Genomic DNA, 68,750 nt, shown 5'->3' with positions numbered 1-68,750 from the left:
CCAACCTGATTGCTGCATATGGTAATATTTACAACAGGCCCAACCTGATGCACGGGTTTGATGCCCCGCATACTTGCCAGGTTGGCACGTGTGTTGCGTGCAGAAGCGCGTGTGAAGAGGGTGCGTGTGGGGTTACGGAAAACAAAGAATCCAAAAACCCTGCAAAAGCCCAGGAAACTTTTCCTTGTTGGGGAGTTATTTTATACTCCAACAGCGTTCACTTGATGCGCAGGCACTCCGAAGTTGTACGCGTGGCGTACGTTGCTCAGAATGAACCGCATGAATAGTAGAACCCACTACTTGGAAGTCACAATCCTAAAATCATATTTATTGGACAATCCTAACCTTTGATTCGATTACAATCATTGGATATTTTTATTTTTAACCGTCTTATAAATGCGCACGGTCAGATAATCATGTAAATTTAATTTTTGGTTATGTATATTTAAGCTGGGACGCATACATTGGAGTTTAGTTTGAATTAATTGTATGCCACGTAAGCAATTTCTAGATAATTTTTAAGTACCTGCGTATCATCATTGTACCCTGACAGAGTATCAAAGCGTCTCTATGGGTTAGACGGTAGGAAAGCATCCAGTGTTTGTGGCCTTTGATTGGTGCCTTTTTTGTAACCCTTTTATTCGGCCACGCGTGGCACGCTTGTGCATGATCCTGACCTTTTATCTGGTGCCGTTTGTTAAATGTGCACTTGCCTGACACCCCAACAGCCGATTGGAGGGGCTCTATGCCTACCCTTCAATGTGGACAGTTGGATCGCTATCAGATTTAATAGTGCCTCTTTCTTCTTTTCTTTTGTTTTTTTGTTCGCTTGTTAGTACAACCACTGTCAGTTCAAACTTCACCGTTCGCCACCCCTACTATTTTCATTGACCGGCCCAGATCTCGTAACCAAGCAGAGCGCATGGGACGCGGTTTGCATGGTGACCCTGCTTATGCCAGCACTCTGTGGGCCCACCTTGATGTTCGTGTTTTTATGAATGTTGTTAAGCCATTTTATCATTTTTTATTTTTTATTTTTGCCATAAACCCAACATAAATTGGACGGCATCCAAAGCTTAATCTCACCACTTGAAACATCGTTGATGGTGTCATCCACAGTTGAAACTTGAAACCTTCTTAGGTCTACAGTAATGTTTATATCAATTGGTAAGATGAACTTGAATGAAAGGAAAACACAAATATATACTTTATCCAAAACTTATATGGCCAAGGAAGTTTTCAAAGGTACGAATATCAGCTTCATCCAAAACTTACGTTACCTCAAAGAAGTTTTTAAAAGGTAAGTGTCCAGTCCCACTATTTACATTCGTTTGTGGTCCACTTTAACTTAAGATATCCTCTATAATTTTGGGCTTACGAAAAATGGAAGTATGCGGTGGATAATTCATGTCTACAGAAGCCGGTTTATTTTCTCCAAGGAATGTTCAATACAATTGGTTGGATGATTAAGATAAGTCCAACATGTGCACAAGTGTTAATGCTTCACATGTGTAATCTTCAACCATTAAAAATGTGATTAGAACTGAACTTTTGCTTCTAGCAAACAGCCCCCAAAGCTCAAAACTATTTATTTCCGCTGATATTGAAGTTCACGAGCACGGCTTGGGGGATCCTAGACTCTAGGGTACACGGTAATGTATTTGTCTTGCATCTACACCATCTATCAATTTTGACAATTAATCTTAAGGAATGATTTTAAAAAATCAAGTACACCCAAATCTCAAGTGGACCACACCACAACAATCAACAGCTTGATAGCAACTGGGTCTCAACGCATAGCAAAATGGTAGACCCTCTACATATTCAATCACCATTCCTTCACATGGTGTGGTCCATCTGAAATTTGAATTTACTGCACTTTTGGGATCATGTTCTAAAATGAGTTGACAAAATTAATGAATAATATGGATGTAAGGCAAATATATTACCGTGGCCCCCACAGAGATCTACCAAAGCCAGTTGAAAGGTTATTTATGCCTTACATGGTGGGATTTGATTAGAACCAAGGGTACAGAGAGAGATGCAGCTCATCTGTATAGTTGAAAGTTTTTCCGTTGAATACATGCTCACCTGGCCTTGTCCAGTCAACGGATGAAATCCTACCACATCATTCCTAGCAGGGAAATTATCCAATCTGCCGTCGCCTCAAGGTAAACAAAAAGGGCCCAAGGCATGACTCAGCTTCTCTGCCCCTTTTCTAGTCTCTTCTTTTGCCTTTTTCATTTTTATTTTTAAAATTCTAGTGGGGGCTGGGGCCCACTGAAATGCACGCATCACGATCAGTCTGATTGAGGACAGACTCTTTGAGCGTGTGAATTTGTTTGAAAAAACGACGAGAAACGTTACTTTGCATTAAGACCCGAAAGTCAAGGGACAAAAACGACTTCATTCATGTGTGAATGTAACAAGGTTTTCCTTGTATTATGATGACAGCTGCGTCATAATATCGAGGGATTGCATGTATTATGATGACAGTTGCATTATAATATAGGGGCGCGGATTAGCTGCTGACAGGTTGTGTAACGGGACTCGCAACTGAAGTGACTATGCCAAGTTCCATGGGCCCCACCATGATGTATGTTTTATATCCATACCTTCTGTTCATTTGGAGAGATCATTTTATAACAATATCCAAAGAATGAGTTAAATCCAAAGCTCCAATGGACCCAGCACAGAAAACAGTGGGGACAGTGACACTCACCATTAAAAACTTCTAAAGGCCACAAAAGTTTTAGATCAAGCTGATATTTGTGTTTTCCCTTCTGTCATGTCTGTTTTGATCTTTTGAACAGGTTGGATTTCAAATATACATTATGGTGGATATTAGGATAGTTTCAACGGTGGGAATCACTCTCCCCACTGTTTTCTTTGGTGGCATCAACCACAGCTTTTTATCTACCTAATTATTTGACTCATGCCCTAAAATGATCTCTCAAAATGGATTGACGGTGTGGATACAACACATATATCATAGTGGGCCCACAAAATTGGATGACGTCACTTCAATAGCCGACTCGCTACCTACCTAACCTGTCCGTATCTAGTCCGCGTCCAAAATATCAAGGGATCGCATGTACTGTCTGGCAGACAAACGATTGTTGATCATTACGGCTAAACAAAATGTACGGTTAGATCTAGGCGTTTCAATTACATAAATATTATATCTTGTACTGTCCACTCAAGGGGGTTACCAGAGCTCATCTCTCATTGCTAACGAGCATTTGACAGATGACCCCATTAATCGATTGAGAGTGCGGCTAATCTTACAAGCATGATAAGAACATGGCCGCTACTTGCCCCTTGATTAGTCGAAAAGGGATAGTTATACTAAATGAGCAACGCTCTGTATGATATCAGTGAACACTTGATAGGGTCCACCGTGCAAACTTTTGGTCACGATGGGTTGAGTTGGATCGGGTTGATATCAGGTCCAGCTTGGGCTGAAAGTCCTCAACCTGACTCCTGGTCAGGTTGGGCTTGGGCTGAGGCCTTGGTTATTGGGAGCGGAGTAGGCGCAGCTCCAGCCTCACCCTACATGGTGCGACCCTGACCAAGGGGGCCCACCTTGATGTACGTGTAGTATATCCATGCATGCTACCCATCTGCTTTTCGGGATCATTTTAGGGCATGAAACCAAAATGAAGCAAATCCAAATCCTAGGTGAACCACACCATAGGAAACAGTGAATATTGAACATTAAAAACTTCATGGGGTGACAAAAGTCTTGGGTCAAGTTGATATTTCTTTTGTTTTTTTTTCTTTATCCAGATCCGTGTGATCACAATCAGGGCCGCACCATACATTAAGGTGGGCTCCATGGTCAGGGTCACACCATGTTAGGTGAGGCCCTCACTCAAGCATCCTAACCTATATTATAATATTTTGTATACATTATTTATTTTATTTATGATAGATCATCAACATCAAGCTTTATTCCAATTTTTGGTTATATGTACAATATATCATAATCATCAATGCCTTGTCTTAATTTGAGGTTGGCTACATTAATCCCATTATGCTAGTCCACTCTATTAAGGGTTAGACTATTGGTTAGACCATAGGTCATTAAATCTTTTCTTATTAGCCTTTAACTAATACCAATTCACTCCTATTTAGCGTGTTCCATTGTCTCTACTGCACAATAATCAAACCATCTAAGTTACCTTACTTCATCTTATAACCCATTGATAGTTTCCTCAAATGTGTTCATTTCTAATTATATCATTTCTCGTATCACCACTTGTCCCTCTCTACATCCTCATTTTAATTATATTCATCTTATGAGCATGTTATTTTTTTAACTACCCTATATTTTATTGTATAAAGCATGACTGATTTTATAGCTATCATATAAATTTCCTTTTCAATTCAAGTGGTACATAGTGATCACATTAAATTCAAGACGTACATCTCCAAACCTGACTAGTTCTTTGGCCTAATTTGACTTAAGCATGACTAAGCTCAAGATTGGTTAGGGTAGAGGATACAGCATGTTTGACAGGGCTGCAGCTTAGGTCTAGGTCTAGGTCAATCCAAACCCAACTGCCCCAACTTGATTTTGGGTCATGTTGGATCGGATTGTCAAGTCTCGGGTTGGAAAAATCTAACCTAACTCATAATCATAGTGGATTTGGGTTGAGATATTTAGGCCAGGTTAGGAATAACCACATGATACATGCCACAAATGCACTTTTAGCATGCTTGGGCCAAAAGAAGTACAAATGAAAGTGGAAGTAGCGGAATCGGACCTAGTCCTACATGACGATGATATAATTGGGTCTTAAGCACGTATGATTCGAAGAGATTCATTCTAAATATGGAGAATTTATCATTTGAAGAGTTAATCGTAAAACAATTATCAATTTTGATCTAAGAATTGTCACAAAATGCACAATCTATTAATCTTTATTTAACGGTGGTTCTGGGGTCAAAACATATAAAAGTAAGTCGCGGACATATGTTTCGCAAAAAACGCTTGTCTTGACGCTCAAAATTAAGATTTTAGAAAACAAAATTACTACTTTTAGTAATTTTTGTTTTTATTTATATCTCTTTGTTTCTGCAGTTTGGGGATTTCTATCTTTTTTAAACGTTGTTGCGAATGTTTTGATAAAGTTTATCGATATTTCTATTTTTGACAATTTTAATTTTAAAAAAAAAAATTGTTATAATTAATTTTGAATTAGGATTTTAAGTCTTCAATATAAGTGATATAATTGAGCATATCATAATTTAGTAAAATATTTGAGTTTTCTTTCTTATTATTTCTCACCAATTCAAGAACTCGATCTTATGAATTTAAGGTCTTGATTACTTGAGGAAGACGGTGATCTTCTTCGTTGTTATTTGAAACTCCTTCCCCCATCACTACACGCATTGGTGTTGGTTTGGGTTAACATGAGATTGAGTGTAAAGCAATTTAGGTTGGGAATCTAGGTTTGAAATTCAAGATGGATCAGGCCATGGGTTAACCCAACTTAATGTTGGGCTAGGGCGTAAGTTGACGGGCGCAACTTAAGTACTACCCCCACTAGGACCTAGCTAGAGATGAACGGTCCTATAAGGGGATATGTGGGGTCATGTATATGTTTTTATCAAAGTCATCCATCCATTTTGACGAATCATTTAAGGCACGAGCCCAAAAGAGAGGTAGATTAAAGGCTCAAATGGACCACACCACAAGAAGTAGTGGGGATTGAATTTCTATCGATAAAAGCTTCATAGGGCCCACTATGATGTTTATTTGTCATGCAACCTTCATGAGGTCACATAGACTTGTTTGAAGGGATAACATAAATATCGGCTTGATCCCGACCTTGTGAGCCACCTAAGAAGTTCTCAACGGCAAGCTTTCAATCCCCGTTGCTTCTTGTGGTGTGGTGTGGTTTACTTAAGCCTTTAATTTGCCTCCTTTTTAAGCTCATGTCCTAAAATGATTTGTCAAAATGAATGTACGGCACATATAAAACGTATACATCAAAATAAACCCCCCTGACAAGACCATCCGTCTCTAGGTAGGTCCTAAAATCCAATCTAGGTCGTTCAACCCAACCCTACCAACCCAAGTTGCAATCCTAAGCAGGTCAACTATCAGTCAGGCCAAGACTCCTAACCCATTAGGTCAATTGGGCTTAAAAAAACAAGCTCAGTTGCGAAATCAGGCTGACCTCAAGTCAAGCTTCTGGTTTGTCCAAACGAGCCAAACTCAGCTAGATCCAAGAAATGACAATAACAATAACAACAACAGTAATAATTGTTGAGGTCAAAATCTGGACCACCCTCCACTTAATGCTGCGAACCTCCAACGAACCCTAGTCCTGCACAAAGGGGTGAGCAAAGGAGACCCTGGTTTGGCCGGGGGACCCTCCGATGCCTAAGTCAGGTTAGGGAATCTAGGTCTAAGTCGAATGTAGAGAGGGTGAGAGATATTTCATACCTTTAGAAATGGGGTCCCCTGGTATTTATACCTGGGGGTTGAATGATCCACGTCCTCTAATCTCGGCATGAGTTGCTCAATTAGCAAGATTTTGTGATCGTAGAGATATTATCCGTAATCTTTGGGTCATGCGGCATATTGTGTCTTAAGGGTGCGTATCCTCGGGCGAGATCTTCATGTTGGGGGCCTTAGACAAAACCTTAGGATCTAGCCTCCCAAAACAAACCAGAATTATAAGACAATAAAGCAATGAAATAAATTAAAGCATAAACCACACCACACAAGAGATATTTTACGTGAAAAACCCTCAAAGAGGTAAAAACTACGGGACCTCGTCTAAATCAACAATCTACTATGAAGTAGAATGTTACAACATTCCAGGAGTGGATAAATAATGAGAGAATAAGAGAAAAACAGAGAGATCCCACTGATCACGAGGACGTAGAAGCGTTGAGATGCTGATTACATAGTAAATCACCTCCACGAGCATAACCTCCCTTCCACAAGCTTCCTCTCTCTCTTTCTCTCTCTCTCTCTTACCTTTCATAGCCCTAAACTTTTTAATAAACCCTTATAAAGCTTTAGGAAACTCTCTTGCATTACCTCTTTTTATACCCAAAAAAAACCTTAGGGACCCCTATTTATAGTTTAGGAAACTCCCTTTCGCACCATGGCGAAACCGCCTCAAATTTTCGCAGTCCGCAAAAGATCCGGACTCAAATCTGGGTAAGTGTAACGCCCTGAAAATTGGGGGTCGAGCAAATCTCAACTCCCGAGGTTCAGAACATCACTTATGTAACATAGATAATGATGTTTAAATGTTGTCCATATTAATGCATTTAAACATGAGTGAGATTATACTAAAACAGCATGTCATACTCCAGAGTTAATGTAATTTGGCAAGCGGAAGATTGAGATAGATATATAAAGTATATAAGTGTTTCATAATCTCCAGAGTATGAGTATGTTACCAAGCTGAATATATACATGCATTGGTTCAAAATAGAGAAATTATCAAATGTAAGGTGTTTGACTAAATCATAAGTCCTTGTAAACCTGTCGAATCAGCACAGGGTTTACATAGACCCGCCTGAGAGCTGAAAGTAGGAGAACTCTTCTTCCTCACGTATGAAGTCCATTTCAGCTGCATAGATTCCACTATTACCTGCATCTAAACCAGAGTCTGGGTGGTGTTTTAAAACACCGTCCCAGGTGGGAATGAGTAGCTAATTCAGTCGAACTATAAAGCAAAGGCTAACATGTTATCAATTTAGTCAAGCAGTAATAATAAAACAATATATCAAACAATCTTAGCTATTCTTATTAATGCAGGGATGATATATATTAATGATGCATGCCCTCGCCTACACTCCCTCTGCGACATCATCTCATGATCGCGGCATGTACCACTTCCTCTATGCTCAACTCCAACGCCAAAGGCACATGCAAATGCAGTGCATGTACATGATTAGCCAAGTTCTTAATTAGACTTATTCATACGATAGGTTTGGAAAGCTAAGGTACCTCCCTTTATATCATTTATCCAAACAATGATCCATCTAGGGTCGTCAATCCTAATTAATCACATAGGATAGGCAAGTTCGTGAGTTTATACCATAGGTTGTCACGGGATGTTCTTCGCCTCAGCGTAGGCTTAATTCACACTCGAGGTCACTACCACCAACGCCCTACCAACTGGCAGTATATTTTCGAAGGCTCGTCATCAACCCGACTGGGGACCACAGCCAGGCTGCGCCAGGGTAGGCCTATTTTGTACTCGAGGTTACTCCACCAACGCCCTACCAACTGGCAGTTTATTTTTGAAGGCTCGTCACCAACCCGACTAGGGACCACAGCAAGGCTGCGCCAATAGAGGTTGACAGCTCCAATATAGTGTCTCAGACTACTGTATTTGGCTCACGAGTTTCGATTGCTCACTGGTCACTATGGGAAGGCTCGTCGCCCAATCGTAGGCCGACAACTTGACTATGGTGTTTCATACTATCATGCCTATCTCATGAGTCTTAGCAGATCGTGGTACTATAGTTGAAGCAGGTTTTACATTGATAAGTGGTACCTTAGATTCAAGCAGTAGCGTCCATACATGGTAAACACAAAATAGGCTAATTGACTTATTAGACAAATTCGGCTAGTACGAGCGTACGCTGAATTAATCGACATGGTACCACTGTCGACAACCATCGTACGACTCGGATTCATCGAACGCATCAAATGTGGCGAGACTAATTCGACCACTAAACAGGAATTGCTACCGATTGCCTGGACTATATAGTAGTCCCAATCATACTCCAAGTAATAGCATTCCCATATAGTAGTCATAACAGGATTTAGCAACCAACTCATGCATTTCAATCATTTGAGCATTCTATAAACACATAGTGAGCATGACATCACACATGTACATTTCATACATAAATCATTAAGCCTAATGTAAATTACATGGAGAAATCTATTTGGATCACTGAGGTAATTGAGGATCTCATCCCAACACCTTTAATAAATACATTTCATTGAACAATTACTCATTCAGGCATTTTATCAAACACCTAGACTACACACTACAACATACATATAATATATTAGTTATAACCTATATTATGGCAGATCATTTCATAAGGGGAGTTGCCACACATACAACGATCATGTATTTTCGATTAACAAGTATGACAAGCACAAATCATAATTCCATATTCATTCAGACATTTCAACAAATACATGGAATGTATTATATTCTACATAATTCATATAGATGTATAAGACGCTGAAAACGTCGTATCTAGACACATGTGATAGCAAGCAAGTCAGTCATAAACCATTATTGACATTAAAAGCCTTAAAAATCATAACATAAACATTTATAGTCCACACCTTTCATCGGTAGACTCGTATCGAACTCAGTTCGAACATTACGCCTTTGTCTACGACACAACTGCTACCTGAATCACGAAATAGGTTAGCTATTTCGTCGATTCACCTACTTGGATACCTAAAACAGATTAGGGTCAGGATTTCTTACCCAAGAACGGAACCGGAATCGCTTGTGTAGATAGGTTTAGGGGTGATTCGATGTGTGAAGTAGCAGGGAAGAATCGCTACAACAAACTCCAAGGATCTCTCACACTTCTCTTCGCTTTCTCCTTCTCTTTCCTCTCTTCCCTCTCTTAGGGTTTGAAAAATCATATAGAATGAAAGAGAGGTGGGTTAAGAGTCTTACATAGGCCCAAAACTGGTTCAAATGGCCCTAGGGCCATGGTATACTTAGGTTATAGCCAAAGAGTGGTTGTTTAGGTCCAACGGAGCTCATCTGGAGGTCCATTGTTTGCATACGGTCTGAGAAAAGTTTCCTGACATTGGATCTAGGCCAGGTTAAGATTTCAGTCCGATCAGATTAGTGGATCGACCGTGGAGGGCCAGTTTCAGTTCAAAACTATTGTCACTAGATCAGGGCCACAAGTACACTGACCTGTGTAGAAAAAATTTTCTAATCTGAGGGTATATTTGGGTCAGAATTTGACAGTCTGAAACCTTAAATTTGGCCCGTAAGCGAACGGCCCAAATCACTTAAACCTAAGTTCATTTTCTAAAGATGTTCGCGTTTCTCACACACTTCGCTCCGGCTTCAAGTTGTGTGTTTCAGGATACTATTTAGACTTGCTTTCCTAGATAGTTGTCAAACCCAGTAAGGCGGTCATAACTATATAGTTTAGCAGAAATTGGGCTTTCGATGTGCGGTCCAGGTCCGATACGGAGTTTCAATGTGCTCCCGAGAGCAACCGGGTTTTGAGATTGATTCTAGGTTTTTAGGTAATGTAGAGTTAGCGATTCTACTGGTTTTGGGTCTTGCAGATCATATAGAAAGCAGTTCAAGCTAATCTACTGATTAATTCAGCTTAGTACTTAATTATTTTTTGTCTAATTTCTAAAGGATTCGGTCCTTAGTAAAATCTGCCTGAGGTGATAATCGGGTCTTAGCACAGATTTTTCCGGGACGTTACAGTAAGCTCAACTGGTCGTGCAGAATCCTCGACCAGTCAAGCAGCACCTTCGACCTGTTGAGTGAATCCCACGATTGGTCGAGTACCTCGAAAATCCAAAACCTCAACTCACTGGAAAATGAGTCTAGCCAGTCTACGACTAGTCGTGCACTAGCCCTAGACCGGTTGAGTGAGGCTTACGACCGGTCGAACCTAGGAAAAAAACTCCATCAAATCTCTCCCTTTTTGACCCAGGAGGGATTCACCTTCTTCAAGTCAGCTTGATTTCTATAAACCTCAAACTTGCCCTTGAGCAAAGCCTTGGTGATCATGTCTAACCCATTATCGTCCGTATGGACCTTCTCAAGCTGTAACACCTTCTATTCCAAAGTATCCCTGATCCAGTGATACCATATCTCTATGTGCTTTGACTTGGAATGCTGACTTGGATTCTTGCTCAAGTATATAACACTCTGACTATCGCAATAGACCACGCGTTGCTCCTGCTTCAGGCTAAGTTCTTGTAGGAATCTCTTCATCTAAAACATCTCTTTATATGCCTCTGTGACTGTAATGTACTCGGCCTCTATCTTCGATAATGCTATGACATTCTGTAGCTTGCTCTGCCAAGAAATCGCTCCCCCTGCAAACGGGAACATGAACCCCGATGTAGACTTCTTAGAGTCTATATCGCTTGTCATATCTACATCTGTGTAACCCTCTAACACAGGTTTTCCGTCACCATAACATAGGTTTGACCTGCATGAGCCTCTTAGATACTGCAGTATCCATTTGACCGCTGCCCAATGCTCGTTGCAAGGATTGACAAAATGCTGACTGACAAAACCAACTGCATATGCTATGTCTAGGCGTGTACACACCATAGCATACATCAAACTTCTTACAGCTGACGCGTAGGGTATCTTCTACATCTCTTCCACCTTTGCCTTCGTCTTGGGACACTGCCTGTCGCTCAACCTGAAGTGACCATTCATTGGAGTACTGACCGGCTTTGCTGCATTCATATTGAATTATTCTAGGACTTTGTCAATATACCGCTCTTGTGACAGTCAAAGCTTTCCACTGCTTTTGTCACAAGTTATCTCTATTCTTAGGATCTTTTTAGTCAGGCCCAAATCTCTCATCGCAAATGACTTGCCCAACTCCTATTTCAGATTGTCAATCTTCTTGACGTCTTTTCCCATGATGAGTATGTCATCAATGTATAACAACAGAACTAAAAAATCACTATCTGAAAACTTACACGTGAACACACAGTGATCCGACTCTGTTTTGTCATACCCATGCTATAACATGAACGAGTCGAACTTCTTATACCATTGCCGTGGAGCTTGTTTCAGCCCATACAAGCTCTTCTTCAGCCTACATATCATATGTTCCTTGCCCTTGATTTCGAACCCCTCTGGTTTATGCATGTAGATCTCTTCTTCTAGGTCACCATGGAGAAATGTAGTTTTAACATCTAACTGCTCTATCTCTAGATATATGCTAGCCGCCAACTCAAGAAGCACCCGTATGGATGTTATCTTCACCACCAGTGAGAATTTCTCCTCGAAGCTTATACCTTTTCTTTGACCGAACCCTTTCACCACAAGTCTGGCCTTGAACCTCGTCTGTGAATTCTTCTACTCAACCTTCTTTCTGAACACCCACTTGTTGCTCAAAGCTTTCTTACCCTTAGGCAATTTTACCATATCATAGATGTGGTTCTTATACAAGGATTTCATCTCTTCTTGCATAACTTTCAACCACTTCCCCTTATACTCGTCGGCTAGGGCCTCAGAATAATCTTCTGGCTCTCTCCCATCAGTCAGTATAATGTACTCATGCGACGAGTACCTCTTGGACAATTGTCTGTTCCTATATGACTTCCTCACCTATGGCTTAACAGGTGGATCAAGTGGAAGTTGCTTCGCTGGTCCGTCTTCTGTAGGAACTCCCTCATCCTCTGCACCTTACTGTACTCCCCCTTCATCAGGCACTACGGGAGGAATAATCGAATTCATGTCCTCTAGCTCACTTGAACTAGACTGGTTCTTCTCTGGCTTACCAATATCTTATATACACTGATCTTCAAAGAATACCACATCTCTGCTCCTGACGAGCTTCTTCTAGGTCGGATCCTACAATCTGTAACCGAACTTTTCATCACCGTACCCCAAGAATACACACCGCCTGATCTTTATGTCGAGCTTGGACCTCACGTCCTTTAGTACATGAAAGGATGCCCTGCATCCAAACACCCTGAGATGACTGTACTATGGATCTTGTTTAGTCCACACCTTCTCAGGTACTTTTCCATTCAACGGGGCTGATGGAGACCTATTTATCAGATACACTGTCGTGTGCATTGCTTCTCCCCAGAACATCTTGGGCAACTTCGCATAGGATAACATACATATGATTCTCTCAACAATGGTGCGATTCATTCGCTCAGCTACACCATTATGTTGGGGGGTCTTGGGAACCGTCTGTTCATGCTGTATACCCAGGGACTTACAATACTCGTGGAAGTCACCGATGTATTCACCACCATTGTCAGTGCGAATGCACTTTAATGATCTACCTGTCTCTCTCTCTCTTGACCATAGCATGAAATAATTTAAACACACCAAAGACCTCGTCTTTGGATTTCAAAGCATAAACCCAAACCTTTCTAGATGCATCATCTATAAAAGTAACAAAATACAATGCCCCATTGAAGGTTTTTGTCCTCATAGGACGACAAACATCAGAATAAACTAAATCTAATGCATGCACTTTATTAACATGAGAAACAGATTTAACAAATGAAACTCTATGCTGTTTTCTTGATAAACAATCAATACAGGCTTGAGAGGTATACCTGTCACGTTTGGAAGGAGCCGCTTCCTCGCTAGTAGTTGAAGCCCCTTTTCACTCATGTGGCCTAAATGTTGTGCTACATATCAATAACTGAATCTTTCGCTACGTTCAACCCACCCTTGCACACACTGACACATAACACTTTTTTCCTCTGGTTGCAATCAACGAACCATTGATAAACTTTTAGCGCCCACCAGCAAACCGGCTTTCATATCTATCATCATTCAACCTTCCCGTCGACATCAAGTTAAGGCGAAGGTCTGAGATATGCCTCACATCCCTGAGAACCAATGTGCAGCCCACATTAGTCTTCACACAAATATCACCGACCCGTATGATCTTCGATATGCCAGAATTTCCCATCTTCATGGTCCCATAGTCACCTGATCTGTAACTTGTGAAGAAATCCCTGTGTGGAGTCGCATGAAACAAGGCTCCTGAGTCTATCACCTAGTCGGTGTCCTGACTCGTAACCATGAGACAGACATCATGATCTGCTGAAAGAATAACTATAATGCTGCCATCTGAAGTCACCACAGTGGAATCTGATTAATCTTCCTTCTCATTTCCTTTTTATTTTTTGTCGTTCTTATCCTTACGACATTCATGCTTATAGTGGCCCTTCTTACCACAATTCCAACATTAAACATCCTTCATGGTACTCGACTTGCCTCTTGATTTATCTCGGGCCTTCCCGCCCTTTCTGTTTTTTCGTCTCCCCCATTCCTGTGTCACAAGGGCCTCTTACCATGTAGACCATCGAGACTTCCTCCTTGTCTCCTCATTGAAGAGATAGCTAGTTACCTGTTCCATGAATGTTTTTCGATTTGGCGTAGAGTTACTTAGAGACACTACAAATGTTTCCCAACTGTCAGGCAATGAACTAAGCAATAACAAAGCCTGCAATTCATCATCCAGGACCATCTTCATAGCAGAGAGCTGGTTCACTATATTGCTGACCTCATTCATGTGCTCGGCCACAGAATCACCATTTTTGAACTCGAGATTCACAAGTTGCCTTATCAGAAAAATCTTATTCCCGGCTGTCTTCCTCTTATATAACCCCTGAGGTCTCCGTAGACACATGGTGGAACACAGAATCATCCAGCCATTGTCTAATAAACCCCACCGCCTTCCGGTCCATCTTCTTCCAATCATCATCAGACATATCTTTGGATTTTGCTGATATGCCTAAATTTGGAGAATATAAGTCCTTGCAATAAAACAAGTCCTCCATCTTAGCCTTTCATATGGTCCAGTTAGAACTATCGAGGCTGATCATCCTTGATGAGCCACCTTCCATAATTCAAAAAACCGATCCCACTCCGTTCAATGAACTTGTCTTTGATATCACTTTGTTGGGGGCTTTGCACAAAACCTTAGGATTTAGCCTCCCAAAACAAATTAGAAGTATGGGATAATAAAGCAATGAAACAAATCAAAGTATAAGCCACACCACATAAGAGATTTTTTATGTGGAAAACCCTCAAAGAGGTAAAAACCACGGGACCTCGTTCAGATCAACAATCCACTATGAAGTAGAATGTTACAACATTCTTCACTCACGCAGGAGTGGATAAACAATGAGAGAATAAGAGAAAAACAGAGAGATCTCACTGATCACAAGGACGTAGAAGCGCTGAGACGTTGATTGCATAGTAGATCACCTCCACGAGCATAACCTCCATTCCACAAGCTTCCTCTCTCTCTTTCTCTCTCTCTCTCACACCTTTGATAGCCCTAAACCCTTTAGCAAACCCTTACAAAGCTTTAGGAAACCCTCTTGCATTACCTCTTTTCATACCCTAGAAAAGCCCTAAGGGCCCCTATTTATAGTTTAGGAAACTCCATTTCGCACCATGGCGAAACCGCCTCAAATTTACTCAGTCCGCACAAGATCCGAACTTAAATCTGCATAAGCTCCACTAGTCGTGCAGAATCCTCGACCGGTCGAGCACATCGCACGACTGGTTGAGTACCTTGAAAATTCAAAACCTTAACTCGCTGGAAAACGAGTCAAGATAGTCCACGACTGGTCGTGCGCCAGCCCTCGACCGGTCGAGTGAGGCTCATGACCGGTCGAGCCTGGGAAAAAAATCCAATCACTTCGGTCACGTCCGCATTTAGGTTAGTCTTCAGGTTCGGCACATGGAGTATACTCACCAGAACTCGGCCTTAATTCCAACATACGGAGCGTCCGCACCCGGGCTCGGCAGCAGCCTCGGCATAGGGAGTATCTCCACCCGGGCTCGGCCTCAGACTGTGTAGACCTGAGACTGAGTATTAGTAGTTGGAGTTTGTCGGTAGATCACCGAGGTAGGAGTTCGCTGAGTAAAACTGAGGACGAAGATCGGAACTCGACTCAGCCATTCTTCTTCAGATGAGGATGAGTGTTCGGATCGACCAATTAAGACTATAGTTCCAAGTGGTGATTTCTTAGTGGAGAGCTTGTCTTAGCTTGCCTATGGTCATTACTTAGGGGTTGGCTCATACTTGACATGGTATCCTCCTCCCAAGGCCTTGATAACTGGTTTGGGTAGCTCTGGCCGACTCCGATTATCCTTGTCCAGACTTCCTCATAATAATAATAATAAAGAATTTATTTTTCAGTAAATCTATTGAGCCAAAATCTTTCAAATGGATGTTTACGATCCCCTTATTGTATATACACCCGTGCATTGTCAAATGTAATCCGATGCCCATTGAAAAAACAATACATTTGGGCCCACCAAGCTGAAATGCACCACCACCACAAATCACGCAAAAGGACGCAAGGAAAGACGAAAAAAGCAACGCGGGAAGGACAATGAAATGTCTTCGCCTTTTACCCCTCTTTTTGGTAAGTGGATACATGCTCTGTCGTTTTGTAATTACCTTTTTCACGCGCTCTCTCACCCTTTACAGCCCCCAACCGTCTCTTTTCCTTTGAGACGGCTTCGGTGTGGTAGATCCGGTCGGTCGATCCCTGACTTTGGAACCAACCATTATGTATGCGTCTTATATCCAAGCCATTCATACGTTTTGCTAGATTATTTGAAGAAATGAGCCCAAACATGCAGTGAATCCAAATCTCAGGTGGACCACCCTACAGGAAACAGTGGTGAGTGACAATTAAAAACCTTTTGTGGACCACCGAAGTTTTGGATCAAGCTGATATTTGTGTAGTCGCTTCATCTAGGTATGTTTGACTTCATCAACAGGATGGATGGAAAATAAACATTCCAGTGGCCCCAATTTTTTTTAAAATGGTGGGCGTTCAATCACCAATGTTTCCTGTGGTGTGATCCATCTGCGATTTAGATTTGCTGCATTTTTGGATTCATGCCCCAAATTGATCAGACGAAAAGTATGGACGGCGTGGATATAGCATGCATCACGGTGGGCCCTCGGTCAGGGATCCACAGAAGCCCTGTCCCTTTTCCTCTGCCCTTCTTCTCTCCCTTGAGAGAGCCATGTTATGTGCACTTTTCTACACGTGATGATGTGACACTCCTGACAGAGATCCCAACCGTTCAAACCAGCAATCCCGACTTTTTAGTTCATCTACTTCCAAATACAAGGCCAGCCAGCTCATCATCTGGGTGATGCATGTATAAAAGAAAATGAACGTTTAAGCAAAGGCGAAGGACCCAGCTGGACTCGAGGTGCACGTGGGGCCCTACAGATGATCAGAACAGCTTGGATGAACGCATTGGATCTGGCATTCCTGCCATGTTCGCAAATCCACATCTGTGCCGCGGAAGTAAAACAAAAACCTTCTCAAATCATTTGGGTCGGTTGAGTGTCCATTTCCAGACAAGTAAAAATGTCAGACACTAAGGTGGCCATTTTAATATAAACAAATATTATAAAACATATGGGCCCTCAAGTGTCACGCTAAAAAAGTTAGTCGAGGCCGTTGATCACTCCGACAGATGGACCCCACTATCTGACATCTGGTGGTGGACCATCTTAGCTGTTTGAAATCTGACTAGGGATAAAAATGGGCATATGTTCTGCCGAAAATTTTCATGGAAAAGGAGAGGCCTGTTCAGCCGCAAGCGGACTCTGAAAGTTGGGCGGATTCGACTCGACTCACCCGAGAACATTGGGTTGGACTCGGGTAAGATATATTGAGTTTGGTTTTAAACTTAAGTTATACAAATATTAATATGATAAAACTTAGGTTGAGGTTTAGGGTTACTCAACTCAATCCGAAAGTAATCAATATATAAGTTAACTTATAACTTATAATTAAACATGGATTGTTTGTGGTGAAGGCATAAGAAATTCCAATATTGTCAAATCTCATTAATCTGTGTAATTTTTAATAACTCAAGTTAACAAGAAATGTTAAATTTCTCTCTTCCAAATAGATTATGCGTTATGCCATACGACTTTTAAAGGTTTAGAAAATTGAAGTTCTTTATGGTAAATAACTGCATATATAATTAATAAAATCATACTTACAAAAAAAATAAGATATGTATTGAAATATAATAAATTAATATACTAATAAAAATATAAGCATATATTCACCTGACCAATTTCATCAACTGGACCAAACCCGCGGGAGTTGAGCTTGGGTTAAAATTCCCAACCTGAAATTAGATTCATTAAGTTAAGAACAAGGAGCAGGAACTTTGGATTGGGCCAGGGGTTGAGCACCAACTCGACCCAACCAACACAACTTTCAGCCCTACCGTGAACTGCTGCTGTGACTGCAATAGTGCACTGAAAACCATAGATGGTATAGTAATCTTCCCTCGGGCCCACAAGTCCTGGGTATGGAATCCAGCCAGTCTAGCAGAGCCACGCTACTACGAAATTTGGACGCCCGAAAAATCAGGCAGGCCTAACCATTACGTGGGTGATTTTGGAAAGCTGTCCATTGGTTTCTGTAGTGTGGCCCACCAAATAACTTATAGGTCTGATTTCAGGGGAACCCCATCATCACAGTGCGGCTCACGTGACGCATGGGTCGTATGGCACATGCATAAGATGTTAGCCATCACCATTAAAAAAAAGGACAACCGTCCAATAACTCCAAATTCATGCGGTGGCCCACCATACGGTTGGATCAGCATCAGCTCTCAGGAATTTAGCTCTCATGGAGGGACAACCTGAAGTACAGGTTGCATGTTGTACATGTACCCTGGTGGACCACATGTACACCACTTACACAACAAGCTTATTCTGCATGGAATTTTAGAGGAATATGCTTCCTTTTGCTTTAATATCAAATTCAACGCATGTTGATCCCAAGGACACGAATTTCTACTGCTGTGGGACCAGAACTTAGGCGTTGTTTCAGTATTATCTATGGACGAGGATTTCCTGCGAAAGCCTTCCGCGGGAAGTTCCTGCGCTGGAAACTGAGATTGGGCCCACCGTGATGTTTGTAAGGAATCCACTCCGTCCATCCTTTTTCTGAGCTCATTTTCGGATTTTAAACCAAAGTTGATCAGGATTCAAGACTCAAATGGGCCGCAATTAAAGAGAAACTGGTTAGGAAAATTCTTACCGTTGAAACCTTCTTGGGGTCGACAGTGATGTTTATATGCTATCTATACCGTTCATAACCTCATTCCTACTGGGATTAACTGAAAACACAAATATTAACATGATTCAAAATTTCTGTGGCCCTACTAATATTTCAACTGTGGACGTTTAATTCTCACGTAATCGGCCCACTTACGCAATGGATCCGGTTCATTTTTTCCCCCAGCATGCTAAAATTAACACAAAAAACGGATAAACAGGGTGGATTTCTCATAAATATCGCAGTGGGTCCCACCTGGGTTCCCTGCGCAGGAACTTCCTGCTAAACGCTTTCACAGGAAATCCGGACACTATTATCTATCATTTATTTTCACATTTCCAAATGAGTTTTTCTAAACTGCATCTTCATGTATTACTACAACTGTGTCGCGGCTATAGCCGTTGCATCTGGGCGATGTTTGGTAATCCAAACAGTTACTACGACTGAATACAATGATGAAATTGTTGGGACTAAAAGACCTTCAAAATTGGAAAATCCTAAATTGATGGTTCACAAAGCAATGGTTAAAGAGACTGTCCTCAATTTCGAAGTAATGAGATTGCAATTTGGCACCCAAACATGTAAGAAATCTAAGCTACAACTTGGTTATTCTGTTTCATTATCTAAGATGCCCAGACCTCTTACAACGTAAGCAAAACACTTCGTCTTAACCAGCATATGATGAATTATGCTTAGGTGGATGTTCTATTATTATTATTATTAACTACACTTTACAAGACTATTAACATTTTGTCCATTGGAGAGCTTGGCTTTCAGACTACTATGAACTAGGTCAGGTGGGGTCCACCGTTTTGTTTGTGTGAAATCTATTCCATCCATCATGTGAGAATCCTCATTTTCACCGTACAGATCACAGATCAGCCGGATCATTAAAGTGGGTTATCCAACCATGAACAATGTAAAATCATGCCTAAAACGTTTATGCTGTGTGGATTGTCTGAGTTTTGGATCAGGATAATTATTGCAGTCCCTTCATCCTGTTCAGGCACACAAGAGGAACGGATTGGATGGAATATATACAGCCCAGTGGGCCCTACACAGAAACCTATGGTTGTCGCACCATCTCCATCATTCCCTATGGTGCAGCCCACCTGAGACGTGTATCGGTATGATTAAATGCCGCAAGTTATCAAATCTAGATGCCCACCCGATGGACGGAGTAGATGTCACCAACATAACAGGGTGGGCCCCACAGTGCTCGTCTGTCGACGCAGATTTCCTGTGGAAGCCTTTAGCAGGAAGTTCCTGCGCTGGTAATTTAGGTGGGGCCCACCGTGATGTTTGTGAGAAATCCACCCCGTCCATTCATTTTGAGAGCTCATTTTAGGATACGTAACAAAAAATGAACTGGATCCAAGACACAAGTGGGCCACACGAGAGGAAGCAGTGGGACACCGTTGAAATAAAAAGCCCAACTCATGTACCAAATGGGCTCATAATTTAAGCCTCTGGCTCAACTAAAAACAAATTATTAAGCCCAGCTCGACCCCTTTACTAACCAGGCCAAGAATTCTTACCCTGAACCTGACCCACGACCCATGATCCTGTTACTGGACCCAACCCACTTAAAACTCGTCAGGCTCAACCCCAATCTGAACCTAGTAGCCGCCCTCAATGGACTACGGACTAAGGGTATGCCTGGCTTTTACGCACTGGGTCTGGACAGACCTCAGCCTGGACCTATCTGGGGTCAGACCCAGATCCACCGACTGCCTTTTTTTTTTTTTGTTGTTAGCTCCACCGACTACCTAGATTAGCCAAAACTCGCCTCAGAAGTAGGTCGGGTTGGGTTGGGTCAGGCCAGTTGACCAGCGGGCTAACTCAACACATTGCATGCGAGTCCTAGAGTCTACACCACCTAACCTTGCGTCTCAGAAGAATTCCGGCCGTTGACATTAGCATCCATGGGCTCCTCCAATGCAATTGGAACCATTCAATGGACCTCAAGTGGACAGTCAATAGATAAAAATAAAATAAAATAACAATGCCATTCGTTGGACAAACCTAGCCGTCCAATTAGTAGCTTGCAAATAGACGGTTAGAAAAATAAATAAAAAAATCTCCAATGATTCACATTTCAGCGTTCAAAATCCTGTGAAAGCGGGCCCACCTCGCTCCCCGCAAAACACCACCGTTTCCTCCCTTTCAACTTCCCGTTACCAACCCCAATTACAAAAATACTCTCCCAATGGCCGCCTCCTTGCTTCATCCCACCCCTCATTTTTTACCAAAACCTCCCTCGTTTTCAACCCTCCCTTCTCCCAGGCCCTCCTCTTCCTCTAAATGCATCCCCATCGCTCGATCCGCCACCCGCACCGCCAGAACCCTACACGTGTCATCCACCGATTGGCCCTTCGAGCAGCGAATGCAAGAAGCACTCCACGTTCTGGACCTCATGGAAACCCAAGGCATGTCCCCGGACCCTTCCCTGTTCTGCATTCTCCTCCGGAGCTGTGCTGACGTGGAAGATATTGAAGTCGGCAAGATGATCCATCAGAGAATCTTAGAATCCAAACTACAGAACGACGTCTTTGTCGCGAACAATCTCATCAAAATGTATGCGAAGTGCGGGTGTTTGGAAACCGCTCGCCAGCTGTTCGACGAAATGCCCCAGAGGAATATCGTCTCTTGGACCAGCATAATATCCGTGTATAGCCAATCGGGTTTCCCAGATGAAGCGCTTCGGTTGTACGGTATGATGAAATCAGCCGGGGAAATCAAGCCTAATGCCTTTACTTATACCATTGCGTTGAATTCTTGTGCAAAGACGGGTAATCTGAAGATGGGTGTTGAAATTCATGAGGATATTTTGAGGGACGGATGTGAATCCGATGGTTTTGTTTCAACTGCACTGATTGATATGTATGCAAAGTGCGGGCGAATTGACGATGCACATGATGTGTTTTATAAAATGAGTGAACCATCAGTTGCGAGTTTTACTGCAATGATAGAAGGTTACAATGCGAATAATCGATCTAAGGAGGCAATGGATCTTATTCGAAAGATCCTGCAACTGGACATGGGTATGGAGATTGCGAAGGAGTTAGGTTTTTCTTCTATGATTAGGTCTTGTATTTTGGAAATGGCACTCAAGCAGGGGCAGGAGATCCATGCTCATATGATTAAATCCGGGTACAAGCCAGGGGCACGAACGATAAGTGCTCTTATAGTGTTGTATGAAAAATGTGACAGGATGGCGATTGCTCGCCATCTCTTCGATGGGTTGTTAGGGAAGGATGTGAGTTTGTGGGGTAGAATGATCTTGGGATACGTGAGGAACTGGTTGCATCAAGAGGCTTTGGAGCTTTACTGTGAGATGGTGACTGTAGATGTTGAGCCTAGTCCTTTTGTGCTTTCTCAGGTTCTTAAAGCTTGCATGGCAATATTGGGTCTGGAAGAAGGGAAAGTGATACATGGTCGAATGATCAAAGCAGGTTATGGTCTATCCGATTCATCGATGATTGCTAGCCTTATGAAGCTGTATAGTAGGTGTGGAGAACTTGAAGAAGCTAATAGGATGAAGAAATGCTAGAAGAAGAAGGAACGGAAGGGACCGATGTTACTTTCTTCTTACCATGGAAGAATGGAAGGTCGGATGACCGCAATCCAGGGGGAATTTGGTTGAAATAGTGAATTTCTTTTCCAAGTTTCTGCATTGGAAGTGAACGAGCGCCACACTATTTTTGGCTGTTTGGGAAGGAGTAAGGCGTGTTTGGATGCAGCATTGAGTTCAATTGCACTTATTAGGCTAATGAAGTGCAAATAACCGAATTGTGATTTCCCTCATGGCGTTCATATTGAGGGTAGGTACTCCAACTTGCAATTGGTGACCTGCGGCTTCAACTTGAAAGAAATTCAACTTCAGCTTGACTAAATCAAATATTTGCAAGTTGATTTACTTGTGTATCCAAATGCGGCCAAAAGCAAATTGTAGGTTGAAGAAAGATGGAAGAGTAGTTTAAGCCTGTTGTATATCTCAAATGTTTAACTTTTGCAATTTTAAGAAAGCCAACATATCCAACAGCAAATCTCTGCCATCAATTTCTTATGACCAAAGCCATAACCATTGTCTAAATACCCAACGACTCAACTCAAGAAGCCTAGAGTTGATGAGCTTATTTTTCTATGTTCTCTTCATCCTCCTTTGGTAACTAAGCGGTGGTTCATATAGTTTAAAGTAAAGTTGAATTTGGAGATCATTAAGGGTTTTGAACATGAAAGTAAAATAGAAAATGAAGACCCTTTGTTGCACACATATCTTTTAGGGCTCCTTTGGATTGTGAGAAAACAAAAGAAAATAAAATGTACTTTTTTTCATCAGGGGATGTCAATCATCACACTTTTCTATGAGGTGAGCATGGTCTCACAAAAATGAGATTTTCATTTGCTATCCAAACAGGATCTCCAAAATGAAATCTGAGGTCAATGATGCCATTTAATTCATGGGAATCTATCATTGGATAATCATAAGATTTTCTTCTATTTTATTCTCTTCCCCCTCAATCCAAACAGACTCTTAAGCATAATTGGGGTAGGGAATACTATAGCAGTGTATGTCGCTTGATGCTCTAGCACTTGGAAGTTCTATGCTTGGCTCACATTAACTCAATTAAACAGGCTAAACTAGGTTTCCAAGTTACAGCTCTGAAACTAGATTTGTGAGCAATCCTAACCTCTGATTTGTGGACCCTTATATGTTCAAATGGGACCATTAGATTATTTTTGTTGTTTTGTTTTTTTGTTTTTTTTAAATGCATTTTAACTGTTCAGTAAATGTCCATTGATCCAACAGTTAGATAATAAAACAAGTGTAATTTTTTGTTCCTGATACATCTAAAATATGACCTGTAATTTGGATAGTTTACTTTGAATAACTTGCATGCCACGTACGCAATTGCTAAGAAATTTCTAAGTGCCTGCATATCATCCATCGCATTTTGCCAGCAGTACCATAGTTTTTCTCAATTGGGATTTCTTTGCCAGGAGTACCATAGTTTTTCTCAATTGGGATTTCTCCTAGTAGATTTTTAGCTTCGGCTCTTGCCAAAAATTATGGTCCATGCACCAAACCCCAAACCGCCCCCCCCCCCCCCCTTTGGTTTTTTTTTTTGTGTGTATGTGTGTGTGTGTGTGTTACCTCACAACCCTTTTATAAGTTTACTCAAGGGTGCATTTGGTTGCACTAAATATCATGAAATTTCATTCTTCATTGTTAATCAGTCTAATTTGGTACATAATTTCATGATATTTCATAAAATTTGGTGCAACCAAACAACGAGAAAGGAGATTCAATGATGATAATCGTACTTGCATCTTCTCCTTTGGCCCTGCTAATTGGACTGACTGACTGCAGTGAGTAACAGGTCCATGGCACATGTGCCAATGTGTCACTCGTATATGAGCTGTGGGCTATTCATAGTTGGGCCTACCTCGACCATGTCCTGGCCCAAAAATCAGACCGGGCATTCAGTTTATCAGGCGGGTCACACCTGTGTGAGTAGAATTGACAGTTACATGTCAATGAACTATAACCCATATCCATTACATACGTGGCCCACCTTAGGAGTGGAAGGGCTTGATTCTGTGCCAAGGCATGATCTATGGAGGGCCTCACTTCATGAATGGCCCACACCTTGCATGCGTGTGCTGCAATGCCTCTCCTAAATCTCATTCGTACCATGTGGTGATCCAGACCATTCATTAGTAGGTCACACTAGGAATTGCCTACTTGGCAAAATTCTGCGGTCATGCATGTGTTGAAATCTACTCCTATAACTGACTCCCAATGCAAGGATCGCCAATCAATGACATCTTTTCCATGTGGCCCGTAGGAGAGACATCAGATTGTGTTAGGGCCAAGGCTGGATAAGCCCATATCGGCCCATCTATTAATCAGCCCACACTAAAAAAGCTACTCCATGTATTTTGATTACTACACAGTGGCATGGACATGAGATCTTAGATGGTCACCCATGATTCACTAATCCCATCCCAGAAATCTGGCTGGCCCACTCATCAGCTGACCAACACATGGTTGTTGAATGAAGACTATTGGTTTAGGGTTGGCAATGGGCCAGGCTAGAGCTGGGCTGTTGTTGGCCGTAGTGTGTATGTGTCTATATATATATATATGGGAAAAGGTACTATGCGCTCGACCTCACGATAAGCTCCCGTGAGGTCGAGCTGTGTGGGCCCCACCGTGATGCATGTTGACCATCAACACCTGAGTTTTGAATGCTGCTGAAACTTGGTCTGAACCCTCATCCAAGTGGGACACACATAATGGATGGGCTGGATTTGCAAACCACATCTCGGTGGGCCCAAAAAATGATTATGAATGTTTTAATGGTGCACGGCCCCTCCCCACTTCTGTATGTGGTGTGGCACACACAAGTCACGGATTGACTTGATTTTTGAGACCTAGGCCCACGATGGAATGGTGCATCTGACTGATGGGGTAGATGTTCGAAACGCATCACGGTGGGGCCCACACAGATCAACCTCATGGGACGGACTCGTGAGGTCTGCATAGTACCTTTTCCATATATATATATATACCTTCGCACCTACGCATGTGCGCACCTTTGCACACGTGTCATGGGTGTTGAATCCGAATGGTCCATAAGATGCAGAATCCCATAAAACTTGAGGAGGTGAAGTTTCACTCTGATCTAAGATTCTGGTGGGCCATAGGAAAGAGAAATTCAAATCAAGGGAAGAAATTGTTTGCATTTTTCATGGCCCACTGAAGTTTTGAATCAAAGTAAAAATTCGTAACAAGGAGTTTAATGAGGTTCTGCTTCATGTGGACGGTTCAGATTTGCTAGACTCATCAGATATGATGAGTTCTCAAAAAAGTTTGTATGTAATACGTACGAACGGGTTCGAAGGTGAGTGTTTCCGTGTGTGTGTGTGTAGGTTGAGCTTTGTGGGCCCCACCGTGATGTGTGTCGAACATCTACCCCATCACTAAAATACATCATTCCGTGGTGTGCCACGGCCTTAAAAATCAAGTCAGTCCATGACTTAGGTAGGCCACACCACATACAACAATTGAGAGGGGTTACCCTCCCATTAAAATATTCATAATCATTTATTGAACCAGCTAAGATGTGGTTCACAAATATAGACCATCCATTGTGTGTGTCCCACTTGGATGAGGAGTTAGACCAAGTTTCAGACTACATCCAAAACTTAGGTGGACCCTATAAAGTGATTTTATATGTTTTAGGCTTGTCTTCACATGGTTTTAGATGGTATAGCCCACCTTAGTTCCGTTTATGGCTGATTTTTGGCATATACCATAATTTAAAGGGGACTCATCAAATGCATGGCGTTGATGTTTGACACGCATCACAGTGAGGCCCACACAGCTCGACCTCATGGGAAGTTCCCATGATCTCGACGGCATAGAACCTTTTCCCATATATGTGTGTGTGTGTGTGTGAATCTTAAAAGAGATATCTATCGAAACCTCCTGCCCGTCTGTTTCATAGCTTGCTTTGGACCGTTAATAGAACTTAGATCTCCCACTCTACAGAAAAGGAAATGCCTGCTTGTAGACGGTTGGCAATCCAACAGGGCGTAAGGAAGAAGTAAAAGCTGTCGTCGGCCCAAGGATTGAGTATGGGTTGGGAGAATAGGATCTGCTGCACACCACCGTAGATCGACTATTCAAAAATAAAATGTGGGCTTCTCTTATTACTGAGCCTACATGTTTATAGGCTTCTCTTATTCCTGAGCCAGCTGGTGGGGCCTAGACCTAGAAAGAAGACAGGCTTTTGGTGTATATGTGGGGCCCTATCTTGAGTGATCCATGGGTAGTGATGATTCCACATCATCACCAACCGAAGGCTAAGAAAATAAGTTGGGTCCAAATCTAGATGCTAGATCCATTATCCAAAATCCTTAAGATTTTGGGTCTAAGTCTCCACATGGACAGTGTGTGATGAGAGGACTGGATTCCATTACACATTGATTGTGAGGTCGATAGTGATGATGGAAGTGTGGCCCCATCGTTAGCGTATTCAACAAGCTAGCCCATTTATATTATGCACATTGTTCCTCTCCAATTTAAGCCTAGAGTTATCGCATTTTAGTTAAAGTACATATTTCAATTGACTTATTACATGAATATTGAAAGTGTATGATTATTTAATTAAATTTATATTCTTACAAATATACTACAGGATTTAAATGCATTTCAAAGCCTGGACAACTAAATACAAAATTTGAATCCCTTGTTATTTTAATTTTATTAGTAAAATGATTTCCATATCACTTTGATTCCAACGCATTTCAAATACAATTTCAAAAGATTTTTATATCACTTTGATTCCAATGCATTGGTCAATTTTCTATGATGCTCATCATGATGTATGTGTATTGTTCAAGTTGCCATTTAGTTTTTTTGATTGTCTTAGAACTTGATTAAAAACTGAGACAAATTTAAATCTCAGGTAGGCCAAAGTATAGGAAACAGTAGTTATTGAATGTCCACCGTTAAAAACCAGCTAAGGCTTGCAATAATTTTATTTGACATCCAACCTATTCATTAAGTCATAATGAACTAAACAAAGGAATAAAAAAATAAATATCAAATTGAGAAGATTTTAAATGATAGTCATGTTTTGTAACCTCTGAAAAGTTTTTAAATAATAGTCATTCAAACAGCATTGTTTTCCATGATGTGGTTCACTTGAGACATGAATCTTCGTCATTTTAGGATAGCATCATGTAATGATCCGGAAAAAAAAGAAAAGAACTAGGTGGATGAAACACATATATCATGGTAGGACCCGCCAATCGCAGTCCTCCAAATACATGGTGCCATTGAGCCTAAAGTGGCCCTAAAGTGGGCAATCTTAAAAATGAGAGCTGACGCTCTGGACACGTGTGCCAACGGTCACACTCATACTCCGGCAGTGCACTAAAGATTTTCTTGGAAACCGCGTGACATGGCACTGGCTCAAGTTACATTACCCATGGGCTCGAAAGGCCATTGGCAGGGAAGAATACCGATGTCAGGGAGATATTTACGAGAACGATGCAGTAGGGCTAGCCACATGTAAACCATCCAATCATCTACTTCCATATGGAAGCGCTTGGATTCACAACACCTATCTGGGCCGTCTACTCTTGCACTTCAATCCAAAAAATAATTACTAGAAACGGGCGGTTCTAAACGTCAGTAACTAAAATATCTTCTGAAAACGATCCCATCCATCCATTTTCCATCCACATGTAAATGGACTGTTTTACTCCTAAAATGAGCATGAATTTCGAGAAAGCTATAAAAATGGTTCGGACCAAATGAACAGTCCAGATGGATGGCATGGACTGTCCACATTCCATGCAATGGATGGAAACCTTTACATACACAGCACACTGGATCATTTATCAGATATTATATTTTATTAGAGGTTTATATAAATTATAGTTGAATAGATAGTTTACGAACCTTTAATAAAAAGGGGGTTTCCTATAATACATCACAATGTATTTTATTAAAATACATCGAGACTTTAGAGGTTGGGTTTGGCTCCTATTCATTATCTCAATTAGTTTATATGATAGGAATCATCGGAGAATGACTGAAAAATAAATTATAACGTTGAAAATCTTAACCCTTTGATTATGCAAAGGTCATGATGACCGTCCATATTCAATTAAAGCAAACAAATTATCACAGCTTGAAATAATTTAATTAAAAAGTTTTTGTTTTTCACCTATCCATGATAAAAAAGCTAGGCCCATCTTATAAACGGTTTGGATTGTGGGTATATGTTCCACATACAAAGGCTAAAGTGCCGACATACTGTATTTCTATACGTTGGGTTGTATTATAGCGAACTGCATGAATAACAGGTCTATCCATATTATAATTATAATTTATAGACCGCCAGATAGTTTGAAGAGGATTTTGGTAGGGTACGGTGTTCCCTACCACAGTACCGCATAAGGGTGCGTTTTCACTAGTATTTCATCTCAAGTGATGATCTGAACCGTTCATATTCTCATTACTGATTTATATAAGCTATGACCTTATAATTATTCTCCATTGATGATTGAACATTTGATATTTGGATTTGAATATGAACCATTCAAACTTTATATTTAATGTTCGCAGTGCATCTTCATACACAATCATCGTCCAATAAATTTCTTAGGATGGCCCCTGAAATATGGAATCCAAATATGAACGGTCCAGATCATCAACGAGGGATCAAAATCCGGGGTGAAAACTGCTCCCCGTATGGTAGCTGTGCTACGGTGACCACCGTATCCTGCCATTGGAGAAAGATCGTGCCCTCAACTCACTCATTCCCTTTCTTGAGATGACAAACGTCACACAATCCATGATTAAAATAACTAACTATTGGGAATCTCGCGTTAATACGATAATCATAAGAAACACAAATACGTGCCGTGCCGTGCCACATGTGATTCAAAACACGTGTCATACATGTGTACGATCCACACCGTTAATTTCGTCTTTTCAACGGTAAATGGCCCAATGACTAAAAAAAATACAATATTTGGACGATCTATACTTTTAATTGGTATAATTCAAATGAAACGGCTCTTATTAAGCGGGGAAAGAACCACTTATTAGATATTGATATATATCACAATCTAAGAAAATTTAGCTATGCACCAATCAACAGCTGAAATCACAGGATAATCGGTTCGGATCATCATAAAAATGTGACACGTATGTGTTGCACTGCCCAAAGATATTAGAAGGCCGTACATCGAGATGCAGGTAATCCACTCCCAATGTACAAAATAATATCTAGTTTTGTCTCTTCTGTCGCTCTTCTTAGAGGTTTGGACGGCCTGCGATTCAAGGCTGCCACTAAAAGCTGACTGAGCTGGACCCCACATAGGTAAAGCACAAGATAGATTTAAAGCGGATCCTTTCCAAATAACGTATTACTGCCCTGTGTCCAGCTGCACCATACATGCGGTTTTTGGGGGCTTCATGAGCTATCAGCTCCCCTACTCTCATACATTACAAGTGGTATACATGCGGCAATCCTCACCGTCTAAATTATAGCCCAAAGGTTCACAATGATAATAACGAACGGTTGTGAGTGACCAAAAATAGACGGTGTGGCTAAGGCACATAAATCATGGGCCCCACAGAGTTCACCAAGCACGCTTACCGTACTGAGATACTCTGTACGCAATCCGCTTTGAGAGTACAAGGTCACGCCAGAGTTTTCGTGCAAATAAGGAGTTGAAATCGTCTCTGATAAGAGACGGTAACCAAAACAAAACCCAAACGTGTCAGACGGCAACCTCTTTTCAGATTTGAAAAGGCCAACACATTTCTCTTTCTCGTTTAACCAATTTCTCTCCATATTCTCACATGATATTTTGCTTACAAGTGAAAGCTCCGACCTTCCCATCACATGTGCCACGCTTTCACGGTCATCTAAAAACGCAGGCCGTTTCAGTACTCGGACGGTTCACTGCAAAAATAAAAAATGAACGCCAGAAATAAAATGCTTTGCCTATCCCACTTGTTTTGTGCATCAGGTACCAATTGAGAATTGAGTCTGAATATTTAGCAAGGCTGTCAACGGGCCAGGCCTGGGTTGGTCTTGGCCCGGATTTTGATCTGTTTCGGACCGGGCCTACCTAAAATTGTGATTTTACAGGCCCAAGAAGGTGCGGACTTTAACATGGGCGCACCTTGATCTATGTAATGTATATCCAGATTGGCCCTCTAATTTTTTAGATCATTTTAGGGCTTGAGTCCAAAAATGAATTAGATCTAAATATCAGGTGGAACATATTATAGGAAATGGTAGTGATTAAACACTCCATTAAAAACTTCCTAAGGCCTACTTTAATGGTTATGAAATATTTATTTGCCATCTGGATCTGTTGATAAGGTCACGAAACTAGGGATGAATGATATATATATATATATATATATAACTTATTCAAAACTTTTGTGGCCTATAAGAATATTTTAATGGCCAATAACCACTGTTTCGTGTAATATGGCCTACTTTACACTCACTCAGTAAAATGATTTGAAAAAAACGAATGGACCCTGTGTGGATATAAAATATATAAACTAACATGGTCATCACTATAAGGTCCTTACCTAATCTACTTGTAAATATTTGGATGAGGAGATTAATCACGTATCCCAAACCCCATAGAGGCGGATTGCATGATGACTCTCCCAGTACCAACGTGGCTACTGGTTTGTGGGCCGTGGAGCCTACCACATGTCTTTTATCCATGCTGTCCACCTATTATGCTAGTTCATTTTAAGGCACTGGTCTAAAAATTAAGGCTATCAACTGACTTAGATGTGGTTGGTCTTGGCACAATTTTAGACTATTTTAGGGCCGGCTAAAATTGAGCCCAACTCAGCACCCTACTAAAATTGAGGTAGACCAAAATCTTAGGTAGAACACATCATACCACAAAAACAAACACAACCATTAAAATTTTCCTAGGCACACTGTATTGTTTATTTGCTATCCAACCTGTTGATTAGGTCGCATAAACCCGCATGAAGGGATACTCCAAATACCACATGATTCAAAACTTTGGTGGCGCTAATAAAGCTTTTAATGGTGGCCATTTCATCACAACCATATCATATGGTGTTATCTACCTATGCTTTGGATTTGCCTCATTTTTTGGATTCATCCCCTTAAATAAGCTGCTAAAATGAATGAGCAGCTTAGATAAAAACATATACATCATGATGGAGCCCACATAGAACCACCAGTAGCTGACAGAGTCAGTATGCAATCGGCGTCAACTCCTACCCGATGGAAACGTCAGATATTTTACACGCGTGCCATTTGGCATTTAAGCTTGCTTGGTGGAAGGTGGTGGTGAATAATTGTTTTGCATGTGTGAGCAGTTAATTATCTACCGAATTACATGATAAAAGTTTGAAAATTCGCTATTATTCTCTACAAGAGTTGTTGAATGTCATTTTTTATTTTTATTTTTCCAGTTGAAAGACGCTTCCTTTCCTCGACAACCACGATGAAATAAGATTCTCCAATTCCGAATGAGGGCCCACAATAATGTACGGTCCACATCTCCTCCGTCCATGAGGTGCCAAGCTTAACATATATATCAAAATCAGGCACCCTGAAAAGCACTGGAGATTTTATAGCAATTAAGAACAATTTGGATCGGATAGCCACATTTAAAGCATTCTGGATTTTGTGGGGCCGTCGTTTCGTCCAATCCCATTATAATATGCACCCACTACGCGAATGAACACTACAAAGGTTGGGCTCTTGAGGGGCCACCGTGATGTTCGTTTCACCCACCCCGCTGTCTATTTTGCCAAATCATTTTAGGTTTCAAGCCGAAAAATGAAGTATATCTAAGAGAAAACACTGATTTGCCTTGGTAGTGCTTTTTGTGGGCTCCACCATGGTATTTTTTAATGCACCTTTCATATATTTTTTAAAGAACATTTTCAGGCACAAGTCTACGAATAAAAAAGATCCAAAGTTCACGTGGACCACATTACAAGAAGCAGTGGTGGTTAAATGCCTACTGTTCAAAACTTTCCAGGGCACATTATTGTTTATTTGCCATCTAACCCATTCACTAGATAAGAAAAGGTCGTTGAAGAGAAAACGCATATATCAACCTTATCCAAAACTTTTGTGGTCTTAAAAGTTTTTAATGGTAGGCTTTATATCACATTGTTTCTTGTAGCGTGGTCTACATGAGATTTAGATTTGCCTTCTTCTTTAGCTCATGTCCTGAAACAATCTGGAAAAATTGATAAGCCACATGGCTGAAACACATGCACACATCATTGTGGGGTCCACATAGCACCTGTCATTAGTAATAGTTATTTACAGAGTTAGTAGCCAATCTGCCTGGCTGTACTGCACACCAGCGACCTCGCTTACGTCACCAAGTTATGTGGGCCCATCATGAGGCACGTGTTATATTCAAACTGTCTGTCATTTTTGTGAGATTGTTCCAAGGTTTGAATCTAAAAAAAAGACAAATTCAAAGATCAAGTGGACATATTTGGACACATTCCCTAAAATAATCTCTCCAAATTGATGAATGGTATAGATATAATAAATACATTAATTATGATGAGGCCCACTGAATTTTGATATTCTTTCCATTGTTTGTACCGTTAGTGGCTTAGCTGTGCCCGGGCTCTTCTGCATGCAACGTATATACACCAGCGACGTCGCTGCTGTGCAGTACAACAACTAATCAGCTTCCCACGAGACCTTATGAACAGCTTGCATGGCAATTAACCATCACAGTGGTCGCTGTAAAGTTTTTAAGGTGAGCGTAATAATCATTGCTACTTCCTTTGGTGTGGTCCACTACAGCGTTAGGGCCTGTTTGGATTCATGTATAAGGGTGTATTGTTGTATTCAACTACTGTTCATGTATATGTTCAATCAATTTCAGAATACATCTAAATCAACATACTATAAATTAATGTTTGGATACAAGGTATTGTTCAGGCAAGTATATAAATTCTTCCTCCGATCAATATTTGGATACGACGTACTAGGGCTGTGTATTGTATATACGTATAATATTGATAATACTTGTACGACGGTGGAGAAGATTACATGTCTCTTGTTCTTTCTTAGGTTTGTTTTTTTTTTTAAAAAAATAAAAGTGTACAAGATTACATATATCTCTTTCACGATAATAGACGGTGAAGATGCGAGACTCAGCATCATGGCGGTGGCGATAACGACCACCAAGATCTTTTCCAGAAATCTCTCCATAGCTAGAGAAAGGACAACACCACCGAAGTTGGGCCCACCAGGATCACTCTTTTGTGGGGTGGAAGAGAAGCCATCAAATCCATCAATGGTTGAGTATAGTTGTGGAATGAGCCGATCTCGTTAATTTGCTTCGGGTGGACCCCACAAGCGGCAAGATCAATGGCTATGACTTGGTGACCTGACGTGAGCAACATCGAGAGTTTGTACCAACTCTAAGCTCCATGGCAGCCTCCATGCACTGGTACGAAATGCTTATTGCTTTCTGCCGTCATCTTTGCTGTTGTGTTTTGCCTTATTTGAGATCATATGCCTAATCAAATGTATAGTTTAGCTTTAGGTGATGCAGACTATTGATGTAATGACCCAGCTATGATAGAGACGTGATTGCTTGTGGCCATGGGCTGCGAGAAGTTCCTTTGGTTAGAAGCTATCTGGGACCCGTAGTGAGAAATCCACTCCATGCATCAGTTTCTCAAACTCAGGATAGGACAGAAATACAAATATCAGGCAGATCCAAAACTCAAGTGGGCTACACGGCAAGAAACAGAGAGGATAGAGAGCAATCAAGTCGTTTCGCTTGGGAATATTGAGCACTGAAGAGACTGCATTGCACGATGCAGTGCCGTCTAAAATCACATTACCACCCTTTGAAATTTTTGAGCCAGTGATGTATTCCCGCGCATGGTAAACACCAGACGCGAACTCCAATTCAAACACGATATAACGAAAAAACCACCTTTAATACAATACAATACACCCTTATAAGTGAATCCAAACAGGCCCTTAGATCTACCCAATTTTTAGGCTTGATCTTAAAATGATATGGCAAAATAGATGAACGGTGTGGATGAAACCCACGCATCACCGTAGCCCCTCAGAGCTTCTGTCAGTTCCTAGCTAAGGACGGGTAGTACCCAATCTGCGTTGAAGGCCGTCTAACCCTGGATAGTGTCCTGATATAGAACTTCTATGACTGTGGTCTAGTTGAGTTTTGGGCCTCTCATGTTGTAAATTGAGTTGACTAAATGGATGAACGGCCTGGATACAACGCAACCAACGTGGTGGACTACCTATAGCTTTGGGTAAGAGGGAGCCGCGTTCCTCCGAAAGAGTTGGCATCTGTCCAGTGGGCCTCCGGACTGTGGGATGCGGATTTCTTTATCATAAAGATCCGGCGCCGGAAATCTAGGTGGGCCAACTGTGATGTTTGCCAGAAATCTACCATGTAGATTCGTTTTGTGAGCTACTTCGATAGAATGAGGATAAAAATTAGTAGGATTCAGGACTACGTTGGCCGCACTAAAGGGGAAGGTGAGTAGAGAAATTATTAGGATAGACAGAGATGTCTGGTTCAAAACTTCTGTAGCCCGTGAATATTTTAACTGTGTACATTCAATCGTCACGTTTGCGGCTCACTTGAGTATAGGATGCGGCTCATTTTTTGCCCATATCCTAAATTGAGCTCACCAAACGTATGGACTCGATGAAAACATCACAATGGGCCCCACCTTTTTTTTCTTTTTTTATTTTTTTTTACACATGCACACACACACGCTTACACACCCCACACACGCATGCCGTCGGATTTCACCACTGATGGGTACTCGACCCCTCGACCCGGTGTTGAAACTCCTGGGAGTCTATCACCCGGGTAAGAGTAAGGACCCTGGGCCCGACCTCGGTTTACAGCGCAAATACTTCGTGAGAAGGGCTTTGGCAGGAAATCCGCTTCCGTGACGGAACGGATTGGCTACTCCCCCTTACACCAGCCCCGTGGCTTGTGGTCGGTGCTCTGTGTGCCCCCAGCATAATGTATGTGTTTCATCCATTCCGTTCATCCATTTTTATAGATCATTTTATGGCTTTATGCCAAAAACTAGAGATATATAAATCTCAGGTGGACCACACCACATGAAAACAATAGTGGTTGGATATCCATCATTAAAATCCTCCTAAGGGCCACTGTACTTTTTATTTGACATCCAATATGTTGAGTAGGTCATACATGCCCAGATGAAGGGAAAAAACAAAAATCAGCTTGATCTAAAACTTTTATGTGCCCAAAATGTTTTTTAATGGTCTACACTCATTCAACACTGTTTCCTGTAATGTTGTCCAGTTAAGATTGGGATATAACTTATATTTTGTGTCATACATAAAATTATCTGTAAAAATATATGGACGGCATGGATGAAACACATACATCATGGTGGCGACAACGGAGCACCGACCACCAGCCATTGGCTGGTGTCAGGGGGAGTAGCCAATCCGTTTCTGTGGACGTTTCAGTATCCTTTACACGTTGGACGCATTTACAGTTTCTATGTATATTCCTGATGCATCACACAATGCCATTCGTATCAACAACTTCCTGGTCTGGAACTATCATCCACTGGATTTTCGTATAGCGTGCCCTCGACAAGATGAACGGTCCAGAATCACCAAAAACGAGTGTGTACTGGTGCGGACGAGTCCTACTTCGTCTCGCGACGAAAATGGTATATATCGGATCGTCGTTATAAAATGTCGCGTCATTTTGTCACGACTTCTCAATTCATCGTCAGACCTGCCCACCTATCCTATGTAAGGTCGGGTCCCCCTCGCACCATCTGCATCATGAGAAAAATATTTGATACTCTGGCTGAGTGCGATTGATGATATGCCGGCACTTATAAATTATATAGAAATTACATATGTGGCATATGCTTAATTTATATTAAACCGTCCAGTTTACGCATAAAAAGTTTAGATGTATCATGAACTAATCCGATTGCTTTTATTATCATATTTATGGATTTATATTCAACGGTTAAATAAAAAGTACCCAATTGTTTTATTTCATTAATCAAAGTGTCCACGAATCAGAGGTTCGGATTGCTAAGCAATCTAATTTTCAACATGTAACTGGAAGAATGTGAGTTGCAGACTTTAGCCGGTTTATGTGTGAGTTAGTAAATGCCACGTGTATCATTTTTAAGTGCCTTCGTATCAGGCATCACACGCAACCGGAGTATCAAATAATTAACTATCGAACGAACCTTTTCTTGTGGTTGTGGGTCCCACAAGTCATTACCTGTCCTTTCCGTCTACCTTACTTGGAATCCAGATCGACTACTGCAATAAAGTCGTAGGAAATTTCCATACTTGGAAGATCATGAACTTACATATGTACGCACAAGGAAATCGGACACGAGGAGTCTATGAAGTTCACCGTACGGTCTAGATCATGGACCCAACAGTCCATAGCTAGGGTATTCGCTGAAGATTTGATAGTAAGTTGCTGCTTGTTGCACTTTCAGTGGATGGGCCAAACATGAAAAAACCAACGGTCCAAATTTAAGAAACAAATTTCCTTTGAGATGAGGTCGCATGAGCCATCTGTTTCTAGGACCACACCATCTACAGTGGGTCCCACTAATTTAATGATTTGGTTTTTCGGTAAACTTACGCCACGTGTACCACCTGTACGCATGAGTATGCAGTAACTTGTTCTGCCGGAATATCCTAGAATAACGGGTACAAAATGCTCATTCTCTTGTCTTTTCCCGGCCTTTCGAAATCATCACGACGGATTATTTTATAAATTAAAAAAAAAACTTTATACTCTGGTTGAGGGTGATGGTTGATAGACATGCGCAAGAGAACAGACGTGTTATCTAGATAAATAAAATCAAAGCCGTTCAAATAGTGAATCCTATGAGGGCCTGTTTGGGAGCGTGGATTTGGAACCCCTGGATTCGCAACCCCCAGGATTAGAAACCCCCTGGATTGGCAATCCTCTCGGTGTGTTTGTTACCCTTGATTGTGAATCAACTTTAATTCAAAAATACCTATACATTATAATCACGGGGGTTTGAATTTAATTACTAAATCAACTTTAACATCCCCAGTTAGTGAGATATATAATTTTTGACACTATGGTTGTGGTAAGCCCATTAAAATATATGTTTTGCCTAAAAGTAATGAAATTCCAAGTCTTAGATGGACCACAAGCACAAGATCATGTTTGAGTGACTAACCAACGATTTTAATTGCTGATTGATATGGACAATAATTGGACGGTGTTGGACAATATTTGGACGGTGCTGATCTACATGAATAATGTTTGGACGGTGCTGATCATTGTTAGTAAGCCATGTGTCCAGTAGAATAATAGTGTACAATGACATACATTTATACTTGCAACTATTCAAATGATTTTAGGTGTAATCCAAGTTCTCACCTTGGATTACAAACTCCCTCAAAAAGGGGATTGAAAACCCCCTGGATTGGCAATCCCCAGTTGCTTTATGCTGCCAAACAACCGTGGGGATTTGAAACCCCCTCTAATCCTCTCCAATCCCCTTCAATCCAAGGTGCCGAACAACCCCTAAATCTTGGAAAAAAAACTACAATAACGAGATCTCTTTAACTTGCCGATTGGTGGACTCTAAAAGGATGGATGAAATGATAAATAATAAGTGTCCTAATTCAACTAATAAATGACCAATAAACAAAGTCTAAATTAACTTATTCATTCTAATTTTCTTTTGATGAGAGGTCCCAGAACTTGGACGGTTTAAATTGAGTTATAGTGGGCCACATGTTCAAAATACGAGCATCGGCGTATGAACCGTCCTACTCTACTGCCGGAGTATGAAATAATTTCCCGCCTAGAAAACGTCGCGCCATGCATCTCCCATCACCATCTCCTCTCTGGTTTGAGAAGGGTTGCTGGGTACGGTGGCCCCTACTTATTAATGGTACGGTGGCTGGTTTTAGCTCTCCGGATTGCATTTTAAATAATGATCTAAACCGTTAATATTCTGAATTCTATGCTACTGAGGCAATTGTAAGAAAAGTTTATTGGGCGTGTGATTATTTATGAAGATGAATATTTAATGTGTTATGTTCAAATCCAAAATTCAAAGGTTAGGATCATAAATGAAGCATAGTTATAATAGTATAGTTTCTATTTTTGGTATTGAGAAGATGAACGGCCCAGATCAATGTAAGGATGCAATCCGGGGGTGGAACCAGGCACCGTACCATACTTAGATACGAGGCCATCGTACCCTGGCTTACCCTTACTGATGGTTTCTTTTTTCCTGAAAGCTCGCAGCAGAAAGCCCTGCAACTGAAAACGAAATCGATGAACCCTCTTTTCCCGCCTCGTCGCACCTAGTCACGTGATCCACCTGATTTATTACTAAAAAGCCCCTCCTGCCTCCTCTCTCTCTCTCTCCCTCTCTCTCGATCGATGCAGAAGAATCTCTGCCGTAGAAATCTCTCTCTGTATCCATGGCGTCTCTAACCCCAGGCGTACTCTCGAAGCTTCTTCAGCACGCGAGCACCGACGTCAGGGTCGCCGGCGAGCACCGGACGGCGCTCCTACAGGTCATTGGAATCGTCCCGTCCGGCGGGGCGGACGACCCGCTCCAGAGCTCCGGCTTCTTCCTGAAGGTCTCCGACTCGCTGCACTCGACCTACGTCTCGATCTCCGACGAGGACGCCGATCTCATCTTCAGCGACAAGATCCAGCTCGGGCAGTTCGTCCACGTGGCGCGCCTCGATTCGGCGTCGCCTGTTCCGGTCCTCCGCGGCGTGAAGCCGGTGCCGAGGAGGCGGCCGTGCATCGGCAATCCCAAAGACCTGGTTTCCAGCGATCTGCTACCGTTCCGGCATCGGAACGCGGAACCGATATCGGATGGGAAATCGTTGCGGCGGGCGTCGTTGGGGGGGAGTTGCAGGGAGGAGAAGAGGCCGAACTTGGATTCGCTGCGGCGGGGTTGGGAGAGGAGCGCTGGTGCGCCGAAGAAGAATGGAGTCGTGAAGCCTCAGCCGTTGGATTCTAAGTGGAAGGAGAAGGAGACGTCACCTTCTTCAGATTCTGCTTCTGTAAGTCTCCATTTTTCGCTCTTTCGCCATTATTTATTTATTCTTGATTCTGTGAATCGTGTTTGTATGTATAGATTCTCATGTGTGGGAGGAGATGGTACATTTTTAACAAATATTAGGGATTATGTAATCTGAAAACGAAGGCTAATCGCTGCGGCATGTGATCTGAGTCGTTCAATGGTGGGCCCCACAATTTATGAGGTGTAGCCCAGTGATTAGACTCGGCCCATTATCAGTTGGGCCTCATGTGTATGTTGAATGTGGATGATCCCTTGTCAATGATTTTTAACCGTCCATCTTTTCATACCGTTTGTTGGGCACACGTGATGATTGGACCGGTCTGATTCTGGACCCCACGCATTTCATGGTGGCGGCCCGCTAGTTGATCGGTTGTGCTGAGCTTTGGGCCATGGCACGTAAACGGTGGAGCCCGCTGCTGAACGTCAATGAATCTTGCAGGCACAGCAAGAGAGGAGAAAGTAGGATTTGAGTAGGAGTTGGCGGGTAGTGGGCGAATACACAATCTTCTATTTTGCAATTTGCTCAGCCCAACAAATTGTATGTGTGTAGAGCCGGAGCTGTGTGGGGCTCATGGAGATGTCTGTGACAAATCCACCCCGTCCATCTGTTTTGAAAGACTACAATAGGATATGATTCTAAAAATCAGGCAGACTCAAAACTCACGTGGGCCATACGACACGAAACAGTGGGGATTGAACGGCTGGCAGTGGCAGAAGTTTTGTATCAGGATGATATTTGTTCCTACAGCTTATCTGAGTGGTAATAATTCTATGAATGGTTTGGATGGCATATAAATATCATGGTCACTTCCAGGAGCGTTTCAACGGTGGACGTTGCTGTTTCCATTGTTTTGTTGGTGTGGCCCACCTGAGTTTTGGATCTGCCTGATTTTTAGAATATCTATTGTGATCTTTCAATACCTATGGATGAAGTGTATTTGTCACGGATATCTCTGTGGACCCCACACAGCCCCAGGCAAAGAGAGGCAAACCGCTCACCCCCCAAATCAGGTGACTCTAACCATAGACTGGACTCTGTTAACTGTAGACCATTTGCAATCACTTTCCATTTGCTAGCTTTGAATCAAATGGCTAGGGACATCTCTGATCTGAGTGATGCTGGGGCATGGTTCATTTGATGCAAGGCACACCAGATGAATGGCTTAATCTACTGAAAGGTCTGTACAACCTGTATCATTTCTGGAACAGAAAGAGTGCTGTGAAAAAAAGAAAAACAACGGCAATAGACCCCCTCCGGGGGACCTCCCAAAATCTCTTACTAATGTATGGTTTCTTTCTAGAAACATCCAAGTAATGAAAATTCCTCATTCCCATATTAAAAGCTGTCTTGCATCAGACACAAAAGGAATATATCTAACCTTGAGTCATGAAAAAGAAGAAGAAGAAGAGTTTAGGTCCTGTTTGGTAGACATTAAAAATGATATCAACTCATTTTTGTTGATAGTAATTATGTATTAGAGATCTTGATCTCCAATGCATACTGAGTTCGTGTTAACCGTAATTATGTATTAGAGACCAAATCTCTAATATATAATTCTGTTAACTAAAATGAGATGAACTCATTTTTAGGTGTCTACCAAACAGGGTCTTACACTTTTTCAAGACGGGAGTCCAAGCTATTTATGAAGCCACAACTGTAAAATTACCAACAACCAGGAATCTATCATTTTTAGGTGTCTACCAAACATGGTCTTATGCTTTTCCAAGACCTGATTCCAAGCTATTTATGTCATGAAGCCACAACTGTAAAATTACCAACAACAAGAAATCTTTCTCAAACTAGTTACATAACAACACCATACGAACCTATCGAAACTATGTATGGGAATTTTAAAAAAAATGTACCTGCAAAAAATAAAAATTGTGAAAATGGTCTGCATCAAGTTGGTAAACAGATTATTGTTCTGGCATTTTCTTTTGTCATTGTCAATATGCTGTTGCCACATTAAATGAAGGCTTTTTCTATATTTTAGTGTTACTGACATTGCCCTACTTGTTTACATAATCAATCAAGCAATTTGACCTTAATACAATCATGGTCTAACATTTTGTGTTGTGCATACCCATTTCTAGATGGCGATATTGTTATCTTCTCCGTGGTCATAGTTGTGCTGGTCGTATTTCTGTTTGGCAGGTTCTTTCAGATAAAAAAGCTTCTCCCAGGCATGAACCATCCTTGAGACGTCAAAGTTTGAGCAATTCCCCATTGAAAAATAAGAGCAATCACATGGCATTGAAACCAATGAGCAAGTCATCAAAAAGAGAGACCAATTCATCTGTGGAGGCAGATATTCAATCTCATCTAGTTAAGGTGCATTTTGGTCCTAGAAATTGGCATCAGACCATTTCCTGGGATGTACTTCCATCTAGTCTTCATGATTTTGGGAAGGTATGCTCCATATTATTTCTGCACGACTATGAATAACATTTCATCTTTACTGAGTATTGATTTTCCATGAAATTGATGGTACTTCTAGGATGCTTTGCATCACAGGAATGCTGCGTTTTTGGCTGCAGTGGATGCTCTGCAGGAAGCATCTGCAGCGGAGAGTGTCATTCAATCTTTGAGGTATTGAATTTTTACTGGTTTTTTAGCTTTCTCATATGTTGTCATTGAATAATCCCATGAGCTTTGGGTTAATCACTATTTTATGAGTTTCAAATGTCTTCATGTATGTGTTTCTTTTCTGAAGAAATGTGGGTTCCCTGTTTCTTCTTTCATCTCACATGAAAAAGAGATGGAGGGAGGCTGTCTCTTCATCCATCACACAATTTTTGGTCATGTTCATGGTGTAATCAGTTCAGAATTTTGAGATGCCAACTTTCAAGCTTGTCTTTGAAAAAAAAATAAAAAATGGTCTGGATGACCTCACGTCCTCCCCTGCGTCAGGTGTTTAAGGTGCTTTTAACTTAGACACACACTAGTTGGTGTTAGGTGCAAATGAGGTGCCAGTATTGGCGCATACATGGACGGCTTTATAGTTATCTTAATCAAACTAGGAAGGCCCATTTGGTTGCAGGGACGAATATTTGCAAGCCAAAGAGTGCTGTTGGGCTCATTATCTCTAAGCCTATATTTCAACGGGTTCATTTTGGATGGAAGTGCTTATGTGTGAAGAATTCTCACAGGTGTTTTTCCTTTAGAAGGAAGAGAGTCGAGCTGGAGAGAGCTAATTAAATAGGAGTAAGTCCCATTCCTTGATGAATCTGTCAAGGTTAAGGATTCACCAACACCACCTCAGGCCATTTCCATCACAGTGAGTGTAATCATAACCTGTGAGAGTTTGTCTTGTATACTACTCCTGTTGGAAATGCAAACTACAGAGTGACTTCAATCCCCTTGTTCCAAGTGATGTGCGAGTTTTTAATTTGGCCTTGTGAGTCTCAGGATGTATTCTGCAACCAAATGATTGCAATAACATTGAAGTGCGATGTGGCTTGCAGGGGTATGCAGTTACCCACATGAGTGTAGATTGAAGACCTTGCTGTAGCTTAAAATGCTTTAAATAATTTTGGTGAAAAAGTGTTTTTTATTTTTTATTATTTTTTTAATTTTTAAAATTTAATTAAATTTTTTTTTTCTTGGTGAAAGATCGTATCATGATGTTGTTTGTGCATCCTGCTGGAGTGGATAGACTTCCCTTTGGTGGGCTGAGTATTGGGCTTATGGGCTTGTCCCTGTTGTATCTGATCCTTAGCTCATGGGCTAGGCTGGCCATGGATTCAGTCAACTCATCAGCTGCACCTGGACATGCTTCAATCCCACATGGCCCAGTCCGGATCCATTGACAAATGTTTCGATCCTTTGGTTTATATGGGTGGTACTGTTTGCCAAATGGTACTAAAATTGCATCAGATCCTCATCTTCAGGAAACTCTTCCAACTTCTATTTAATCATTTTGTTTCTCAAATTTGAGCATGTATGAAAATCAAGCTTCCTTGTTCATTACTGTCCTTGTTAACCTGGCGTTCTCCAGCATGTTTGCAGAACTTTGCGAGACTGCTGAACAAGTTTCTCCACGGCTCTTGGTTGAGCAATTCCTAAACCTCCATCAGAGTATGCAGCGAGCGGCTACCATAACAGATGCGATGCTCAAGACGAGATATTCGGAAAGGGAAACTTCCACAGCCACTGGTTCACAGCTTCAGCCGCAAGAAGTTCCCAAAATTTTCACTGATAAAACAGCAGATGCTACATCATGGGTCCAAGCTGCTTTAGAGACGGACCTATCATCGTTTTCTCTATTAAGCAAGCAAGACAAGAGGGGGAACCTACACCATGACCAACATCACTATCTGGTCTTGGAAACTTCACTGCATCAAAACGAAGGGAAACCAAAGAATCCCATCTCTCACAGCAAACAGAATCCAAAGAAACAGGCAAGCTTGCCTGCTTCGAGCACCAAGGGGATATCTTCTTCTAGACGGGTGGGAATGCCAGTAAAAAACAAGGCTGGCGGTGAAAAGCGTGAGCAGTGTAAAGGAAGAGGTTTGAGGGAGATGGCATCAGTCGCAAAAAGTCTCGTCTCAGTTTCTCGCGGATGGTTCTTCAGGTACTTGGACAGCGCATTGGATGATGGATTTGGAGGGAGAGAAGGAGATGGAGATGGTGAGATTGCAGGTATTCTTGGGCAGCTTAAGAGAGTGAATCAATGGTTGGAGGACACAATTGGGGAGGGACTCGAGGTGGATGAGAACGTGGAGAATTTGAAGAAGAAGCTGTATAGGTTCTTACTAGAGAATTTGGATTCCGCCACAGTAGCTAGTAGGTAAGGAAAGAACTGACAGTAGAGGGACTCGAGTTGGATGAGAGTGGAGGATTTGAAGAAGCGGTACAGGTTCTTACTCAAGAATTTGTATTCCGCCGCAGTAGCTAGTAGGGAAGGAAAGAGCTGACAGAATATTATTCAAGCAAGCTAATTTCTAATGAATTCATTGAAGTACAGTCTTACATGTATTATGCACACATAGGTGACAGAATCTGACCAGCACAATTCGACTTTTCCCCCCCTTGAAGAAGAGGTCGATGTTGGGTTGGAGCTTTGTCCCAATGGAAAAAGCTGCTCCCTGATCAATAGATATGTGTCTAACCTTATTACTGATCTTTCTTGATCAATACAGCGGGTGATCCTTACTGCGAATGACTTTCTATTTCATATACATGATAAATGGATTTATCGTGCTAGTTTGAAATTCATTTACTTTTTTCTTTTTACTGTATCCTTCTCAATTCTTTCTGCCATTTTGAAATGCATGGTTGTAAGGGATATGAATCAGAGATGTGATCTGAACGAGCTCGATCGCATAGCTCTGATGTCATATATTCTTATACCGAAGGGGCAAATCATTATCATAATAGCTGTCCCCCAGCAATTCCAGTCTGTTTTTGAAAGGTAGATTCAGGCCTTCATCATTTATGAACTTCACGATTTAAAATGTTTTTGACAGTGGGGCCAATCTTGATAAGTGGTGCACCAGGGTATGATAGGCTCCTCCATCAGCAGTTGGATGACTAGGTCTTCTTACACACAGGTTGCCTGACTTGGGTCTCATTCATTGTGCACAACAGGCTGTTACATGCAACATAGGATCAGCGATGTGTGGACAGATCCAATCTCAACGAGTGGAGAAACCCACAGTGCAAAAGTTACGGCCTCTGATGCCATCATGCACCACTCATCTGTTGGGAAATAAATCATCAACAGGTGAGTTAAATTTTATGATTTTGCACTAATTTCTTATCCATGGGTTCGTTCCTCAATACGTGCGTGAGAGGAAAAATGCCCACATTCAAATTGACTGGTTACATGGGCCATCTCACATGGATGGCACGGCCCCACTTCCTAAGTTAATCAGTTGAATCGCATGCCGGCATCCTTTTCTCTACCTGCGCCTGAGCATTTTCTTGCCAGTTATTGCAGAATGCTCTGGTTGTGTGGTTTTCACTTTGTATCCAATACTGTTGATATGATGGGCCTTGTTTTGGATGATCCATGCACAAATATCTCAGATAGTAAGATCCTAGCTTTAGAATATTTGGTCTCTCCAGGTTAACTGATAACTGCTGATATATGTTCTTTATCGGCACTAGTTGGCCACATATTCCAGGGTGAGGATGCTTCCTTGAGGGAGATTTTTAGGTGCATTGGCCATCCAAAGTGGGCACAGAGTATCAATGGTTTGGATAACTGAAGACCTGAACCTCATTTGTTTATGACGTAAAATGACGCATCCTGCTGTCATCACTGTCAAAAAGGAAGAAGAAGAAGAAGAGGAAAAAGACAAACAATGAAAACAGAATCAAACAGTCACTGCGCTGCTGCAATCACCAGAGATATTATGCAATGGTAAGGTGGAATATTGGGACACTTTGTCTGAGTGGTCCCATCATCTAGCGGTCCAAGTGAAAAGACAATTGTTATCTGTCACCATAATTTCCCACTTTAATTTCTTTCTTGTCCAAAGTCATGGCCTATCTGGGCATATGGGATCTGAGATATCTTGACTAAGCTTTAGTCTCAATTTTGATGGGCCCACACCCTCCATTTCGAGCTATCACGGGCTGTGCCTAGGGTTGTCTTAGGGCCAAGACTTTGAACTGTTTGGGTCAGGGTCCAGTCCAGCCTATTGACAGCCCTGCTTATCTCTGGTTCTCTTCCCTTAATCACAACACTGGAATTTTTATTAAAAAACAAGAAAGATCCAAATTTTTTATTAAGTGAGATAGCCACCGGCCCAGTAATATGAAGCTGATGTGTAGGGCATGTAATATGTTTGATCCCCTACCGACATGCGCCCTTGTGATATAGGTTTTCCAGTGTCCCACCTTAGGGCTGGACGAAACTGGTTGAATATCATTCCGATTTTAAGCTGTTCAATAGATGAATGGGCGGCAATGGCTGGCTAACCAGACTTTATCCAGGATTGGAACTTTTAAGTTAGGCCTATGAGCTGGGTGGGGGCCTGCATGTAAGACTGGTCAACTTCCAGTCCGGGTGGGCTTGGGCTTAGGTTATTTTAGCCTGGTTTGGAACTGTTGTTGTTCTCACCATTGCTTTTTGTTCCTTTGGTCGCACGGCCTGCCCACTTAATCTCTACTCCTGATTCTTTATTCATTCCTGCATTTTGTTTCTTGAAGAGATCCAGCAGAAGACTGATGTGGACCTGAGCTGAAACGGGCCAGGCCTAGGTTTTCATGCCCGGGCCTGTAACACTAGGCTCAAGCCTTGGGCCTCAAAAATCACATTAATCGGATTATCCTAACCGTTCAATGGATTACCTGATTTTGGGTACTCAAGATGGGTTCCTGAAAAGTCCATTGATCGGAAACTTAGGGATGTGATTAGTCTTGAATTTTGCAATGGTTCTCATCCAAAAGGCAAACTTTGAGTTGGACGGTTCAGATTGAATGGTGAAAATAGAATATTGGTGAACCTCAACGGACTATCCAAGATGGGACAATGCTAAAAACCATTTACATATGTATAAAATGAGAAATATTCACCTAACATTGTCGTATATCAGCTTTCACACACTATGGTTGCTATTCACTTAAGAAGAACATCTGAGCCGTGCAAAAAGTGGGCCTCATGAAGATGACGCATGGTGAAAGCTACGATGCAGCTACACCGTTGGCATTGATGGACAGTCGATGCTCCAACTCAGTGTGCGGTTTTAGCCCATCTAATGAGTGGCCTGCCCGAATTTTGCCCCAGGCGATCTGTGGACTGACCCACCTGACCACCTGTCCGCGAGTACAAAACTAGCTGTTGGTGTGGGTGAGTAAAAGATAGCGAAGGGTTTCTTCCTTAGGCTTCATCTCGTCTGTTGATGTTCCAATGGGCCTCTCGCCTTTTCCTAAAGCTTTCAAACCCCTGCAAGATTTCATATGGGCGTGTAATTTCTCTGGCTTGAATCCCTTCCCACATTGCCTGCATTTCCCATCAATGCGTAAAAACAAATTCTCTGAATGGGATCAATCCAACTTGATTTATGCAACGACACTTGAGAATTTAGAAGCACTGAGGGTTGTGCAGGAGGGTGCTAGATGCACCCGGTATGAAATGACATGGCAGCACTGAGGAAGTGCTACATGTATTATGTCATATGTGAGTTCAGTAGATTCTTTGTTTGAATGGTAAAAATTATTTTTTTGTTCCACATATGAAAAGCGCATATAGTATGACTATATGAGATTAGCTTAACATTCTGTCATATTAACTTTCAAACTAGTAACATTTGAACCTAATATATGTGAGCTATGTATATACAGGGGCAAAGCTGCTCATCAGACAAGCCCTAGAGCTTAGATCCCATTTATATAAAGAAAACATGCCTACATTACCTTGGGTGGGGAATTGACCAATGATTCCAATTCTCTTCACATTTGTGCCCCACCTGATGTTCGCATTATCCTTCATCAAGATTCATGGAATCTATGGTTAGGATTGCCTGGTGAGTCTGTATGATCTTAACACGTGCATCTAGTTTGCCCTCCACCAGTGTAATTTGCAGTAAGCAAACCAGTACCAATGCTTGACTGTTAATGCCCCTCGTTACCTTGATGCTGAAGGGAAATTGACGGGCTACAGGGGCATTTTAGTTATTTTAGCATTAAAAATGAATAAAAAGAGAAATGAAAAGGAGTGACTCACGAACAATTGGGCTCGGACACGGGCTTATAAATAGAAGGAACCTTTTTCTGATTTCCGAATTCAGCTCCCTTTCTCCCACTCTTATCAGTCTCTTCGTAGTTTTCCCTGTATACATAACAAATCCATTAGGGCCCACCCGCGATGTTTATGTACATTGCACGGTGGACACCACATTCTATGGTGGGTCCTACATTCTTCCCTTCGGTGTGGCCCACCTGAGTTATGTATCAGGCTTTAGTTTGGGATCTACACCCCGGGGAAGTCATCCATCCCACATCATGGTGGGCCCCGCATTGCTCAGACGCATGGTCATTGACATGCCTTGTAACGCTTGTGGTCATTTACACAAATTAAATGTGAATAGTTGCTGTATTTAACTTCTGCTTGTGGGGCTCAGCAGATTTCACATGCATCTAATACATTCATTCGATGCACCCCACTGGGATGAAGAGACCCTAAAAAGGGCGCTGATTGGGTACTACACCCATCAGGACTGGTTAAATACGGATGGTCCTCCAAGGGGCTCTGTAGGGCCGACAGTGATATATGCGTTTTATCCCAGCTGTCCGACTATTTTGAAAGATCATTTTAAGGCATGAGCTCAGAAGGAGTTATATCAAAGGCTGAGTGGACCACAACGACCGTACCGTTGAAACCTTCCCAGGGACCATCATGATGTTTATTTTCCATCGAATCTGTTCATAAGGGCACATAGACCTGGATGAAGGGAAAACATAAATATAAGCATGCTCCAAAACTTCTGTGGCCCAATAGGTTTTCAGCAATAGGCATTCAATCCCCACTGTTTCCTGTGGTGTGGTCCACTTGACCATCTGGTTGATCTCATTTTTTACCTCGTCACTTAAAATAAATTTTCAAAATGAATGGACGGCGTGGATAAAAACACACGTGAATTTCGAGAACTTGGGAATGATTCTACATAGTTACCTGCGTTGTGGCCCACCTAGGTTTTGGATGAACGCACCCCCTGCATATAGTTCTTTCACTTTTCCTGTTCGTAGATGGAGGTACAGGGCAGCCTACATCTAACTTTTCTATCCCATACATGCGTGTACAATTGGGACCCATGCTTGGTGAATGAGACCATGTTCTATTGCATTCACGACGAATGGACCATGCTCCAAAACTTTCCGATATCGGAAGAACTCAACCACAGCCTCTGGTTCTGTTTTTTTTTTTTTTTCGTTTGGATGTGGACCATTGTCGTATTTTTCGTATCAACCCTCTATTTCTATGCTACGATTTGGACGTTTACGATTGTCGCCCTATTAAGGAGATGCTCTCTGCATGTCCCATTTGGTCTGGATCACCCAATTACGGGCCCCACTTATTAGAATTGGGACGAACCGTTGTTGTCCGCCTTCCTCCGAATATTTCAAACAACGCTCGCGCATGTGCACTCTCCCACATTGACACGTACGTGCGAAGCGTGGGCACGCTCTACCAAGCAACTAGGCCCATAGATCGGCTTGCAGCCTATTGTGCATTTTTGGCCCACCTCAAGAGTAGACCAGGATGATTCTTGACACATGGCACATTAACCATGTGGCCACATAGATGAACGGTCAGGATCTCGCACGCGTTTGCCTCGTTGGTATGAGTGAATGCATTTGTCAGGCCACTATAGACATACACGTGTCCATTTAATAGACTATTCCAACCTCATAATAATTGAGGTTTGTTTTTTTCATGGTATATGATTTTCCATTTAAACCGTCCATGAGATGTCCACCAATCATTTAGCTAGAACGGGATATTCAGTAGACATTTAAGATATGATCCATCTATAGTGGTCCCACGATTTGAACGTTTTTAATCCAAGGCTGGCCTGAAAGGCTGAGCCCCGGCCTAAAATTCAAGCCTGTCTGTTAAATGTGGACGTCCAACGTACGACTGTAGTAGCCTAGTTTTTTGACGCGGATTAGCTACTGAGCTTGACAGTTGCCCCGTTTCGCTAATGAAGTGACGTCACCGCATTCTGTGGGCCCCACCATGACGTATGTGTTGTATCCACACCGTCCATACATTTGGAAAGATCATTTTAGGGACTGATCCAAAGAATCACCACTATAGAAAGGGATTGAATGTCTACCGTTAAAAACTTCTTTGGGCCACATAAGTTTCCGATCAAGCTGATATTTGTGTTTTACCTCATTCCATGTCTTTGTTAACTTATAAACGGGTTGGATCTCAAATAAACAAAATGGTAGGCCCTAGGAAGGTTTCAATGGTGAGCCTCACTATCCCCACTGTTTTTTGTAGTGGGGTCCACTAGAACCTTTGATCTGCCTCATTTTTGGGATCATGCCTTAAAATGATTTCTCCAAATGGATGGATAGTGTGTAAACAACACATACATCATGGTGGGCCCAAAGAAGATCGTGACGTCACTTCAGTAGCCGACTCGCTAATGTCGCGTCCCTAATTTTTAGACACCTGTATATATACGGTGGGGCCCACCTAGTGAATAGCCCGATGTTGCAGAATGGGTGGCAGGTGGGTGAGGCGGGGATATTAATCTAGATTGGGCTTGGACGTGCCTGAACCGGGGCGAAGGCCTAACGTTTACTTTGTGGGCCCGGCCTGTTGACAACCTAACTTTCAACGGTGTTTGCATGTGGTATGAATTAACGCCAATCCGGCCACTCGAAGTTGTGACGCCCACCTAGTGGGACGATCCATCATCCAACTAAATCGGCATCCGATGAACCATTGAAATGAAAACGGTCACTGGTCCAAATTCAATGGTTGATACCAATAGTCAAGATTGTCCGATCATTTATACATCCACAGGGGGGCCCACGGCTTGAACGGTCCAGATGACCCGCATGCATGCCACGTGCAGCTATATGAGCTGAGTTGAAGTTCACCATCTACGTCTGGTAATTTATACTTGCCCGCTGCTCTGCTGCTGCTGATTTAAAGAGCGAGAGTGAAACCTCCTGGATCCACCCAAACGCGCCACCTCACACACATCTTTACTCCCTTCTTCTTCTCTTGGAACGGGCGCACTTCGCCGATTTGTCGGTACAATCGTCGATTCGTTCGTCTCCACCACTCCACACGCAAGCAGGTTACGGAAGACGTTAGAAGCCCCGATCGAGTAGCTCCTTCCCATCGACCGTTGACTCTTCTTCTTCTCCCTTAAGCTTCCAAACGCAGGAAACGAAGAATCCGCAATACTCTCGGCCGTACGATCTACTTCTTCGACCTCGAAAGCTACCATTCTTCTTGCTGAATCGCCCACCTCCGACTCGATCTGAGCCGGCTGGCACGAAATATCGGCCTTTGTATCGGGATCCTCTTGAGATTGCTGCGCTTTGTCCTTAGCCGTATCGGGTATTTGTGTCGGGGTTATTGAGTTGTTACAAGAACACCGATCTGTTGGTGAAATTCGTTGGATTAGCTAGCGTTCCGGGAGAGAGGAAAACTTCGATACTCTGGCGGACACTGATGGATGATACGCAGGCACTTATAAATTACTTAGAATTTTGCATACATGGAATTCAAATAATGCAAATCAAACTGTCTCGATTATGAGTTCCAGTTTAGATGTATCATGAAACAAAAAATTATCATGACTATCTGATTGGTGGACATTTATTGAACGGTTAAAAATGAAAACATCCAACGGTCCTATTTCAACAAAAAAGTGTCCACGAACCAGAGGTTACTTTTTAAATTGCGACTTAAACATGGATAGTTCCAGAATTTTTAGTCGGTTTAATGTGAGTGCCTGCGTATCAAGCGTCATGCAAAACCGAGTATCTAATAACGGGGATCATGGGAAAAGATGGAATACCAAAAGCGGAAGCCGAAATCTGGGAACCTTTGAGGACGTACTCGTTGTCGGAAATGGGTGTGATGAGATCCTCGTCCAGCAAGTCTTGCCAAACATAGCCTGTCTTATATCGCCTGCAATCCATTCCTCGCATTAAAAGACGAGAGGATAGAGAAGACAATTGTTATATGACATGATACTCAGGCTCCGTGTTGATACGCAGGCGCATAGAAATGTACACGTGGGATATATTAACTCAAATAAAATCGACTGGATTGTGCAGCTGACTTTCGCTGCGTCACAAGCCCAAGATCAAATGGGTGGAACAGTCCTAACCTCTTATTCGTAGACACTTGTTAGAAGAAATAGGACAGAAGTAGGACCGTTGGATATTTCATTTTTAACCGTCCAATAAACGTCCACTAATCCGATAGTCAGGTAATCAAATAAGTTTAATTTTGAGTTCATCATACATCTGGTGTGGTTGCAGTATTTTGAGTTAATTTGAATGTTTGTATCCGACGCTTGAAATTTCCAAGTGCCTGCGTATCATTCCTCACACTCTACCAGCCTATCGGTCTTTTAGCGCAGACAGATATGGATCTATTGAAATTTGAAGACGTGAATTTCGGGACAAGTGCGAATGCGAGAGACGTGCGAGATCCTGGTCCCCTCCTCAGGTGGCCCACACATGTAGGGATTACGTGGGATGGAATTGCATTTGATCAGTAGAATGGAAAACTTGGAATTAGATTAGATGGAATTGCATTTGATATAGCTTTTTGCTTACCCAGATTTTTCTTTTTTCTTTTTTCTTGAAAAACTTAATTGATGTTAGCAGGTTGTGTAGGCCTCAACATGATGCGCGGGCTACAGCCACACTGCCCACCCATTTATTTAGATCATTTTAGAACATGGGCTAAAAAATCAAGTAAATCCAAAACTCACGGGGACCCACCATTGAAAGTAGCAGGGATTGAATGCCTACCATTGAAAACTTCTTTGGGGCCGTCCTTTCAACCTCATGAATAGATTAGATGGCAAATAAACGTCATGGTGGACCGCAAGAAGATTTCGACTGTCGGCATCATTGTTCCTACTAATTTCTGTGCTGTGGTCCACGTAGGCTCTAGGTCTACTTCATTTTTAAGCTTATGTATAAAATGAGGTTGCAAAATAAATGAGCCGTGTGGATATAACACATATATGTTATTCTCAATAATTGTAAATAAAGGTAGGTATATCTGTTCAATGGACAGCAAACCCAAGAGTATATGCCGCCATGACACGAATATAGCATGGTGTTAAGCTTGTCGTAGACATTTCTCGTCATATGTAATAATTACATTTTTTTAATCCCATCGTACCTAATGCTTTCTAATATCATGCACCAAACACTCTATAACAGTCTACTTTCACCGTTAAAGTGTGGTGTGGCCCACCTGATGAGTGGATTGCCCTAAGTTGTGGCTCCGTACATGTCCCCTAGACAGGATTTCGTACACTTACTATGTTGGCACACGTGCGGCGGATCACCTCTTCAAAATCACTCCCCGCCCGAATCCTTCTCGTGAAGATTTGAACAATGCTCGGCCCGAGGTACCGGTTTGTCTATGTCCAAGACAGATGGGACAACATTAATCGATCGAAATTTCAGACCGTTCATCCGGTGGGACATTGGCCAAAAACCGATTATCGATGACTGGCCTGGAATGCTAACTACCACCAATCAAATGGCCAGAATATTCCCGTATTGGAGATTTTCAGTCTATTGCCATCAATGGCAGATTCAAGTGGAAATCCGGGCCACTGAAATCATCCACTGGCATGCAGATAACTCGGGCCGAGCATTGAATGGTGCATCATTACATTACAACAACCAGGCCTTCTGGATAGGGTTATGGACTGCAGATGTCTAAAGTGCGCCTGTGGGTGCAGCAATCAAACCTCTTGAAAGACCAGGTGAATGATTCAGGCATGTCCTTTCCTCGCAGATCCGATAGCCATCTCTTCACGTCTACAACCAAAAACAAAGAAATAATAATTATAAAAAAAAACAGAGAGAGAGAGAGAGAGAGAGAGAGAGAATCTGACGGGCATACCTTTCAGCCGAACACCCGTCCGATTCATGTTATGGACACGGATGAGATGAGGATGTTCAATCCTACCCATCCGACTCAGGAAATAGAGGACGTGGATCCTCCTCATCTCTCCCCCGTTAGCTTCCATCCTCCTGCACCACCAGAAACAAGCATTTCTCTTTCTCAAATAGATGGACACGATTTTCCTCCTTATCAGAGCGGTAAAAAGGAACGGCTTCATGTTCGAATCTCGGCCGTCCGATTGCAGAAAATGGAAAAAAATAAAAAGCTGAAGAGGAAAACGAATCGAGAAATCCCTTTTCCGGATTTCAATCGCTTCGATCAGAACACAAGATATAGATGAAATTGCAGGCCTAGAGATGCAGATACAGAATAGTAAACGAATCCTCGTGGAGACAATAAATGGCATTGAGAGACGAGAATACCTAAGGTTTTTCTTTCCTTTTGTTTTATGTGATTCTCTTTTTCACGTTATCGAAGAAGGATAAGAAGAGATGCTGCAGACAAAGGCCAAAAGGCGAGCGTACTCGGGTTCGGAGCTTATTTATAGATGCTTTTGATGATTGGAACTGTAAGTGCTTCCGATGAGGTCGAGCTCTCAGGGCCCACCGTGATGTACGTCGGATATCCACCCATCAATCAAACGCACGCTTTCATGGTGGACCATGGGCCTAAAAATCAGGCCCATTCCCGCTGAGATGTGGTTTAGACATGCAGCCCATCCATCGTGTGTGTCCCACTCGAACGAGGGGTTACACCCAGTTTCAAGCAAGCGTGATTCAGATGGTGTAGCCTACCTGAGTTTTGGTCCTTTAGATATGGCCGAGCTTTGCGACATTTCATAACCTGGAGGGGCCCCACCAAACGCACGGTGTGGATGTCTGACATACATCACGGTGGGGCCTGCATTGAAGTGAATACTCAGAATAATAAGTAATCTGTGATAGGAGCTATTAAATAGATGGGCCAAAACGTTGCTTAGGCCTATTTTTTACAAAATGATCATGACCGTCCATATTTTTGAGGCCGTTGATCAGATAGTTAAAACTATCATTAGGGTGTGATATTCATATGGCAGCACATGCAGCTCAGGTTGTACCTGATGGAAAGTCCAGATCAATCGACTGTGTTGTCTAAGTGTCCCAATTCAACTAGGGCATCACTCCGCGTGTGTAGAGAGAGATGGTATGCCATATGCCAGTAAAAGGGTGGGTAACTTGGGTGGGTTATACTGTGATGTGTGTGTGAAATCTACTCTGACCATCAGGTGCGCTAAAACCTGATCCATCCGTCATTCAAGTGGACCACATGATTGAAAATAAGGTATTGTGTGACACTCACCATCCAAATTATTTCCATTTGTATAAACCAAGTGAATAATGGATAGGCCTGATTTTTGCTGCTGAGGCATAACTTTTGACATGGCATGTAATGGTTTGGATTGGATTTCAGGTACTCATCTCAGTGGACCTGGTATAAACTTAAGGGTAAATGTCTCTCTTCTCGCTGTTTCTTTTGAGTTGGCCCACCTGAATCACATTCACAGGTGAGCCTTCTTTTTTGGCCCGATGCCTAACGTGGAGTGACGCATTAATAGTCATTCTACAAAAATGTCAGGCCCATCAAAAATCAAGGGTGAGGTATCATTCTCTCAATTGTTTCCCTTCTTGTGGCCCACCTAATCATTGATTTGCCTTATTTTAGCCTTTCGCCTAACATGAGCTGACACACCTGATAATTGGAGTGGATTTCAGAAACGCATCATGGTAAGGCCCACTAGAGAGTCTTTGCTATGGTTGGAGACCACTCTCCTGCATACAGGAGGGGGATTGCCTACCGACACTGTCAGCAGCAACAATGGGGCTATATAGGCCCCAACATGATGTATGTATTTTATCGCTGTCAATACATTTTTTAAAGATCGTTTTTGGGCATAGCTAAAAAATGAAGCAGATCCAAATCTCACGTTGTTTTTACCCTAATCGTTTTCACTTTTCACCCTTCCCTCTATTTTTTTCTTACCCTACTCGCCTACCGAACGAGCGCTGCGTTTTGCTACTGCCCGATCAGCGACGCTCGATCTTCTTTCTCTCCAGTCTTCTCAACAAAGGAGCTGGTTATTGTTAAGTATATAGAGAGGGGGAAGAAGGTAATACAGAATCGAGAAGCTGGAAAAAATCTGTTTTTGTTGGTATTGGTACTTTTTCTTACTTTTCTTTATCACTTGTGTTTTCTTTATCAGCTGTGCTTGATGGGTGAATGTGCATAGGGAAATCATCAATCACAGCTTGTTGCAGCATCCGAATATTGTTGGGGTTTAATAAAATTGGCCAGATTCACATAGTCATTATAGAGCACAACCAATCCAACTCGGTTTTCCTGACCAAGTCGGACTCGGATCGTTTAAGGCCAGCATGAGTTAGGATCGGATCAAATCAAATGACCCTGACTCGGTCCTGAATTGGACCGAGTTCGGGTCAGGCCACTTCCAGGAAATCCGCGTCCCAGCATTCCACGCTCCCCATTTACTCCCATCCAGACGTCCTCTTAGGAGAGGGATGGCTTTTGAGATTTCTTGGGATGTTAAATAAGATTTTCGAAATAGAGAACGAGATTTATGGACTTTGAAAATATAAGTGATTGTAAACTAACGGCTTGGATTTATGCAAATAAACACGCGGCTTGAATTTTATCCCCTCCCTCTCTTTCCTTCTGTGTTTCTCCCCCCTCCGAAAGCCCCTCCCCATATTAGGACCTTTGAAATGGTTGGTTACCTTGATGATTTGTATAGGCCTGAAAAATCACATTGATTGGATGGCCATGACCCTCTTATGCCACTTGAATTTGGATTGAAAATGGATGGTTGAGAGAAAACTGCTAGCGGTTCGAATTCAATCAGTGTTAGCGGACTGTTTAGATCTCATGAATAGTGCGGGACTGGTACCGTGCTCCATAAACAATGGAGTTGATTATCTGGACGTCCAGGATGGTATTAGCGCGTATCATTGTCGAGTGTACGTCTACCAGCGGTATAAAACAAAAGCTAGACTACATCACGCCTTCTGACAAATTTCCACCTCACGGGTGGCAAATAGCACCTAAACTAGGCCTGAAGCCTGGGCCCGGTCTTGAAATCTAAGTTTGGTGTCTGGGAAGGGGACAATGATGAATGGCCCGACCGTTGGACTGATCGAATTATCAAGATTATAGGATGAATGGACAACTCAGATATATATATATATATATATATATATATATATATATATATATATATATATATATATATATATATATGTGTGTGTGTGTGTGTGTGTGTGTGGGCGCGCGCGCGCGCGCGTGAGGCCTCCATTCAACAGCATGTAAAGGCTCTTTATATGATAGGCATTGCTGTGGATGGAGGTGATGGCTCAGAGAATTTCTTAGATATGGATCATTTGAAACCTATGGCTCGATTGAATCACCAAGTGAGTAGTCATCAGAGAAAATGAATGGACAATATAGAGATATTACAAGACCGGACGGACCTAGCCAGGCCCTACAGGTTAGGCCTTATAGCCAACCCCGACACTAGGCCAGCCCATTGCCGCTTCTATTTCACCTATGCGACATAGACGCATGCTATCTAGGCCATCCAAATCATGGGCTCGACGGTTTAATGGGGAAAGCGTGAGAAGAATAACACGGAATGGAGGTCCAAAATGGAACTGGTGAAATCAGATACCGAGAACATCCCACCAGTATGGGTCCCTGTCTATTTCGCATTTGTGTGCATGTATGAGAAGGCTGCCACGGATGAGATGAGATGAGACCGTTAGGTTGAGTGAGTTTTGATAAACGCACACTGGATCCTTGTTGCATTTCTCATCCTTGTGCCGCAGATCCAAAGGTCAAGGTTTAATTTTCAATAGAATTTCTGAGAATAGCCTATCCAACAACGGTCTGGATTAACTCACCATCCCCTAAACAAATGGTCGAGAACTGAAGACCATGTATGTTGTGCATATACGCAGGCCTCATACGAATGAGAGGGCGCGACTTGGGTGAAACCCCGGAACCGAAATCGGATTGGGTACTGAGTTACTCAGTACGCTTTTATCGTACTGAGTAAACTCCGTTGGGCCAACTGTGAGTTTATGTGGTTTATCCACACCGTCCATCCATTTTTACTGCTAATTTTAGGGGTTGATCCAAAACTTATTTGACCTCCAAAAAATTTTCAATGGTAGAGGTTCAATCAAACAGTTTCCTGTGGTGTGGTCGAATTGAGATTTTGATTTGTTTCTTTTTTGGGATCAAGCCTAAAATTATCTGTTAATATGGATTAACGGAGTGGATAAAATAAATAAATAACAGTAGACCCCACACGGTTTACTCAGTACCCTAAGTTACTCGGTACGCAATCCGCTTCCCATTATTTAGTGTGGTGCATTTGAGCAATAGATCTACCTTGAGCTCATACCTTAAAATCATCTTGAAAAAAGAGAGAGACAGCCGTAAATAGATACATCAGTGTGCCCCCACACAGATGTGCAAGTTCGTTGCTAGAGATGGGTGGAACATAACACAATCCAAGTCCATTAGACCACACCAAAGGAAACAGTGGGAATAATGACTTCCACCGTTGAAACCTTGCTAGGGCCCAAATTGATGTTTATTTGTTATCCAACCTGTTTATAAGATCACAAAGATATGGATGAAGGAAAAACACAAATATCGGCTTGATCCAAAACTTCTGTTGGCCCCTAAAAATTTTCAACGGTAGAATTTCAATTCACACAGTTTCCCGTGGTGAGGTCCCCTTGAGATTTGGATATATTTAATTTTTGGTCTCAAGCCATCAAATTATCTTTTAAAATGGATGGACGGAGCAGATAAAATATGTAAATCACTGTAGACCCCACAGAGTTTACTCAGTACGCTAAGCGTACTGAGTTACTCAGTACGCAATCCGCTTCGAAACCCTGACGTGTCGCGCTGCGTTTCGTCCAAATGAGCAGAAGCCGTGCGGGGCTTTCGGACGAGAGAGAACCTTTTCATTCCCCTTTTCATTCCCTTCTGCCCCTCTCTCCGGCTCTACCTCCCCCTCTGGCGGCCTCTCTCTCTCTCTCTCTCTCTCTCTCTCTCTCTCTCTCCAACAGCGGCAGCCACCTAAGATGGTCAATGCCCCAAAAACCTCCTTGACTGTGCAATCCTAACCTTCCATTCCAGGCAGCAAAAGGATGGTTTAGAGAACAAACGCTGACTGCCGCATTCAACTTCAAATATTTTTTCAGCGAAAACCAGAGCGTTTCTGACCTTTTTAAGAGATGCTCCTTCATCAACGCCATCTCGTCCGTCGATTCCATCCCGAATCAAAACCTCTTCAGATCGTCTTTCTCCCTCTCTGTGATTTTCTTCAATAGAAAGAAATAAAAATACGTGAGAAATCAGAAGCATTTTAAGATGAGAAGAAAAACGAGCATTAGAAAGTAGAAGAAACCAAATGGAATTTGAAGAAGCGGGGAATCGACCTGATCTCGTCCTTGTTTCTCACATTTCAGTCTTTCCTGCTTCTGCTGCGGAGCCAAGGAATTGAAGTGAAATTTCATATAAATCTCTCATCCTTTTAGAGAGAACTGAATCTGACGAGACCGTTTTATAAGACATTCAGAACCTGCCGCCCTTCCAACGGACATTGCTAATGACCGGAATGTCCTTTTGCTTCTCGAAGATACATCCAAACGAAAATGCTTTCGCAAACGTGGATGGAAGACTACGTGTCGACAAGATCCAAACCGTCCATCAAGTGCCCAACCCTCTGTTTGCACCGGTAACCCACTCAGGTGGGCTACACCACGAGGAGCAGTTGAGATGCAACTACCGCCATTAAAATTCTTCAAATAGTGTGTGGGCTCCACTTTGGTCTCTATATTCCATCCGATCCATTCATATGATGCACCGGTCCATAATTAATATACTAAAATCACAACATTCCATGATGCTTGTAAGTCACACCAGGTTAATTAGAGCTTTTAGCCATATTTTACAGAATTTCCTGTGATGTAGCCCACCTAAGTCTTGGATTGGACCGATTTTTAGGATCCACGGGGAAATGTGGCTTCTCACCTTATGAACGGGGTGGATCTGATGGAAGTCTATCCCACGTGGTGATCGGTTAGATGTAGCCACGTACGACTCCGCGTAGTTAGAACAGCGCAGTCCATGATTCCGTATCCAAAGGCTAGCGCAGTCGATTCCATATTCAAAGGTTACTCGCACGAACAGGGCTAATATTGTGCTCGCAGGACACGTGCCAGCGGGGCATGCTTATCGTATATCCGGGCCAGTCAGTAAGAGGCCCCCACGATGCACAGACGCGGAAATCAGGCTGAGTCCGTGGGCCACACTTGTATGTCAACGACTTATATTAATCGTTTTAATTGGACCATCCACTTATACAGGACTCATAGAAATGGGTCGGTGATCTATACCGCACCCTGTCCAATGCAATTATGGAAGTGATTTTCTTGTAACATAGGATTTTATAGAAATCTATTGTGCTCCCATATCGATCCTGCACGGCATTGTCATTACATACTTAATCTAATTAGCATTGAAGTAATTCTAACATACATGCAAATGGACAATCCTAATATTCCCATAAATCATAGTGCTAGGATCTCACGCCTGCTTAATAAATACATATTATTTATCTACATTAGATGTCAAGGCCCACAAATTACTTTAAAAATTCTCATGTGTGAATTGATTTTACCTTTTCATTGTGAGGCCTTCATCAGATATGCACACTATGCAATTTTATTGGGCTAGACCAAGGGTTGCAAGAGATTCATATAATTCCCACAGTCATAGACCCTTTGGAATGTAAGATTGTATCAAATTGCATTTGGTCTAGTATAAATTCTATCCTACATTTGGAAAAGATGAGAATAATTAAACTAATCTAATCCAAGTACCATATCATCCTCTCCCAACAAAAAATATGATAAGTTTTTTAGTGTATTTTGAAATTCACTACATTTGTGGGCTCCTCCGATGCATGTATCTTATTCCCACTGATCATTCGTATAGCCCTCTGCATGTAACAATTGATTTACCTATATATATAGGTGACCAGCATCACTTGTGTAATTTGGTCAGTTGACTATTATAATTTCATGATCTATCAAAGATAGGTTTCATTTAATACAATGCTTTCAGATCCATGTATGCCATTATAATTAGAATTATTTCTTTTATTAGTTAACCAGATTACTCCACAGCTTTTTTTTTCACACGCACACACACCCCACACACTCACACAGGTGGAATTTCACCACCTATGGGTACTCAAACCCTTGAACGGGAATTGAAACCCCTGAGAGTCTACCACCCGGGCAAGATTAAGGACCCCACACAGTTAAAACAAAAGAGAAAGTAGCTACTAAATTACCAAAAAATGTTAATAGACAAATGGGGAAAAATAGAAAAGAAATAAAAAGCAGAACAGCCAAATATATACGACAGCCACAATTTCACGTCCAAGGGTCTTTAGCTTTTCTACATTAGAATGGGTGAAGGACTGAATACCCCCTCACCGTTGCTTATAGGACCAATCGCCCCCTCCTTTTAATTTCATTCCAGCTTCTCCTGATTTCATAACACGCATCTAGTGGTGGTGAGTCCTTGTCGGTATTGTTGGCATTGTTTCATGGTGATTTAGACCGTCCAAATCACTTAGTTGGGGATGATACATAACCAAAAACCAAACTGATATAATATAGTAATTTTTTGTTTTTTCCTTTCGAATGTGGACAACCTACTATTTTACATTTTAACCGTCCATTTGACAACCATTAAATAGATGATTAGGAATGCTTGGTCAGTGTCAATTAAAGATATATGATCCATCCACAATGCATCACACAAGTCGGATGGTCTAGATAGCCAGCTGCACATGAATGTCATGTGTGAGGAGGATGAATAGTTACCTTCACACAATTTGGATGGTCTACAAAGACCGCATATGAGTGCCATTAGGATACTTCAGTTTATATGCTTTGAGATTATATTTGTTGGACATGTGATCATTTTTACATGATCCTAACCGTTGATTCAATCAGATATGCTGCTGATGGAAGGTGTTTTAAAAATCTTCGTCATTAGATCTTAAACTTACGATAAATGGCGGACAGAACATTGATTAAGTAGATGGTTTATATTCAAAGAAAGATGTAAGGTTTGGAATACACCCAACTGAGTTTTCTGGGGCATCTCCATCCACCACGAGGCTCATCACATAAACGGTTGGATCATCCAAACATGATCCTGGGAGGCAGATTGCGTGGTGACCTGAACACTACCTAGCTACATGGTGTCAGGACTTTGTGGGGCCCACTGTGATGTATGTGTTTTTGTCGATGGTGTCCATCCACTTTACCAGCTCATTTTAGTGCATTAGCAAAAAACTGAAGCATATCTAAAGCTCAAGTGGACCACAGCACATGAAACATGAAGGATTGAACATCCACATTTGAAAACTTTTTGAGGGCCACGGAAGTGTTGGGATCAAACTGATATTTGTGTTTTCCCTTTATCCAGATCCGTGTGACCTTATCAACACGTTGGATGACAGATAAATATCACTGCAGGCCTAAGGAAGGTTTCAACTTTGGATGTCATTATCCCCACCATTTACTGTGGTGTGGTCCACTTGAGCTTTGGATTTCCTTCAATTTTCATTTTACGCCCTAAAAGGAACCAGAAAAACTGACGGATGGTGTGGATAAAACACATTACAGTAAGACCCACAGAGTCCTGATACCACGTATAGCTAGGACAATCCGATTCCAGAAACGTCACTGTCACTGTACTAAAGACTCCTTACCTTCATCTTTCTTTTTTTATATAAAGAAATGAAAGTTCACTTGCAAAGTGTGTTTTCATTGCACTTAGGGCTCCATGCCTTCCACTAGTTAGTGGACAACATGGATGTTTTCGTAGAGTAAAATTCAATTTAGTACGCTACTACTTTGAATATGATATTTTTGTCAATTTTATATTACTTTTCATTACTTTTTCAATTTGGGTTGGACTCTAGACAAGACAATTTGAACAACTTTTGCCCGTGGGGGCTACATGGTGTGGTCACTTGCTGAGTGGTTGGGATCTTGCATGTGTTGTATAAGGAGTGAGTGGAACGGCAAAGGATTCACACATGTGCACCAAGGTGACTAATATCTTTTGTGCAGGCAGGACAGGGAAAACGATAATGAAAGGTGACCACTAATATAAAGACACCCTAGGGTACAGGGAAATATAGAAAGTTTCTTAGGACGCTGCTGTGTGGGGCGCCCCCACTTCCATTTTGCCAGCTCATGTTAGGATATGAACAAAAAATGAGGCGGATTCGAAACAAAGTAATTAAGCCACGTGATAGAAAATAATGGGGATTGAACGTCTACTGTTCAAACATTCATGCGGCTGTCATAGCAGTTTTGGATCAAGCTAATATTTTTGTGTTTTCAGTGAGAAAGATTTTATTAGTAGTTTGGATAGTATATACACACTATGGTGGAGCCTAGGAACGTTTCAACGGTAGGCATATCCATCCCCCACCTTTTCTAGCCATGTGGCTCACTTAAAGTTTTGAATCTGACTCATTTTGAGCTCACCCCAACATGAGCTGGAGTAGGTAACTGACAAACATCACAGTGGGCCCCACCTAGCTTCTGATTGCATGTGGCAAGCAATTCACTGCTGTTTCCTAGGTAGTAAGGGTGAGGGTGTGACCTGTAGCCCACCGGAACCGCACAAGGAGCCTGACCTAGCTTTAGGCCTTGCTTGGACGGACCTACTAGCTTAAGTCCACAGGCTAAGCTTAAGCCTCACGTTTATGCCCCAATCAATTTTCAAGTCAGGCCCCGACTCAAGTCGTTTTAGCCCAACCCAATCCAACTTAATGTGTAAATGTGTTATATCTTACAATATGACATTCAAATTCTCAGTCAGACAAACCCATTTCTCTTAAACGTAGACAGCTGATTTCATTCTTTTAAATGTCTATTTCTTTAAGCATGCGTAGCTAACTTGATCAACTGATACATTAGGAATATTCTCATGAGAAATAGGAATTTTACGGGGCAAGTCCGGGTCTAACCATTTTTTTTTTCAGGCCGAGCCTGAGCCTGCTGTGGTTAGCCTGGGCTGGAGTCATGGTCTGAAGTATTGGGCCAGGCCCGTATCTAACTTGGTCTAGCCCATCGCCACCCCTGTGAAATGAAGGGTTTGTTGGAATCTAAATACGAGTATGGTGTGGTTGAGGCTTAAAGAACGCGCGAGGGAGCTTTTGGTTATTTTCCTTGTTAGAATGGATTAAATACATATTGGCAATGATCACAAATCTTAAACGTAGGTTCAAGATGTGTAGACCCACCATGATGCATGAGTGCCATCCAACCGGTCCATAAGATATTTCCTTGCATTTTAGGCCTGTATGCCAAAATCCAGCCTGATCCATAACTCAGGTTGACTACACCAAAGGGGACAATGGGGGAACTGCAGAGAGGTAAACGCACCATAAAACTTCCAGATGGAATGCAGTGTAGTCTTTCTGAGTGTATACCATCCAATCCGTTCATTAGATGTGCTCCACCAGGATGAACGGACTCACAGAAACTCAAGTCATTACAGAATTATGTTGGGACACAACAAGTGAAAAAAATTTCTCCTTGCCGTCTGTCCCACCTGAGTTTTAGATGTGGATCATTCTTGTGGTGTATGGTGTACATTAGAAGACATAACAGATTCACGGCTTGGATTCCATATAAACATCATGAGCCGGCCCCACAAAGATCCAACATGTGGTAGATGTGATAATTTATCTTGAAAAAGGCCATTGCGTGGGCTTGATTAATATGAAAATATGATGCAAGGACATCTTGCCCATCTGATTACCAATCTAAACTTTTTTTCAAAGGCAAAGATAATTTCACAGCTGTCCATACATGACGGGTGGCCTGGATCGATCACACATGTTTCTACGTTGGCACGCGAATGTATAGGAAAAGAGATAGAGAGCTAGATTTTTCCCCTTTGAGAGCGGCGGATGTATGTGGCTTAAAATTCACGAAATGTATGTGCGAAGCGTGGGTCTTTCTCACACAAATTTGCACGTGGCACGCTAATTAGTGCCCGTGCCTTGAAGATCAAAACACGCGTGGACCTGTCTCCGACTGCGACTTCCCACGTGCAGGTGGTGCCAGTGGCATAAGATAATGTTCATGCATGGCCCACCATGGTTTGATGGTTGGTGCACCACGGTCCAACATATCATGGTGTGGTCGACTCACGGCTCCTGCCGTGGGACACTGTACCTAAAAAATGCCAAAAAATGCATTGGGTGTGTGGGTTTTCTAAGGATCCAGCGTCTGTTCGATGTCCACGAACGTTCACAAGCTGAGTCGTCCAATGTTATAAACCGTTCATATTTTTGACTTTATGCCATGTGGGCCACACTAAGAAACTTAGGCTTACGGAATGATTGTAATGAATTTAGAACAAGGGAAATAATTTTCTACGGTGCAGATTCAGATCTAAATCAAAGGTTAGATCATGACTGGCGCGTGATTATGAGACAATAGCTTATTCAGTAATGAGAAGGGACGGCTCAAATCATCGGACTGTCTCAGCATGTGGCTGGTGAGACCCATTGGATTCTCAGTCACAACAGAGGTAAAACGAGCTCTAGCTGTTTAAGAGTTCATTGCAAATGGGTAGAACTGATCAGCTGCAACCGGTCGTATGGTTTGACCTTTATTCTATGGAGTTCTTTCTTACGCTTATACCCCTTGAAAATATAAAACATTCTCAGAGAGAGTGCTTGTAAAAATGGATTGCACGTTAAGTTAGCCTAGTAGGTGATCAATTCTCAATTGGGAGATGACGTGGACTGGCTACGGGTTCCTGGTATCGTATCTCCATCCTACTATCTATCCTAGTTTTTGGGATCATTTGGAAAATGGTGGGACCCTTCAAATGTATGCATGGGGTAGTTGTACTTAAGAGTCCAAGACTATCAAAATTGCCCACTCAACTGTGTATGGATCATAAACAAAAAATTGCACTGAGAAGACATTAATAATTTGATTTTCCCATTAATCCAGGAAAACACTCTTTTACTTCTAACCATCTATTTAATAGCCATGAATTGGATGGCTAGGATTAATTGATCAATGCAATTTACGGTTGTATGTCCAAAGCAGGACCCATTGTTTAGATAGTTTCAATAATCATATATGTGAAGATTCTTTGAGTTTCAACACTGAGGTCATCGGTTTGAGTGTCCACTGTGGTGTGTGTTAGTGTGAGCCCGTGTGTAAAAGGAAAAAAAAAAAAAAAACTTTTCCCTCCCAATTAATTCAAGGGTTCTTTGTTAACTCATGTGTGTTCCCACATATGCCAGCACGGAAGACGCGTGCAATATCCAAGCCATCCATCAGAAGAGTGACACTATCTAAATTCACCATACCAAGAATCAGGTTGGTACGCTAATCAGGTGGGCCACATTTAATTAACTGTGCAAAATGTATGGTTTGAAAAATTCAGCTAAAGTCATGTAACCCTTCCATTTATTTCTAATGTGATGGCATACTCCCTGAGGGTTCCTCCTTTATTTTTGGGTAGTGACATCTACACAGCAGAATCCAGATTTTCTGCTTGCCAATGGTAAAAATAAATAAATTCCCTTTTTGCAATCTAATTGGACCACATCTAGAGTTGAGGACAAGACAACTCGACTAGACAAATCTAATTGGACCACATCTAGGGTTGAGGACAAGACAAACTCGACTAGACAAACTCGGCTTTTCCGACGCATTTATCTTTGATTCGTTTCAAACCGAGTGGGTGAATCAAACCAAATTGAGTTGACTTAGCCCAATTTGAATTCAAACCAAGTCGAGTTTGAATCACCCAGTAACTCGACTCAACTCGATCCAAAATCTAACTTGGTACTGACTCGACTTGATTCGAAACTCAACTCATACATATATATTAAATTTTTTTTAACAGATATGACATATTAAACATGAGATGCCGCGTAGCTGATGGAGAGGCTGCAATCCTGACAAGTGAATATTTGTTTCAAGTTGTGAATTCAGCCGTGGATACCCATTGCACCCGACCCAACTTGGTGCCAGCTCAACTCTACTCAACTTGGTGACCACGTCATCACACACTACATTTAATGTAACATTGCTAACAGTATCAATGATGACATGGACAAATCACAATAAAATAAAGCATGTTGTGAGTAGAGGATCCGGATTCCAACAGAGCAAGGTCCAATTGATGGCTTGGACACATCACCTCTCTGCCACGCTTGCAACTGTGATCAGATACTTGGTCATCCCTTACTGTGAGGGCCACGATGACGTAAGTGACTTAATTCCACGCGATCCATCCATTTTGATGGCTCATTTTAGGACATGATCCAAAAAATGAAACATATCCAAATCTTAGGTGTACAAGACTACAAGAAACAGTAGTGATTGAATACCTGTCATTAAAAATATTTTGGGGGCCACCGAATGTTTATTTGCCATCCAACCTGTTGATAAAGTCACAAGGACCTAGATGAAGGGACCACACAAATATCATCTCTTGATCCAAAATTTAATTTTGGGGCCCGCAAGAAGTTTCTAATGGTGAATCACTACTACTGTTTCCTGTGCTGTGGTCCACCTGAGATTTGGATCTGCTTAATTTTTGGGCTCATGGCCTAAATGAGATATCAAAATGGATGGACTGCGTGGATTTAATAAATATATATCACGGTGGGCCCCACGGTCAGGGATCCACTGGATCCGCACCCCTTAGCAAAGCACAATACAATCCGCAGAAAGCCAGATTAACAAATTCACTGGGCCTGTTTTTGGGCCCTTTAGAAGTTCGGCGGTTTCAGAGCCCATCTTAATGGGCCCCGCCCATGAGTGTATTGTTTTTGCGTTGTTGCAACCACTTGTTAATTTGTGATTTGGAGGAAGTGTACGGAAGAAACAGAGCCACACAGTCTTCTAAGGTCAATTGCTACGTTGACCCATCGACCTATACGTCTAATGGATGCCCCCCTTTAACGTTGCAAATTGTATGGTAGTTATTATGTGGGGCCCATCAAGATGTAGCGTCCCTATAAACCCATAAATTATTACTTTCAGTGAATCTCGCCAAGAAAGAGAAAGATCTGTACGTGATGATAGATTTTCTATGTAGGACCTACCAACATGAAATCAGCTCCCTTTAGTTTTCATTTTTTTTTAGTTTCGTGTGGGCCACCACATGGGCCGAAGCGAATTCTTTCTCTGGCTCGCTGATGAATGGCATCTTTGAAGATATCATTGCAAATTGAAATTTGAAACAGAACTACTGTATAGACTACTAATTCCAGTGAAACATTTTCCAAGTGCCACACCAAATACATCAGACGTCCCAGTGAGGGACATTTACACGAGGGAAAAACAGCATCAGGTGCGCATCATGTTTGTATTTCTATGTTGTCTGTCTATGCTTTGCTGCTATTTACACTTCTCCTGGCGTAGTTCATGTAATATTTTAATAAAATATTATAATCATATATTGGTAATGAATATGAATGATCAATGAAATC

General features: G+C 41.9%; 3 protein-coding genes across 3 annotated transcripts; 2 read left to right on the top strand and 1 right to left on the bottom strand.

Annotated features, from left to right (window-relative positions):
• Positions 1-21,047: 21,047 nt before the first annotated feature.
• Positions 21,048-22,391, top strand: LOC131223988 (pentatricopeptide repeat-containing protein At3g12770-like). Its single transcript, XM_058219578.1, has one exon. It carries the CDS (start codon positions 21,048-21,050, stop codon positions 22,389-22,391), a length of 1,344 nt encoding a protein of 447 aa, XP_058075561.1.
• Positions 22,392-38,733: 16,342 nt separating this feature from the next.
• Positions 38,734-44,741, top strand: LOC131222665 (uncharacterized). Its single transcript, XM_058217819.1, has 4 exons — positions 38,734-39,507; positions 41,683-41,937; positions 42,026-42,117; positions 43,526-44,741. The coding sequence occupies exons 1-4, from the start codon at positions 38,911-38,913 to the stop codon at positions 44,319-44,321; spliced, it is 1,740 nt and encodes a 579-aa protein (XP_058073802.1). The 5' UTR covers positions 38,734-38,910; the 3' UTR covers positions 44,322-44,741.
• A 2,154-nt stretch (positions 44,742-46,895) lies between these two features.
• On the bottom strand, positions 46,896-59,724 carry LOC131223987 (protein SOSEKI 1). Its single transcript, XM_058219577.1, has 8 exons — positions 59,617-59,724; positions 59,402-59,487; positions 54,107-54,237; positions 53,952-54,021; positions 52,026-52,138; positions 51,121-51,604; positions 48,203-48,307; positions 46,896-47,479 (listed from the first exon to the last, which is right to left on the bottom strand). Exons 2-8 carry the CDS (start codon positions 59,449-59,451, stop codon positions 47,311-47,313), a joined length of 1,122 nt encoding a protein of 373 aa, XP_058075560.1. The 5' UTR covers positions 59,452-59,487; positions 59,617-59,724; the 3' UTR covers positions 46,896-47,310.
• Positions 59,725-68,750: the final 9,026 nt, after the last annotated feature.

This window comes from Magnolia sinica, chromosome 13 (assembly GCF_029962835.1).
Source record: "Magnolia sinica isolate HGM2019 chromosome 13, MsV1, whole genome shotgun sequence".
NCBI lineage: Eukaryota > Viridiplantae > Streptophyta > Magnoliopsida > Magnoliales > Magnoliaceae > Magnolia > Magnolia sinica.
This window is presented reverse-complemented; position numbering and strand designations above follow the sequence as displayed.

Bases quoted from the DNA above. Each gene is read 5' to 3' on its own strand.
- LOC131223987 (XM_058219577.1), bottom strand. From the start codon at position 59,451: ATGGAATCGACGGACGAGATGGCGTTGATGAAGGAGCATCTCTTAAAA. The intron at 54,022-54,106 runs GTATGCCCGTCA...TTTTGGTTGTAG, and splicing joins GACGGGTGTTCGGCTGAAAG to ACGTGAAGAGATGGCTATCG. The intron at 47,480-48,202 runs GTGAGTCACTCC...TGGGAAATGCAG, and splicing joins GTGTCCGAGCCCAATTGTTC to GCAATGTGGGAAGGGATTCA.
- LOC131222665 (XM_058217819.1), top strand. From the start codon at position 38,911: ATGGCGTCTCTAACCCCAGGCGTACTCTCGAAGCTTCTTCAGCACGCG. The intron at 39,508-41,682 runs GTAAGTCTCCAT...TCTGTTTGGCAG, and splicing joins CTTCTTCAGATTCTGCTTCT to GTTCTTTCAGATAAAAAAGC. The intron at 41,938-42,025 runs GTATGCTCCATA...TGGTACTTCTAG, and splicing joins GTCTTCATGATTTTGGGAAG to GATGCTTTGCATCACAGGAA.
- LOC131223988 (XM_058219578.1), top strand. From the start codon at position 21,048: ATGGCCGCCTCCTTGCTTCATCCCACCCCTCATTTTTTACCAAAACCT.